This window comes from Coffea arabica, chromosome 2e, assembly GCF_036785885.1.
Source record: "Coffea arabica cultivar ET-39 chromosome 2e, Coffea Arabica ET-39 HiFi, whole genome shotgun sequence".
Taxonomy (NCBI): domain Eukaryota; kingdom Viridiplantae; phylum Streptophyta; class Magnoliopsida; order Gentianales; family Rubiaceae; genus Coffea; species Coffea arabica.
Window position 1 is genome coordinate 68173462 of NC_092313.1, and position 71713 is coordinate 68245174.

General features: G+C 34.1%; 5 protein-coding genes and 2 non-coding genes across 15 annotated transcripts; 5 read left to right on the forward strand and 2 right to left on the reverse strand.

Annotated features, from left to right (window-relative positions):
- Window positions 1-10575: 10575 nt before the first annotated feature.
- Window positions 10576-12783, reverse strand: LOC113729375 (uncharacterized). The gene is made up of 2 exons (XM_027253678.2): window positions 11269-12783; window positions 10576-11181 (listed from the first exon to the last, which is right to left on the reverse strand). The coding sequence occupies exons 1-2, from the start codon at window positions 12509-12511 to the stop codon at window positions 10757-10759; spliced, it is 1668 nt and encodes a 555-aa protein (XP_027109479.1). The 5' UTR covers window positions 12512-12783; the 3' UTR covers window positions 10576-10756.
- A 7997-nt stretch (window positions 12784-20780) lies between these two features.
- Window positions 20781-29819, forward strand: LOC113732753 (primase homolog protein-like). Of its 5 annotated transcripts, none has more exons than XM_027258697.2 (13): window positions 20784-21494; window positions 21590-21726; window positions 23125-23180; window positions 23263-23314; window positions 23411-23491; window positions 25377-25457; window positions 26406-26486; window positions 27417-27482; window positions 27563-27679; window positions 28284-28331; window positions 28437-28528; window positions 28954-29014; window positions 29401-29819. In XM_027258697.2, exons 1-13 carry the CDS (start codon window positions 21296-21298, stop codon window positions 29497-29499), a joined length of 1170 nt encoding a protein of 389 aa, XP_027114498.1. In that variant the 5' UTR covers window positions 20784-21295; the 3' UTR covers window positions 29500-29819. The 5 variants fall into 5 exon arrangements, with proteins under 5 accessions (XP_071936867.1, XP_027114500.1, XP_027114498.1 ...); XM_027258698.2 differs by having other exon boundaries at window positions 20793-21494; window positions 28437-28522; XM_072080766.1 differs by lacking the exon at window positions 25377-25457 and having other exon boundaries at window positions 20781-21494.
- Window positions 29820-32576: 2757 nt separating this feature from the next.
- LOC113729688 (uncharacterized) lies at window positions 32577-35624 on the forward strand. 4 transcript variants are annotated; one of them, XM_072081482.1, is made up of 7 exons: window positions 32577-32732; window positions 33469-33783; window positions 33937-34029; window positions 34384-34716; window positions 34799-34881; window positions 34981-35038; window positions 35207-35624. In XM_072081482.1, the coding sequence occupies exons 4-7, from the start codon at window positions 34659-34661 to the stop codon at window positions 35284-35286; spliced, it is 279 nt and encodes a 92-aa protein (XP_071937583.1). In that variant the 5' UTR covers window positions 32577-32732; window positions 33469-33783; window positions 33937-34029; window positions 34384-34658; the 3' UTR covers window positions 35287-35624. The 4 variants fall into 4 exon arrangements, with proteins under 4 accessions (XP_071937583.1, XP_071937582.1, XP_027109742.1 ...); XM_072081481.1 differs by having other exon boundaries at window positions 33469-33760; XM_027253941.2 differs by having other exon boundaries at window positions 33469-33760; window positions 34384-34423; window positions 34526-34716; window positions 34799-35038.
- Window positions 35625-36632: 1008 nt separating this feature from the next.
- TRNAP-UGG (transfer RNA proline (anticodon UGG)) lies at window positions 36633-36704 on the forward strand. Its single transcript has one exon. It is a non-coding gene; the product is annotated as a tRNA-Pro (tRNA).
- A 92-nt stretch (window positions 36705-36796) lies between these two features.
- TRNAP-UGG (transfer RNA proline (anticodon UGG)) lies at window positions 36797-36868 on the forward strand. The gene has a single exon. It is a non-coding gene; the product is annotated as a tRNA-Pro (tRNA).
- A 3959-nt stretch (window positions 36869-40827) lies between these two features.
- LOC113732747 (uncharacterized) lies at window positions 40828-43307 on the forward strand. Of its 2 annotated transcripts, none has more exons than XM_027258685.2 (3): window positions 40828-40995; window positions 41346-41455; window positions 42671-43307. In XM_027258685.2, coding segments are annotated over exons 1-3 (564 nt in total). In that variant the 5' UTR covers window positions 40828-40994; the 3' UTR covers window positions 43124-43307. The 2 variants fall into 2 exon arrangements, with proteins under 2 accessions (XP_027114486.1, XP_027114487.1); XM_027258686.2 differs by having other exon boundaries at window positions 40834-41015.
- Window positions 43308-43393: 86 nt separating this feature from the next.
- Window positions 43394-44680, reverse strand: LOC113729625 (protein HEAT INTOLERANT 4-like). Its single transcript, XM_027253891.2, has 2 exons — window positions 43710-44680; window positions 43394-43526 (listed from the first exon to the last, which is right to left on the reverse strand). Exons 1-2 carry the CDS (start codon window positions 44546-44548, stop codon window positions 43478-43480), a joined length of 888 nt encoding a protein of 295 aa, XP_027109692.1. The 5' UTR covers window positions 44549-44680; the 3' UTR covers window positions 43394-43477.
- Window positions 44681-71713: the final 27033 nt, after the last annotated feature.

The following is a 71713-nucleotide window of genomic DNA, read 5'->3' on the forward strand; positions in this document are numbered from 1 at the left end:
GCAACAAATTCCTTCTTTGAGAATTGCTATCCAAGAAGGGCTCACGGAGGAAGAAAATGTTCGTCTGCGTTTTGAAAAATTGGAAGCTTTAGATGAAAAGAAATTGGAGGCCCAACAAAATCTCGAATGCTATCAAGCCCGTCTCTCTAGAGCTTTTAATAAGAAAGTTCGGCGCCGCTTCTTTCAAGTCGGGGACATGGTACTTGTCGTTCGAAGGCCAATAGTTATGACTCATCGCACTAAAGACAAATTCGTCTCTAAATGGGATGGGCCATACGTCGTTCGAGAAGTCTACACGCATGGAGTGTACAAACTGGTGGATAAAGATGGCGTAAAAGTTGGTCCTATAAATGAAAAATTCATGAAGTTATGCATGCCATAGGAAAAAAAAATGAAATACTCCATTACGCATGAGTCTAAACTGCATGTTGCTCCAGATCCGTATGAGCTAAAACTGTGGACAACAACCACCAATAGTGTAGCACGTGGTTAAACTGCTGAAACACTCTACCAAATCTAAGGTGGTAAACAAAAGGATACTCCTGACCCGTAAGATTTTAAACTGTAAACGGTAGGAACTACGTGTGACTTGATTCCCTTTTTGGGATACGTAGGCAGCTTAGAGGGCAACTTCTAAATTCAATTACAATCCTATAAAACTAAATCCTTTGTTCGGATGATTCTTTTGTTGTAAAAAAAAAAAAAAGAGAGATCAAGTTTCATTATGAAATGTTTGTGCTCATAGCTACACGCTTTGAGCAGGTAACAAAAGATGAAATTTGAAACAAAGTAAAAGACTGCAACTATTCCTAGAATTCAAATGACGACAGCTCCTTTCGGTTGCTTTCAAGTAATGCTTGCATCTTATCCAAAGTTTGACTCTCCTCAACAAGTAGGGGCGGGGAATTCTCAATCTTTCGAACTTCATTTTGTAAGTCGACCATCACGCCTTGCACTCGAGTAAGCTCATCTTGCTCTTCTCGTAGCCGTGAAAGTGTCTCCTTCCTGTGAGTATCCAAGAACTCAAGTCGCTTCCTCAACTCCACTACTTCGCGATCAATCTCCTTAAGTTTCAACATGTGCGTTGAGATCTTTTATGCTTGTTGTTTCTCCTTACTCTGAGCATTTCTAAGATGTTGGGTGGCCGTAGAGAGCAACTCATCGTATGATTCAGCTGAAATTTTATTTGAAAGAGAAGATTTCACTGCGACGTAACGAGCAGCATTTGCAAAAAACGCTTTCAAAAGGCCTTGCAAACTTCAGATATCCGTGACATTGAAGCTTGCATTTCCTCCATGAGTTCGCTTGCTTTCATTTCAAGAGCAAGCATGCGCTCCAAGACTGTTTGAGATATCATCACCCTCAAGTTATTCCACAACATTTGGATATAATCTCGACGGCCTGTTGAGATCACACTTTGTGGGCAAAATTCAGACACTTGAGGTGCCCTTGGCCACGATGGTGGATCGAAAACTTTGAGTTTCTTTTTGGCCGATGGAGACATATGTTCCACCTTCTGTGGCGTGATTTGCTGAATCACATTTCCATCCTTTATTGCCTTTTTGAAATTCTCACTAGCACCCTTTTGTTGGGTAGAACTGACCACTTCTTTGGTCAAAAGTTCAAATGCAGTAGGTCCTTCAACTGATGCTTGGCTTGGTTCTCCATCATCAATGAAGATCAAGTCTTGATCATCCAACTGTAGGGAAAATGTTATAAGACAAATCATGAATATGAAATTAACAAGCAAATTTCAAATGCTAAATTAAAGAAGGTAAGGAAGGTCCTTACAATATTGGCAAGGCTTATACCAGGCACAGATATATCCGGAATGTCTTTAAAGAGTTCTTTAGGATCTAAACCAATATCATCCAAAGGGAGAGTCATTGCCTTGGACTTCTTGCACTTCCAATGCTGGTCCGTACTAGTGGATTGCTCATCCTCCTTATCAAAAGGCTCACTCCTCTTCCTTTCATGTGAATTGCAAGAATCATGATCAATAGCCTTCGCAATTTTTGAAGGAAGATGAAATGAAGTACCCTTTGAAAATTGTTCATCAGGAGTAAGGTCCTTAGGAGTAGCAACCTTGTTGTTTGAACTCTTCAAAATTTCCTTCTCGTCTCTCACAGTCTTTTGCTTCATCTCAAGACTATTGCCAACCTTGGAAGGATTGTTCAGGTTTGCAAGTTCCTTCCCTTTTGACTTCTTCTGCTCCCCATTTGATTGGACACTCTTAATCAAAACATCACGCCCTTTGAGGAGATGACATCATGTACCACCATGTTTGAAAGCCTGAAGATGTGTGCTTGCTAGCATTCAAGGGATAGCTAGGAAAAAGTACCTTTGACTCTGTTTTATTGCGAATGGCAGTGCGCCAGAGTATTCGACTCAAGTCATGATTCGTGGAACGAACATCTGCCCCGAGTTCCTGTGGAGGAACTTGATAAAACTCGAATTACCGCGCGAATCTATATGGACTATATGGCTCAACAAGGAAATCTCCTTCAACATGCAAAACTAAGTAATTTGAGCAGGCGCTTACAAAATAACTTAGTTCGAGATTCGCTAATTTGCTATTATCAATAAAAAGTTCGTTGCGGTTCTTCACAAGAGAAGTGATTCCCCAAGTTGCTTTGTCTCCCTGATGAATGAGGTCGCGAGCACTATTTTCATCAAAGTATCGTGCGCCACCCTCTCTAGAATAGTTGGTCATGGTGGGTCCATGCATGGTATTTGGAGTCGAATAATGGGTAGAGAAATAACTCGCTAACCAAGCATATACGTAATGCACCGGAAAAGCAGCACGTGCACACCCTGGGGTAGCTGAGTTTGAAATTTTATCAAGCTCACGGTATATGTTTAGCAGGACAGGAACAGCAAGGCAAGTCTTACGACCGGCAGCCATCATACTAGCCATTTTGAAAGTAGATGGTCTAATATAATGGAGGTCATCTTCTGGTAAAGCAAAGACACAGAGCCAGCAAGATATAAATGCTTCGAGATAGGTCTCTTCCCACAAGTGAAGTTTAACTCCGATGGTATCAAATACGCCATTATCTTGACTTGAAAATTTGCGTGGTTGTCCAATTTCGCCATCTGGATTTTGCATCGCTTGAGCACTAGATGCCCTCTTTATCCTTCTCTGCTTTGGCTTTGAGTACCTGGTTTTGCCTTTAAACCAGAACTTAATCCATTGGGCAGCGGAAACTCCAGCTTTGTTGGATTCCCCATGTTGAAGATGATGTAAGGTTGCGAACAAATACTCACAGTTTTGTGGAATATGTCTTAATTTCTTTTCATTTACTCCAGTTAGCTCCTCCGTGCATTGGATTACCTCTTCATAGATACCCCCGATTATTGGAAGTCCTCCTAACTTGTGCAAGTCCCAAAGTGAGAGAGACAATTCCCCGACAGATATATGCAGGGTATTAGTGTCTGGGCACCACGCCTCGCAGAATGCCCTAAGTACATGGGGATTCCTATCATATGTGAAAAGTGAAGCATATAAGGCGTCAAATAAGTAATTCTCACGGAGCACTTGTTTACTCCTGCCGAGGATATCCTTCAACCACTCCCAATAATTCTCAATGTAACTAAATGCACCACTGAGTCTCAAGGAAGGGCCCCAGTGTGCATCTCCGTCTATGATCCGCCTGCCAAGGGTTTGAAAAGGAGTTGTCCTTGGCTCCTTATCATGAATAAGGGATTTCAAGGAATGAACCTTCGTGCCATCATCTTGAGAAAGCTCGAGTGACCAATCCTTCAACTCTGGATACTGGTGAGAAGGCCACCTACCCGAGTAAGATCCTTGTATAGGGGGATGCACCAATAATTTCGTTCCTTTGTCATCAGAGTCATCATGACTATTGGCGATAAGGAGGTACCTTTCGTTTGAAATGGTAACTTCCTTGAATATTGTCATTTCGTCAAGGCTAACCTGTATAAAAAAAAAAGGGGTTACAATGGCGCGACCAAAGACAGTAAGTGGAGTACTAAATCGTTAGCATAAGATAAATAAAGAGATTTCTAGAACATTGGTAAGCTCTTATTGAGGTGGACATTTGAGCCTCCTTTATATACTCCTCAAGCCATAATATGGCTCTCGTGGGAGTTTACGGTTGCACCTTCTTCAAATTGAGGGTCCACCGTGTATGTTGTCGCAAAGGATCCTCTTCTCATATCACAAAAAAAAAAAAAATTGGCATTGACAAGAAATAAAAGCCATAAGGTATGTGAATTACCTTAGCATTTTGAACTCCAAGAGCTATGGTCCTAAAATTGTGGACACAATTGGAACGTCAATTTGCTTCAAACAAGCTATGTCAACGTCAGCTGCAGAGGAAAAAATTTCAGCCATAATTTTGTTTGAAAAAAAAAACAAAAAAAAAAGAAGTGATGTGTGGCATGCAATGGCGGGACAAGTTCTTATGGTGGGCCATGCTTATCTTTAATATCAGGTACGGCATTATTTAGTCACCGCGGTGGGTGATGTTCCCTTCTTATCACACGAAGTCAAAAAAAAAAGAAGGAAAACAAAAAAGGAGGAAGAAAAATCATCAACGACAAATCTTGTCTTGCTTCGCAAGAACAGACATTCAAGAAAAAGACATGGCGCGGGGCATGTGTTGCTCTAACCAATTACCATCAGCAAAATTGCATGCAAACTACTTGAATTGCAATTTAAATAAAGAAGCAGTATGGACCTGGCCGTGAATCAAGAAGGCCATGGTATGCAGCAATGGAAAGAAAACACGTGCACTTTGCATGCAAGAGGGTAATCAGGTGCTTAAAGTTTCTTGGCCCCGAATTCAATTGTTAATCTATGCCCATTAAATTTCAAAAGAGCATTCAGATGTCAACAATTTGGGGACACTAATAAAACCCGAGTTTGAAAATTTCAATCCTACAAGCATAGCAATCACTGATTATTTCATGAAAGTTTGCCCGTTCAATTTGAGATAACAAACTATCACCTAGTTTCACTGGAAGGCAAATTTTCAGTTTGGTTCATGACTTAATCCAGTGAGTTTTGATTCGACAAAGTGGGTTATAAAGACTCAATTAAGATGGATGGTACCTGAGTAATGCGGGGCCGGCTCGTGGTAAAGGCTAACGTCTTGGTGCTTGCAATTCGAGGTATTTGGAGCTATGTGGAAGTCAAGAATATTTATAACTTGGTGATTCGATCTTGAGGGCTTCATATTCGGTGATCACAATGGGCTTGGTTTAAAGTAAGTTGATGATTTCGGAAACCAAGAGGTTTGGCCATTTTAGAAGTCATCCAACTTGGAAATGTGAATCCAGTGGCTAATTTAGAAGTTACAAATTGACTTCAAAGGCTTTATAATAGAATTGAAAGCTATTGGAACTTGTGCACTTGTGTAGCCTAATTGGTTTTGGCAATTCCCAGATTAATGGACATTGATTGTATGGAGCAAATCTTGTATGGAGTATTTGGCTATTGCTATGATTTCTCGGTTATTACTACTTCCAAAAGTTGCTCGCATGAACTTTAGGAAGCAATGACGTTTTGGTAATTGCAAGGTCAAGGCAACGCAATCGGTTTTGGCAATTACCAAAACCACCGAGGTGATGCAACCTCCATTTTAGTAGTTTTGGTTCAATTTCCAAAGCAACTATGGTTAAAATACTAAGAAGCTTGTGCATGTGACCGTTTGTGGCAATTGCAATGCTAAGCTTCCTACTAATGCTCCATTCAGGATTTGGCAACAATTAAAGTTTGACAAAACCCAATTTTCAGCAGCGACAAGTGCAAGAAAAATTAAAATTCCACCTACGACAAACGTGAGAAAATTGAATTTCTTAGCAAGAAAGTTTCCAGATGAGATTGTGAATTACCTGGTGTGAAGCTGACGGCTTGTAGTTCTTCAAGAAAGCTGGAGAATTTCGGTCTAAACAAAAGCTGGAAAACGGCACGAGCTAGAAGACTTCGCAAATTGTAATTCTCCAAGCAAGCTGAAAAACCTCGCAAGTTGTGTTGTGCAGGTTGTGTCTCTTCATATAGAAGAAAGGAAATTAATATCTTATACAAGGTTGCTTGGAAAACTTTGGCAGTATTCAAATTAGGAAGCTATTAAGATTTGGAGGGTGCCGCGTTGGCCGAGAAGCTCGTGCATGCCACAAGTTCGTTTTAAGCACTTTCTAGTTTCAATGCTTTGCTAGATACGTGAGAAGCTTGGAAAGTGAGGCAATACATGTTTACTTGAGTAAATTGTCCAAAAGCTTTGTTGCCTAAAGATTCGTGACTAGCCTTTTGGAACATTTGGTATTCTAAGAGTTAACAAGGCTACCATCCGGGCAACAAATTTGTTGTTGGAAACTAACAAGGCGCTGCAATGATACAACTCCAATAGCTTGGATTTGATTTCCAAAAAGGGCTACGCTTAAAATATGAGGAAGTCCGTGCATGTGGTTGCTTATAGTAATTGAGATGTTAAGCTTACTACTGATGCTTCATTCAAGATTTGGCAAGTTCTAGTTATTTTAGAAATCATGCAACTTGAAAACATGGGTCCAGTAGCTAATTTAGAAGTTACATATTGACTTCAAATTATTTATATTGGAGTTGGAAGGCTATTGGAGTTTGTGAACCTACATTGTCTAATTGGTCTGGGCAATTCCTAGATTGATGAACACTGATTGCGTGGCAAAGGCAATTGCCTAGCATTGTTTTAGTAATTACCTTTTCTTAGCCACATTCAGGTTGGATGTCTAATGGTTTGCCGCATCTTGGAATATGGAAATGTTTGAAAGTGGCATGTTTCTAATCCTCTTGGGATCAATTGTCAATCACTAAGCAAGTGGTCTCATGGCTTTTTTTTTTTTGAGCAAATGAAGCCACGGCATTATGATTCTATACATGAATCAATTTGGTTCACAAATGTTCAACTGCATTGTGAGACTAGAAAGCAAATTTGGAAGCTACAAGTTTCGGCAGTTATACTTCTTTAAGTCAAGTTTAAGAAATCAATTCCAATTTGCTTGTGAATAGGATTCGGCAGCCATCGATTTTGTTTCCTGGTTTGAAACCTCATGCAAGGTGGTGAAAGTTAACATGTTTGGTTGGCGGTTACCTAAGTTGAGAATGTTCCAAATATTTGTAACCAGTTTCTCGTGGCATTTGGAAATATAAAATTCAATGGGTCTTGCTCCTTTAAATCGAGCTGGTGCTAGGTTGCCAAAAAAAAAAAAAAAAAAAAGAAACCAAGGACCGGCTGGAATTTGCGGAGGCTGGCTATAGAAGTGTCATGAATTTGGAAGTTACTCAAAGCTACCGGCTCGATTTAGTATTTGCCGCATGTAGTTTTGAGTGCGGAGGTGCGAAGATATCTCCTAATCTTAGCACTACGTTTCCATTTTTTTAAAGCGAAAGTTCCATGGTGATTATTAAATGGGAAGTTCCACCGAACAAATAGGTGGTCATGCTTTGATTATGAAAGATATTTGGATGGTGCAATGGTCATAGAAGATTTCCCAAGTACAAGTTGGAAGCTACATTGCAACAGGAGCAGAGACTTCATTGTAGTGCTAAAGGAAATGATCCTGTGCACTTCATTTAGCTGTAGACCTCACATTAAATTAATCACCTAGTGAGCCCCTCATATAAAGGGAATGGTCCTGGCCTTTCTTTTATATTTTTTTTAAAAAAAATCATCAAATACTTCAAGTCTCAATTTCAATTCTTGACAAGCAAGTTTTCAATTGAATCTTGAAGTGAGGGCATTTGTAGATAAAGAAATTTTATTTAATTTATTTAGTCGAGATTTATTAAATTGATCTTGATTAAATTAAATTAAATTATAGAAGTCCATTATGTTTTGGACCGGCAAATTGGGTCGATATTATATGGGCTATTAAATTAAATTAAATTTGTAATGTCCATTTAAATTGGAGTGAATTAATTGATGTATTAATTCACAATGGACTATTTGGGTTGACCCGTTATTTAAGCCCAAGTTAAATGGGTTTTTTTTAAAGGATAAGTTACCCAAAATGTAGGAAGATTCTGGAGGGTTTTCTTGAAGATTTAGCCTATATATTTTGGCTATAAATAGAGGTCTTCCCTCAAGGCAAAGATATAGAAAAATCCCTAACATTCGGAGAAACTCTGTCAAATTCTCTCAAGAGATTTCTTCCTCAAATCCAAGTCCAAATCAAGTCAAACAAATCCTCCTGCTATCGGGGTTGAAGACTTGAAGTTCCAAGTGTTTGACGCCATCATCAAATCAATCGTTTTCCACGCCGAAATTGTAGGAAACACCATTTCGATTGGAGAACAAGTCTTTTCGACCCTTCAATTGAAGCTATTCGAAGAAAAGAATAAGGGGATTAATTTCTTTGATTCAGGAATTTTCAGAGATTGTAACCTATTTATTATTTAATTCAATAAATTTGATATTTGTGCAAGTTTTCTTGTCTTTTATTTCAGGCAACAAAATTTGTGCTTACAAAATATTTTATGACTATTGGATCGAATACAATAAGATTTTATGACATCAGAATTTGTATTTAGTATTGATGGTTGGGTGATTGATGAGACTCGTGCCAATTGCTTCTAGATATGGTTGAAATATTAGTGATTACTGATGATTGGATTGAATAAAAAAATGAGTAAATGTTTATAACTTTTTGTTATTCTATTATTTATTTGCCATCGGTCCTTAATCAAATGACTTTTATTGCATTCACTATTTCAGTGCTAGATTGCGAGACATCTAGCAACATTGAGGTTTAAATAAGAAAAAGAGGTACAAAATTACATTTTTTTAATAAGACTAAATATTTATATATGTTATAGTTGTTTTCTTTTTTAAAAACTAATTCTAGTTGCCATTGTAATTGATGCAAACTTTTTCAAGAAAAGGAGAAAAGGTTAAGGCAAACAAATGAAATATTAGATGTGGATGCAGTTGAATCTTTGAAAATATATAGAAGTAGTCAATAATAATTCTTTCTTTGAATTCACAATATTGCATTCAACTTGTTGAATGTTAATTTTATTATTTGAAAACAAAAATTGGATAGTATTTATATTATTTATGAACTCTATATATTTTAAATATATTTTTACTTTAATATGTTTAGAAAATACCCATAGATACCCATTGGATATTCAGATCCATAAGAGTTTGGATATGAACTTATTTTTTTAGACCCAAAATGGTCTGGATCTGGATTTGGATCTAATTAAATTAAATGGGTCTGAATCTGGATTAAAGGGATCCAACCTAAACCCTACCCATTAACATGCCTAGTCGGCATCATGGTTTGTCGAGAGTTGCTTCTTAAAATTCGATCATCTAACTCTCAAAAAGAGCCTTTGGTTGTTTGTCCTGATAATGGTAGACATTGGAATTTGGAAACTCGTCAAACCTGCACAAGAGATTCACCTATTCATATCTGGAAATTTTTTGAAAATTTCTCCAAAGTACACGACATGATAACTTATCATAAGACATTGTAATCAATCATTACCACTGCATTGTAATCAATCTTTCTTCCGTTTCTTGCTTCTGCTGTGGTTCGTGTCTATTATAACTTTCGGGCATATAATCCATTCAAAGCAGTCATACATAAAAACGCCCACCAAGAGTTGCGGGCTTGCATTCCAATCAATTTGCACTTGCCAAACTAAGACATAATCCATAAGGAGGTTCTTGCTGTTTCAAATTGTCCTTTTTGTGTCAAATTTTGTTTATTTGCACCGCAGTATCTACATGAATTTGATGACATTTTAGGGCTGGAAGTGTCTCCAACCTTGAAGTCCACTCTCAAATTCTGGCATTCAAATGCAAAGACGTCTGATTTCCACCTTCTCTTATTACTCCTACATTCGATCATGTCACAACCTCGTAGGATGCAGTGAAACAGGGTGATATTTGGAGTCCAACATTCTCCCAGTTTTCGTATAGAGCTATCTACCGAGGTTGGGATTCTGTCAGTTATCTTGCCCATACTGGTTGATTTTGCAAGCTTCTTGGATCTCCAAACTAAAGGAATTGGTCAGAAGCTAAATCAATCTAAGCTCTAACTCAAAAGTAAAGCTAGTATAAATACAATTGGTATTGAAACTCTGATCTTTATCAATACAATCTTATTTCTTCCGTAGCTAAGCTAACAGATGCTTAAACTAACTGTGAAACTATGGGATAGCATGAATGATATCAAGTTTTTCATTTGCTCAAAGCTCCCTATACTGCAAGCTAGTATTTTGTAAACTTGGATACAGACTTTTCCAAGATTTTTAAGAAAAAAGCTTTAAGAGTAAAAACCGGAGAAATTTTTAGTGGACAAACAGAAATAAATGTAACTCCATTAAACTTGTTGGAAAACGTTTTCAGGGATTTTAGTGGGAAGAAATGATTAGGTTTGTCCTAATGGGAAGGGAGGAGATTTAACAAAGAAATTAAGGAATTTCAACAAGTAACTCCAGCAAATCTGTTGGAAAACACTAAGAGGTAATCTTCTTTCTTCGACCAGAATCTGGCGAGTCTTCTGTTGACTCTGCTATGCAGCACAAGTTAGGTTAGGGGACATTATCCAAGTCTGATAATGTTAGAGAATTAATCAAGAATCTTTCCAAAAGAAAAGCTATTTTGCATCTGATGCACGATAGTATTCCAAATATAAGTCAATAATACACCATGATATAATCCAAATCAAACAACAATCACATAGTTTCATGCTAGTTAATGTTCATCTACTTGATTGTATACACCTGTCATCTGGTGACCAACTATACAACCAGAAATCTTCTATGATCAACACTTGAATGCGGATCCATCCGAATTTCATCATCTGACTCATCTGTTTGCAAGAATTTGGCTTTCCTCCTTCCATCCACCTGATGATATCTTCTGTGATCGCTACCCGCCAAGGCCTTGCAAGAACTTTTTGACAGCACATAGGAGATTTGGTCCCAGCTTGGTTGCTCACGGACCCCTGATAGATCAGTGCACAACAGCCCCAGTTCAATTGCTTCTTTGGCTTGATCAACGACTGTTTCTTTCATTTTCATTTTCTCATCAATCAATTTCTCAAAGTTCTGAGGGTAGTGAAGTCTAAACCACTGAACAAAACCAGCCTCACTACTCTCAACTTCTTCCATTGGCCTCATATTTGATACCATCTCCAGTATAAACAAGCCAAACTTGAATATTCCTGCAAACAGCAAAGTATTAAGCACATATATGGTTTATAAATAGGCAAATATTAAGCCTATATATGGAAGATAAGGCAATTACTTACTCTTGGTATTGTTGTTACCATCATCCACTTTGAACCTTGATATTAAGGGCTCTCCATCATCATTCAGTAAAATGCTTTTAGTCTTAAGATCACACTCAACTTGAGGCCATTCTTCATTAAGATAACGCACTCCTTGAAGGATCCCAACCATTACTTTCATTCTGCGCTTCCATGATGGATTAGCATTTCTAAGCCATGTCTCCACATTCTCTCCATCTTTCCATTCACTAACTGTGGCTCTTAATCTGCGCGTATCACACCATCCCAATACTCTAACTAAGTTCTTATGCCTTAGTTGAGAAAGAATCTTACATCCTTCAGCAAATATTCTGCGAGCATCTTCTCTTGAAAGACTCTCATTGTATACCTCGATTCTCACTTCAGTTCCATCTCTCAAAATCCCATAATAAACATCAACTGAACTTGTCTTCTCTACCAATTTCTTCTTGGAAAATCCTTTTGTTGCTGCCTTTAGCATTGATGGTGTGAACTCGTATCTCCTTCTGAAACACCCAGGTAATATATCCAGTCGCGAAGAGCACAATACGCATAAACAAAACACCATTACCAGCACAAAGATAGGTAAAACCACCAGAATCAAGAAAACTTTAAAACTAAACTTGCTATGATCAGGGAAAATACCAGAATGAATAAAACTCGTAGAATTAAAACGTTTAAACAACTCAGAATCCAAGTTTCCACTTTCTGAGAAATGATTGTATGAAAGATTCAGAAAAGTGAGATTAGGAAGCGAAGAAAGGTTTTTTACAGGAACATCACCAACGAAATTATTATGGCTTAAGTCAAGATCACGAATCTGTGAACAGTAAAAGATATCAGTTGGGAAATTCCCCTTCAAGGAATTGTTCGAAATATCAATGTATGTGATGGTTAAGGGACAGTATTTCCAGAAGAAAGTGAAAGACAGATAAAGAGGAGCTAAGTGTGGTTTCTTGTGAAGGTTTATTTTAGGGAATGATTCAACGCAGTTTAGATTATGCGAAATGTTACACAAATGGCTAGCAACAATGGTGGACTTGAAGATTTCTTCAAGATCAAAAGGCGTAGCATTGCAGTATCTCAGTGAAGGGTTGTTGATGCAATTGTTTGTGATTGTTGCGTTGAAGTCTGGCGGTGGTTTCAAGTTGTTAAGGTCTTCTATGACTGAGGGGCAAATGATGGGTACAATTGAGTCCAAAAATACTGAGAGGATCAGAAAAAGAGTTGCTGAAAAGGAAGCCATTTTTTTGAGTTAGTGCTGTTTTTCCTTTACTATTTGCATTTGCCAAACTTCTGTTTGATCTTCTGATTGCGGAAGACAACAGTTTGATTCATATAAAGCCATGTTTGCACGTTCTAGCACTTACTGACGGTTAAGAATGGAAAGGGGCAAGTGATGCAATTCTAGACATGGAATTCAGTTGTGATCTAGAGTCTCATCCAATACTTGGTAGTTATCATGAGATGGAATTCGTGGATGTTTTTCTGCCTAAGAAACGTGCTGGATATTGATCATTGCAAAAAAAAATTAAGCCACAAATTACAAATTAAGGTAACTCAAGAATAGTTTTCATCTCAAGAAAAATTTTCAGATTGCTAAGGCTTATTGGTCACTGCTTGATCTACAGGAAAGCATCTGTTTGGTGTATGGCGTGATGTCTCTCCTTGTTTTAATCTTTTTTTTTTTTTTTTTGCCTCACTATTCATAACTTTGGGGCATCAACTATGGATAGTTGTGATAACTACTATATCTACCTAGTTTTGGAAGGAAAAAAGATAAAGTAAAGTACAGACACATATAAACACAAAAATCCATAATCCTATAACCAAAATAAACTTTCATAATTAGTTATAAAGAGATATTAATTAATGCTTCGTTTAACATCAGGTTTGCCATCATCGCTAGTACTATGCAAGAGGCGAAACATAGACTGAAAATAGTAACAACGGAAAAAAAAAACTAGCATTAATCCTCAAAATAACTGAAAATTCATTTATAATGAAATAATCATTAAACCTTGTAATTTTGAGATGCACAAACTTAAATAAAAAGGAATAATTTCACAAACATCTCATGGGGTGTACGACAATTACATGAAGCTACCCACTGATTTCAAATTAGTGATTAAGGCACACTTGATGCGTGTGCAACAATAAGTAAATATTTTAAAAAAATTTAAAGATATTTGTTGAAATTATTTTTTATGAGATTTGGTTTTATATTTTTATAATACATACATAAAATTGACATTTACATAAATAAAATATACAAATAGACTAGGGCAAATTACACTTTATCTCCCTGTGGTTTAGTATTTTCTTACATAACCCTCCTATAGTTTCAAAATTTATACATAACCCTCTTATGATTTGGATTAAAGTGTCAAAGTGACGGAATTTGCAATCTATAACGGAGTCAACTAAAATATCAATAATACCCCTATGTAAAGTTGAAAATTATTTATTAACCATAATGGGGTTATGTGTATATATTGAAAACCATAAGGAGTTTATATGGTAAAGCACTAAACTATGGGGAGGTTACACAGTAAAATATAAAATCATACGGGATTAGAGTGTCATGCATATTATGTTTATATATTTTAGTCATTTCAACCATTTTAGTTTTTAAACAAGGGTAATTCGACATTTTTATAGGTTTCATTACGGATGATCATTTCCGTCACTTTGACACTTAAATTCAAACTATAAGGGTGTTATATATAGTTTTTAAAACTATAGAGGAATTTTGTGAAATTTAGCTATACCATAAAGGGGTAAAATGTAATTTGTCCAATAGACTATTATTTGGCAATAAGTAGTTGTAAAAAGAGAGGCAGAACCAGTTAATAACAGTGGGTAGGACTAGGAGACACAGAATTAGATATGATAACGGGTAGGAGAAGTACAAGTAGATTGACAGTGGGTAGTTGTACTTAAACGGTAATTTAGAAAAATTATAAGATGACAACATTTTGTTTACACCAAAAGACTCCCTACCATTTATGTATGGTATATATAGAGATAAGAGCAAAATTGAAAATACACTAAATTGGTGTTAACTCTTTACATGTTGACACCAACACAAAAATCCAATTTAATGATGTAAGCAAAATATATCATATGAATGTCCTAAAATGCCCTCTATCAAAAAAAAATTTTTTTTTGACAAACCCCGTAAATAGGAGAGGAATGCCGGTCCCAAATTTTATTCAAATAAATAATAAATAAGTAAGCCCTCCTCCAAACTTGGCAAACAAACAAAATAAAAGAGAAAAACTTTTCCAAAGCGGCATGAAGAGAAACTTTGTACGATCTCCTATTTTTAGAGGCAAGTTATGGAAAACTTTTCTAAAATATCAAGCATAGTCGGCACAAACAACATTCTCAAGCAATTAGCTACCGTTCGCAGTCGAATAAACAACCATACAACTATTAAAAAGGTAAAAAATAAAAAATAAAAAAATTCTCTAAGATGGAAGAGTCATTCTTCTATCTGGTTTTCAATTTTTAAACCCGACGCAACTTTTGATAAATGATAATTGGAAGTGGAAATTTTACATATAGTATTGTTGAGAGGAAATAATTGAGAGTGAGGGAGAAAAAAGCGGTAATTTTAGAGACTAATAGCATAGCTGTGCCATAAATTTGGTAAGGAGAGTGGCGATAGCACTCAATTGAGGGAATAATAAAACTAGAAACTATAAAATTTAAGTGCCTTTTTTTTTCCTTTTTGTTTTTAAACATAAGAATAATGCTAACGGTATAGTAGTCATTTAAGTTACCAAGGGAGGTAACTGTACTACACGAAATTAGAGGGGAGCTATCTACAATTGTCATAAATTTCAGGGAAGGTTTGTGAAATCATCCCTAAATAAAATGTAGATGATACATAATTGTTGCTGCTTGTGTTTGTCTCTTCATTGTTTTGGTAATTCACAATAGAGATTATAAATTTCTTGCATCATTTTCCTGCTCATTTATCAATTAAATGTGATTTTTTTAATGATTTGTGCATCCAATGCAAAATCCACCCTTCAAATTCTTCTTCCCCAGTTCCTGCTATAAATCAACAAGGGTACTCTTATCTGTTCATAAATTCCATTGAAAAATCATACAAAACTGTAGTGAAAAGAAAAAACTCCTCAAGTGACCATCACTCAAGAAAACTTACGTACACCTTAATAATACCGGTCCCATTTGCCTAAGTTTTAATTCGCGTCAACCAATTTAGAGTCCCACGTCTCATCTATTAGGCCTCATCCGCCAAGCCCATTTCAGGTTTTTCATTATAATAATGGGTTCGCTCATGTTTTTGCTCAATTTCAAGTTGAAGCATAGAGGGTAGTATGGCTTTTTCGTGTATCAATCTCATGATATTTGGCAACCACCAGCCCAAAGCTGGTGGCCGGCTGGTGGCCACCACCAAGCCTTGGTGGGTAGGAGATCAAGGTTTCAAATCAGTCAAGGTTTCAAACATTGCCTTCCACCAATTGTCATAATAAATGGCTTTTCTAAAAAATTCAGATAGGGTGCACAGTGCACCCGACAAATAACAAAAAAAAAAAAAAAAAAAAATCTCATGATATTTGGCGTTTTCTTTCCTTGTGTCTAAATTTCATGATTAAGCAAGTACAAATAGGTTATCGTGTTGTTCAAATTCATTGTCAAAAAAAAGTGTTTTAATCAAATATTGCTATTTATTAACTTCAATTGCAATTTGTGGCGAAAGATGTATATAAAATATTTTGTTAAGGCTGAAAAAAAATTATAAGATCACTTAACAAACAAGATCCTGCAGAATTGTCAATCTGTAGTGGATCTTTTACAAGATCAATTTGGGTTGTCTATGGTTTGTTTAGAAAATACTGTTTGAGGAATTATATGTGGAGCAATTTGACATAAACTTATACTGATCCCTCAAAATTTGGTAACGTCAACTCCATTAACAACTACTTTTGAGTCTTTTTTTGGTTCACACCCATTATCTCAAGTTTTGGATGGAACCAATCTATTGACATAAATAGTTCATAGGAGAAAATTGAGTTATTTGAGCCTTGGAGGACTAACAGGGCGAATTGCTAATTTTTGGATATGAGATTTCCATCCCAGTCCGTCACTATGGGCGTAATTGCTCAATTGACGCATCTGACCTAATTTTTACACTTAGCCTACAAAATAAGAAAAAATTGTAGTGTGACAGTTTATTTATGCCTCAAACCAGATATAAGGATCTCGAACATAACACAATCATAATTGTATTAGCATGAATTCTAAGGGGGCGTTTGGTAAGAGGGTATCGGATTCGGGGAATGGAATGAACCCCATAAATGGTGTTTGGTTCACTGGAATGGGAATTGAAATCTTGGAATGATTTCTAAAAATTTGGTGTTTCTCCATTCCCAAGTATTTTGGTGGGTTTTGTCCGATTCCCAAGTTTGATTCCAAGAAACAAATCCAATTACATATTATAATTATACAATGATATAATTAATATTTATATATATTATATATATTATATATTATAATATATACATATATATAATATATTATAATTATAATATTAGTACATTATATAAATATATATTATAATTATTTAGTTAAATATAATTATATTTATATAATATATATTATAAATTTATTAATATTATATAATAATATATTTATAATATATGTGTATATCTATAAATGTATATTATATGTGCATATAATTAAAATAAATACATGTATATAATATTAATAAATTATATAATTATAATTATATTTATTATTTTAAATATAATAATATATAATAACTATATCTAATTAATATGCATTATATTTATATAAAATATTAGTACAATTAATATTTATATATTATATAATTATATATTTATATTTATATTATAACTTTCATATAATTATAATTAATTATATATAATATTTAATTTAATTAGTTACAAACTTATAATAATGATATTATTATATTATATAATTATATATTATAATTATTTAGTTAAATATAATTATACTTATATAATATATATTATAAATTTATTAATATTATATAATAATATATTTATAATATATATGTATATTATATGTGCGTATAATTATAATATATACATGTATGTAATATTAATAAATTATATTATTATTATTATTATTATTTTAAATATAATAATATATAATAACAACTATATTTAATATGTAATATATATTACATTTATATAAAATATTTGTATAATTAATATTTGTATATATTATATAATTATAATTGTATATTTATATTATAACATTTGTATATTTATATTTAATTATATATATAATATTTAATTTAATTAGTTACAAACTTATAATAATAATAATATTAGTTATATATATTATATAATGTATATTAATTTGTGTAATATAATTAATATTATCAATTATACTAATAATTATACATGTTTACTAATAGAAATTATTAATCAGTTAGACTAAATTTACTAATACATTTATACTAATATATTTAATTAGTAAAAATTTCTTATATCTCATTTACAAAGAGTCAATAACTATCATTTACAATGTGATTTATAATATATTTATTATATTCCATTCCGAAAGAGTCGACGAACCAAACATCAACTATAGTAATGATACATATTCCAGGTACTTGAACCAAACAAATGTATTGGAATGAATAACCTCATTCCAAACCCAAGATATCCGATTCCGAATCCGAATCCAATTCCGACGTGCGAACCAAACGCCACCTAAATATGTCATGTATGAGAATCCTGAGGTTTCAATAATTCTCTGTATCCAAGCTTTTCAAGGTTATGGGCAATTAGGGGAGGATAGATTGAGTGATTTAATGGAGAAAGTATAAATAAGAGATCTTAAATTATAAAAAATAAAATAAAAAAGGGGGGTTGTGACCAACTAAAAGCCAGCTATGAGCCAATGTTGGCTAAAGTACTTTTGGGTAGGATACATTATTTATGTGTAGCTATTCACTAATCTTGACAGATTTGAATTTATATATTTTGTTTTATTGGAACACTGACACTAACATATACAAAAGAACACTTCCACGCTACCACATACATGCATATTCGGATAATTATATTGAACGAATCATATTGGACGCGAATTTTTCCTCTCCCACTTATCCAAGTCCCTAATCTTACTATGAGGTGTTCAGCAATTTATGATAGAATGGACACAATGAAAAAGGAAAATTGGAAGTTATGAAAACTAAATGAACACTTGAGAACCAAATGTTCATTGACATGATTGGATTGACAGATGTTATAAGTAGGGATATAAATGAATCGAACTGTTACCGACAATTTGAGCTTGATTTTTTAAGGGTTCAAACAAGTTAAAGTACTATCAAACATCTTGCAATTTGTTTGGATGGAGAGGCTTGGGCCAAAAAAAAAACAAAAGGACAAGAAACTCAACTTCGCACTCCTTCGGAAGTTTTTTAGTAGAATAGAAAAGAAAGAAAAGAAACGGATTTAGAAGGATAAAAATCGAGCTATAGATTAGAAATGTTTTTTGAAGAGAAACGTGTAGGCAGCTGTCGAACAAACTTTTATTACCGTATATATCTAAAATCATTTTATTCATTTTCAAAACTCAAACAAACTTTCTCTTATAATTTAAGTGGGATAATTTCAAAAACCTCCTTTGAGGTTTATGACTATTGCAGACAGCTTCCCTCTAGTTTAAAAAATTATACCTACTTCCCTTATTATTACTCTATCAGTAACAAAATAGACCCAGTATGTTAAAATTGTCCTAAAAAAAATCCTAAAATACCTCTTTGTTAGAAAGAATAAAACCTCACTCATGACTTTTATCCACGTTGCAACCATTGCAAACGGCATCCTAACAAACTCAACAAGCCATTTCAACTTAATTCCCACATTCTTACAATTTTGAAGGGAGGTTAGTCATATTTGACTGCATTATGGGAGGTTAGTGTAATTATTCAAACTTGAAGGGAAGTAAGTGAAATTATTAAAAACCTCCCGGAAGGTTTCTCAAATTATCCCTTAAGTTTTCTCTTATAATTCTTTTCTCTTTCTTTTTCTTTTGTGTCATGAACCCCCAAAGATGAGAGGGAATTATTTATCCTCAAATTATTCATCTTGGATTGAGTCATCCTCGATAACTAATGTTGTTATCCAGTATTTGGTTGCCTTTTTGTTAGATGAGAAGCACTGGCGGATTTAAGCTGGGGGCACGGGCCCCCACTGCTCCCCCTTAAATTCCTATAATATGCATAAAATTTTAATATTATCTTAAGTGTGCCCCCAAAGTTTTTTTATGAAATAAGTGAAAGAATTACGTGATATTTTAAATTGGTTCATGAACTAATATTCTAAAAGGATATGTGGGTCACAAAATTTCATTTGAAATAAGTTCAAATTTTTTTTTTCATTTTAACTTATTGGTGAATATTTTTTTACTTAAAAAACTAACAAAAGAGTACGAAAAAAATTTTAGTGTTGTTTGCTCCGCCACTAATGAGAAGTCTCAGAAAATAGCCTCATTATGTGTTTGGTTGGAGATAAAAAAAAAAATGATGGGATTACTTATTTATAGACCCCGTTTTGGCAAACCTACAATTAGAGGTGTTAATTAGGTTTTGATAAGTCCACACTTCACTTGTAAACGGTTATGTGTGTGTACTTTGAAGTTTGAACATGAGTTTGATATTAGTAAACAACACCCGCAATTAAGTTTTGTACGGTTCCGAGCCGAACCTATGTGTTTAAGTCTTTTGCTTTGGACTGCGTTCAAACCTATGTGTCACAAGTCTCAATTTACATGTCTAACCTTTTATGAATTAAAATCGATCAAGAAAATATGGTTATATAATTAACTAATGGGCCAAATTAGTATAAAATTTACTATTGCTTTTAGTAGGGGTAAATAAGTTTAAAATTTTAGTAGGTCCAAATTAGTCAAAATTTTATTTTATTAATAATAGGGCTAAATTAGTCCAAATTTAGTTATTTCATTAAATTGGTCAAATTAGTTCAAAACATAAATTTTTTTTATTAGCAAGGGCAAATTTTTCCAAAAGTTTAGTTATTTCATTAATACGGGCAAATGAGTAAAAAGTTTAGCTTTGTTAATAGTATGGGCAAATTAGTCCACAATTATGATATATCATTAATATGGGCAAATTGGTCCAAAACTTAATTTTTTATTAGTAGGTGCAAATTCATCGAAAATTTTATTATGTGATTAAAAGGTGCAAATTAGTCCAAAAATTAGATAATATTACAACGAAAGAATATGTTTATATAGTTGTTAAACTAAAGCATTATCCTATTATAGTAGAGGTAAATAAGTTTTAATTATCATTATTTCACCTCTTACTCATCTCTAGCAATAACTCATACCACCTCTCCATCATTTCACCTCTTACTTATATCGAAATAACTCATATCACCTCAACCATCACAGAGGTGGTCCAGCAGTAAGTGGGCTTTTAAGGACCCTTGAGATCTTGGGTTCAAATTTTATCTTGAACTTAAACTCCTATGACTCGCCTCAGGTCGTTGCGTTAGCTCGTGGCGCAGTCCTCCGATTTGATGTGTCATTCGGATCTTAAGGGTTCGAGTCCGGCCATATTCTGGGTTACCCAAAAAAAAAACTCATATCACCTCGAGCCTCCGGTAGCACAGTCGAGACAGCTATGGGTTCTTTGCCCTTGCAGGTTTATTTTATCCTCCAAATTATGCAATCAAACAAGAAATGACATAGGATTAGAATTATCAAAGAAATGACATAATTATCAAAAAAAAAAAAAAAGAACTGACATAGGATTAGAATTAGTTGTTGTAGCATCCCGTGAACCAAACAAATTAGTCTCATTACCTTCTTCCCGGTTCCCGCTATAAATCAACAATGAGCAAAAAAAAAATAACAGCAATCCCGAAGAGAACAGCAAGATAGAAGAAGGATAAGGCTGCTGTTATCTCTCTTAGCAAATCTGAAAACTCAAGGGAAAGGATACACAGGTGAAAACTCTTCAAATCAAATGCCTCTTCCCTCAAGAACAATACTGCATCAAGATAGCATCACTGCCATTATTCCAAGTGTTTATTCGCTTAATCCCTTTACTTCCCACCAATTTAAAGTCCAACCTCTCATCTATTTGGCCTCCCCTGCCAAACCCATTTCAAGAATTTCATTATACAATAATGGGTTTCGTTCTATTTCTCAAAGAAAGACTGGAGGTTAGTTTGGTTCTATCGTGTGTCAATCCGATTATAGTTTTCTATCTTGTTGTTCTTCATTTTCTTGATTTTGTTGGTTGGGTTTCTTCGTTCAGCTGAATTTAAGGACAAGAATCATGAACAGGAGGAATCCAGTGATTATTCTGAATTGAAGCAGAAACTTGATGAAGTTGGTCTCAATTACTACAATTCTTGTTCACCTGGCCAGTATCATCTCTTGTTTTGCCCCAAGGTATCGAGCTTGCAAACTTGATAATGTTCTTTGTAATTTGATTGTTGAATTCTTGGTCTTACTTGAATTGTTATTGCTGTTTGGAAGTAGTTTCCTTTGACTTTGTGGAGATATTTGCAGCCTAAGAGAAAGCATGCTTAACTAGTTGATTAATAAGTTAATTGATGATTATGTTATCCTTCATTAGCTTAAGGGATCATGTCTCCCCTGTCTCCTTTTGTAATCTTCCATACATTTTTTTTCTCATGTAAATAGTGAAATTTGAAGGAAAAAGTGCATTGATTGGGATAACAATATGAAGTGATTGTAAATGTTTTTGGTGAATTTTTTTGGCAGAAAAATGGAACTTTTATCATTGGAGCCAAAAAATATTTAATTCCTTTTACCACTAAACTCAATGTAAACTCTTCCGTTTGTGACAAGATAGAAAGTCAGAAACCAAGAAGCTCCTGAATGTACATTGAAGAAAAAGGAAAGGATTTTGTGCCATCAAAAGAAAAGAAAAGGTTTGCAGAATAAACAATATCTGAGTTAAACAAGCTCATTAGGGAGATAGTTATGATGCTAATGTAGGAAACAGCTTTCTTGTGCTTAGAATAACCATCTAATGATGACTAACAATCACAAAACATTGAAGTAAACTTGGACAGGAGAAATTTTTAAAGAATTAATTGGCAATAATAGATGCTTGATGCATAAATCATAGAATCCTTGAGAAAATAAGCAATAACGTTGTTTTGTCACAAACGATATCAGATATTAGGAATCATATTGAAATTCCAAATATTTCTTGCCACTTTTGAGTCCCTGAATTTTCTTTATCCAGTAATCCTTCTACATTTCTGTTTGAGCTCTAAGATTATTCAGTCACTTCAGTTCATTTTTTAAATTGTATCACTCTAGGTCAATTGTTGCTTACAGCCAGAGCTCGAGGGTAAGGGCACTACAAGTTTAAGATAATAATGGTGTATGTTTAGATAACAGGAGAGCTCTACCATTAAAATCTAAAAGAAAATCATGGAGTTCAATTAGGCTTCATTTCAGAGATCAAAACATTTCACCAGATTATCTCTTCACAAGAATTTGGGATTGAGAGGCAGTATATGAATGGGATTATCGTTTTCAAGCTGTAAATGCATATGATATTATGTGTAATAATTCGCACAAAGCAATTCATAGGCTGTCTGAATGCCATTTGCATCTTTTAGAAGTAGCTGGGCACCTGGAATGTGTAATTCATCCCTATTTTGGAGTAAAAATCCTTTATTGTAAGCTTTTACAGGTCAATATACTATATCAGGTTCTAAGAAATAACAGTCTATCATGAACTTTACTTTTGGTCGGGCTGTTTTGGCTTCTTCTTCATTGATGTTCTGCATTAACCGCAAAGCTTTTCAGTGTAAAGGTGGACGATCATCGGTGAGGAGTCTATCCTTTCATATCACCCTAGATAGGTAAGTTCCTTCAGTAGTCTTTTGCATGACTTCCTGCTACTGATGAATGGTACCTTATTTTTGCTCAATCTCATTGCCTTAGAACTTCGGCAATCTGGAGGTGTTTTACGGATGAATGTGGATGGGCAGGCCAGGTAGCTGAGATTTGGTTTCAATTTGTCCCCCCTATATTGCACATTCTAAGTAATGAAAGTAGTGTCGCATTGGACGGATGGTAACCTTTGTTGCAGGTTATTCCAGGTAGTTGGACGAATATTAGTGGCGATAACCAATTTGGAAAAAGGCAGAAGCTACAACCATTAGGAGATGAGGTATTAACTTTGTCAGTTCTTATAGGTGATAGAGTCCATTGACCTCTTTTCCTTTGGAATGCAGTCATTAATTGGTTCCTTGAACATCTATTGGAGTTCAGAATGTAATCTCTCTCTCTCTCTCTCTTTTTTTTCTGAACCAAGAATGTTGGCAAGTGCACTTTGGGACATGCCTTCTTAGATCTAGGAAGAAGTGTTAGAACTGTAATCATTACCTATTTATTTTCTCTAGGAGTCACATCAGAGCTGCTTAACATGTCTAAGAAAGGTCTCAAAAGCCATCTTTTACTATCTAACAGAACTGAGTATGCCCTAAACCAACCTTGAGGATAGCTTGACTACTACTCCTAGGACAGATATTCTGTCCATCTGACCACCTTCTCTACATTCGTCCTGAGACTTTTTATCTTAAGAAAACTCTACTAGGTTACTAGGTTTAACATTAAGCCGATTCCCTGGCAGTCAGGTCTGCACTTGAAGGAGATTTGTTTGGTATCTACTTGAATTTGAGCATGTTAATTAACTCTTTTATCCCCTCCCAAGCTTAACCATTGAGAGGAAAGTTTTACCACACAGAGAAATAATAAGGGTGTAATTATTATGTCTGGATGCCAAAGTCCAGAAAGTGAGAAGTTGATGGTATTGAGGTTTTACTTTGGAGGTAGAGGGAGTAAAAATTCTCAGGGCAATTGTCTATCTCAAGTACCTGGTATTTAGGCAGAAGACAGACTGCATGGCACCTGTTAATCTTGATCATTCAAATTTTACACCAAAGCAAGATTTGATAGGAACAATCATTTTAGCTTAGAAATTTTTTGAGCAGTAACATAAAGCTCTTAGACCCTGCACTTGTGGCAAGAAGATGGAGAAGGTCCTCATCAAATCAGGTTTAACTGCACCAGGTGATGGGAAAAAATTGTGGCAACTTTAGCACGACCAAACTTCCCATAAAAATTTCTAAAATTCTGTTCTGTCAATCTCACTCAGAACTTGAAACCACTTTCAGATATAAAGTAAACTTTGCTTGTTTGGTGGACTTGTTTAACTTATTACTCTCTCTTGCCAAGCTGAGTTTTCCTCTGGCCTTATTGCTTCTCCCAGACATGTGGTCACTATCATCAGTCAAAAGTTTTACTTTTTCATTCAGTTGTTGAGGTAGTCTTATCCTTACTATTAAATCAGTGGTTGCAGACATTAAAAGCTGATTTCATTGATTATCTTCTTTGCATAATCTAATCCCTATACTTTTATTGAATTTTGTTCACCTTCAACAATCATCTCAACTTATTTCATGTCAAACAAGAACTTTCAATAAAATATGAGAATTCGCTCCTGTTGTTGTTGTCACTCTCCAGTCAAACAATTTTGAGTAAGCTCACAAAAAATAAGTAAACAAATTGAAAGAAAAGATAAAACAAACATAAATGAGTAAAGAAACAGAGGTAATGATCTGATTTTGCAAACCACAATGATGCCAGAGTGTGACATAATAGCAAGTGAAAGCTTTATATAGAAACCTTAAATTTGTCAGAAGTTGCATTTTTTTGCAATTCAAGATGAGAAAAGAAGACATGGAAATAGATGGACAGCATTAAACATACAAAACTATTTCTAGCTCTTCAAGCTTGTACATGCATATCTTGTCTCTTGTTTTTCAACGATTTAACAGCAAAACATAAAATGATTATGATTTGTGAAATGCCAATAGCTTGGTAAAGTGGTGCCTACTTATGACAGTATGCGCACAGACTAAAAGATCAACTGTAGCCCTTCTTTTACTGTAATTAGTCATGCAACAATTGCATTAGCTAAACTATAGACATCAGCTTAGCAATTGACGAATTCAGTTACTGATGCTGCTTTACTTTTATTCCAAAATTTTCAGCTGATTGCATATTTTGCTGGAAGAATGATACCAAAACAAACACTAGAGAAAAATTGTGTTATGCAAGTGGCAGGTCAGAAGGTGAGATATCACTATACAATATTGTGCACCTTATGTAGGATAGATGGAGTATTTTAATCAAGTTGATGTGACTAATGCAAAAAGAGTCAATTAAGGATATGGGACTGAAAAGTGCTTCAGCTTTGGGAGTAGAAAAAGTAACCCTGAACTAGTTCTCTACATTGATCACTTTGGACATAATGTCTTGAACAGTTATTGACTAGCATCTAGCTGACCTTCTTTTATGAGAATCCTTTTCCTTTTCTCGGGATAAGTACATATATATATTCTCAGTACGTTTACCACACAATGATTTCCCTATAGCTGATCATCGTGTAATTCTTCTCACCACTGGATACTTTTAAAAAATGGCATGCTGTATAGCTTTATTAGAGCTTGAATCAATTATTGGACTGGTGTCACCTTGCTAACCTCAGACATAGTAATGAGTTTAAATTCATTTCAGACTTTCTCTTTGCAATTGTTGACAACAAGCCGGTCCACTTGTAACGTATAAAATGATTTTGGGTTATGCGGTCACTTTTACAATTATCTCATATGATCTTACGAGATTTTAAATTTGTGCATTCATATATTTACACTTTATAGGCTAATTTATACTCCCCACATATTGAATTCATGAATTGAATGTACTAGTGTCTTAGAATTAGTGAATCAAATTGTACACTTCTCATCTATGTTACCCGGACTCGGCTATGGGCTCCTGCCGACACAGCTACTCTACTGCAAAGTGAAGAGCCAGACAAGGGTGCGGCAGGGCAAAGTGAAGAGTCCAGGTAACATAGATTCTTATTCTCTTTATTGTAAATAAACTCCAGATTGAAGCTTTTACTAAGCAATTAATCTATTTACTGAAGAACCATTTCCACTCTTTTAAAGTCAGCATAGTTAAAGAGCTCTAATTTATTTTTCATATATTAACTGAATTACTAATTTGTGTGCATGCAGGATATTATTGCTTTTACTTACAGGAGAAATGGAATCATTGTTGGTTGCAAGTATCGAACTATGGACAAAAGCTTTTGGCAGGTAATCTAACATAACCTCTGGAATTCCAGGAGCATGAATATGTAACAGGAAGACAGTAGTTGACTCTCAAAGATTTGAACGAAAGTAGGATGTTCAATTGTTAAATGCAAATCAGAGAGAGGAAGGGATAGGGGGTGGGGAGAGAGTTTTTCCTTAAAAATCAGCATCTGCCACTATCGTTCTGCTCTCAAAGGGATATACCTAGGAGAATATCTAATTAGACTGTTCTTTTGAAATTTTGAAGGTGGGGAAATTAAAAGAGCAAGCAGTTTTAATGGCTTTCGGCTGGCTAGAACATTTTTATTTCTCAGATTAAAATCTTTGCTCTCTCTCTCTCTCTCTACTTTTGAAATCTAATGTACTTTGACCTCAGAGGAAGTGGTAAACCAAAATTAAAATTTTTGTTAACTTACTAGGACTAATTCTGAGAATTTGTTTCGTACTTGGAAACTGTGGTGCTTGTATAATTGATTGCCTGTATTCTATCACGTGATGATATTTGATGCTCAAGAGTCCAGGAGAAAAAAGACCTTTTGAACTTGATGAAAAAGGCAAGGAGAGAAAAGCTTAACCTTGGTGATAGAATTCATGGCTCTTAATGCAGTCCTACAACAGTTGTTTGAACGCTATGTCCATTGTTCTGCAGCATTCTATCTGACGGAATATGTAGTCATTAAACACACTAATTTCTCTGTTTGATTTAGTTAATTATTATCACCACTGGTTGTTTGAAGAATTGGTTAAATGAACATTCTAGAGTTACAAAATTAAGATTTTTCTTCTTAGCTGGTTTACTGCAATTTTTATCAGTTTTTTAACTAATTCTTTATAAGGTATTATCCAATATATCTCAGTTGAGTATAAAGAAGGTTATCCAGGCCTTTTCAAAGCTGGCCTTGTTTTGCTGATATTTCTCCTTTTGATTATCAGGAGAAGGGTACAGAAAAGACATTATATGGACTTGATGACATAAAAGAAGCAGATGAGGTTATCATTGTAAGTACTGTAATGGTTTCATACTCTTGATTGTCACATTTGTGTTTGTCTTTGTTTTGACATCGTTAATACCATCAAAGGTTGAAGGTGAGATAGACAAGCTCTCACTGGAAGAAGCTGGCATTTCTAACTGCGTGAGTGTTCCTGCTGGTGCGCCACAGACAGTTTCTATCAAAGAATTACCAACTCCGGAAAAGGTTCTTTCTAATTTGAATTTCACCAGCTGTAAAAACCTAAGGCTGAGGAGCCATAATGCTTCCTGAAATGGATTTGACATCTGATTGTTACTCAAACTCAAACTCCTGTTAATTAAACCAGTCTATTATTTGAGAGTACAAAGTTGATCCCCTTCACTAAATATGGCATAGGTTACACCGTTCGTGAACATATGAAGCCTGAGTACATAAATTTTTCTTGACTATTCGCAATTCCTGTGCTAGTTTTTCGTGTTGATAGGTGCTTCTATGAAAGACAAAATCACGAGAAATCAGGATTGTTCAAGGTGTTTGGTGGTTTGAATTGATCTCGAAAAGACTCGCGAAACTTTTGAAAAAATTGGTCGATTTAAACATGCATTGTCATAACCCGAGAGACCACCATTATAAGTAACACAAGTGCCAGCAGTCATAAATTTATGCATTTGAAGATTTTTAGTTCTACACTGGTGCTATTTCTACTACTTGGATAGCTTGTTGATCTTTATGTAACTTGAATTCAGAATTTTTTTCCCCAAATGTCAATATTTATTATATACTGGATTCAGTGTTTATTCTTGGTTTCTTGTGCATATTGGTGAGCCAGGACACTGGATTTCAGTATATATGGAACTGCAAAAAGTACTTGAACAAGGTAAGCTATAGAAAGCTGATGTCTGCTCAAAACTTTTATTTGCACTTACGAGACAATATTGTTATACTTAATTTACTTTAATCACTAATGATATTTTTCTTTTAGGCATCGCGCATAATAATTGCTACTGATGCCGATGTGTCTGGGGATGCTTTAGCTGAAGAACTAGCACGGCGACTAGGAAGAGAAAGGTCAAAGTATAGTGTCTTATATCATTTATTTCATAAAAAGCTCTTGAATACGATGAATTGCCAACTGTGTCAATCTGTTCGGAAGTCAAAGTTGAACTCAACGTTTTTTTATTCTCCTTTAACAAATGGTTAAGGTCAAAGAGTGCATATATGATTTCCTAGTCCGTTGCTCCATAAGTTTACGTGCTAGAAGAAATTCATAATATCCATAAAACTTTCAAATGCCATGAAGAAGTTATTAACTGATAATTTTGGATGCTAGGGATGTTCAGCTTTCACCCTTTTAGCAAATCAAATAGTGTGCTTGCTCTGTGTCTTAGATTTTAGACCTTTATATCCAATTTCTTGCTTAGTGATAGAGGCTTAAGATGAAATGTACTACTGTAGTTTTCTGTCATCCTCTAAATTGTACGTTATATGTTTGCAATTAGATGCTGGAGAGTACACTGGCCAAAGAAAGATGAAATCAACTGCTTCAAAGATGCAAATGAGGTTTAATACATTTTCTCCTTTTCTGCTTGAACTTCTTTGAGGCTTTTAATTTTCATCCGTATCCGTCATTATTCAGAACCTGTTTCAGTATGTAGAAGCAAATGTAGCAATAACTTCTAGGCTCTATGTTTTGACATGAAAGAAAGACTTTCTGATCAAGAAAACTATTAATAGGAGCTTTTAGAATCGTAATTAATAGTAGTTTGAAATTATGAAGAACTGGATAATTTTAAAAGGTAAGCACATTCTAGATTAAGATACTGAAAATTTACTTTAGAAAGTAAGAAGCTAGAGAAGGTTCTAACTTCTAAGAAGTCAACAACTATAGCATACTTATTGTGTCAAGTTTTTTCTGTTTAAAATAATGTTGAAGCTTCTTGCTACAGGTTCTCATGAATCTAGGACCAAATGCTCTGAGAGAAACAATCTACAGCATGCAATTGCATCACATGTACCTTTTCAATGAAACCATCCAAGGTGTATAGAAGAATGCTTATGTTGCAGATGGTAATCAATGATGGATGTTAGTAGTATTCTAGAAAATTTACACTGCATCATCATTTTCAAAGATGCAGGATGTAGACAATTTCTCCTGCACCAGGTTTCATCTTCCAGATGCAAGAACTTCCATTACAGGGTTGAACTCCAATTGTTTAAGAAATATATAGAATGGCTCTAACAAAAACAGATGGGGATAAAATGTTGCATGTGAAGAGTGTTTTCATGGGTGTGCATCGGTTTGCATGTACCCATTCTGTTGTTCATCCATATTGCAAATGCAGAGTAAATTTAGTGCTCTTTAACATCTTGCTGGGCTACAATTACTTTGTGTTCAAAGTTGCTAACTCTGATTTTACCTATTCATATATTTAGCATCAAAGTTCGAAACATGACAGGACTAGATTAACTAAGTTCAATGTAATGAGACATGAAGGACCTGACGAGATGCTGTCTTTTTTTTGATAGAAACTGCTTTGAAACAATTGATGTTATACATAATTAAAATCTTTTGATCGTTCTAAATGGACATTGGTTTCGCAAATGTCAACGACAAGAAATACTATAAACTTTTCAACAAGAAATGCAGTAACAAGAGAGATAAATGTTTGTTCGTTTGAGGGCTTTCTTGCACCTTTTTTGGGGCCTTCGTGCAATGTACTAAATGAGAATATAAAACATTGGTTGTAGTTTGGAAAGATAAATGCAAGAGTAAATTATCCATAGCGCCTTTGATTGATTCCAGTTTGGCCTTTCGTGCAAAGTACTAAATGAGAATATAAAACATTGGTTGTAGTTTGGAGAGATAAAATGCAAGAGTAAATTATCTATAGCAACTATGGCATAACTACTTTTTATTTTATTCAAAAGACATCTCATCCTTCTTTCTTATATGTAGAAAAAAAATTGTGCCTCTATTAACATGAATTCAAATTCGTCCATAGTCAAAACTTTACATGTAAATTGTATTTTTTTTTTTCCATTAAGAAAGAGATTTTTTTTTTTTTTTTTTGTTTGGGTTGCTAGATGGGAGAGGTGATTGATCGTACTTTTGCTCTCTTTTTTTGGCTTCATGAACGCGGTAAAAATTAAAAGAAAAAAAAAAGAAAACGTCATAAAATTTGGTAAGTTTTTCCATGAATGACTAATTTTAATTTAGAGCAGACATAATGTACATATAAGTCCCTAGTTCGAATCCATTTTTCCTTTTCTTATTTTTTAAATTCCAACTCTCCTTTTCTCAAAGAAATTAATCTAGAACGCACATGAGAGATCCTAATTAGAACTTGTACCATTTTTATATTTTTATAAAAAAAAATAAAGGTTTCTATGAAATTGTAAATGGCTTAGGGTTGACCACTGCAACTAGAGGTGGCAAATCAATCTATTTAACTAAATTTACCCATACCCGTCCATGAATAGATGGGTATGGGTATCTTAAGTTTTTGTATATAGGTATAAATGGGTTATTCAATAATACCCATTTATTAAATGGATATTATTGGGTAACCCATCAAACCCAATTAACTCATTTAGAATTCTCTTCCCCCCCAAGTCTCTTCTTTTCCCCCACCTTTTTTTTTCGAATTTTTCATTATGTCATGATGTTAACTACTTTTGTTTTTTTTTATTATTATTATTATTATTTGTTGGTTTTATCTTATTATTTTATTTTCTCTTAGTTTGTTAACTTACTCATTTTTTAGCATTACCAATTTATGATAAATTTTAGCCTATTTTCTTATCTTTATAAAATGAAATTTTAAATTTATATATGAAAAAAATGTTAGGGGTTCAAATTTTTGGATTAAGTTTTTATATTAATTTTTATAGTACTTAGTTCAAACTTTTATATTCTTATTATTCAATTATTAAATAATAGGTAATTTTGTGACAGAGTATAAATGAAAAAAAATTGGTAATTAAGTTTATTGAACATTATAAGTAAATATTTAAAACTAATGATGGGTACAGAGAGTAGTATAAATTGATAACTTAGTTTGCAAAAATGAATTTAAATGAGTTTACAAAAAGTTAAAATAAATGGGTTATAAATGGGTAATTGGGTTACCCAATTCATTTTTTGACTTACCCATTTATACCCATCTAATTAAATGGGTATAAATGAGTTGACTCACTTATACTCATTATTCATTTTACCCAACCCAAACCCGCCCAAATCACCCATTTTGACACCTCTGACTGCAACCAACCCTTACTTCGTTATTCTTAGAGCATATGCAACGGAGTATCATGGGAGATATAATACCTCTCATGACACGGGTCCATTACACGGCCACCCATTTTGACCGCGTAATGTCTATTACACGCACCATTCTGATGATGCGTGTAATGGTGAGCCAGTGTCAGCAACGGACAAATTTTTTTGAAGTTACAACAGACAAAATTTGTGCCAGCAAGTTAAAATTAGCAACGTTCATTTTTTTTCCAACGGTTATGTTTTTAGCTTTTTATATAAACACAGAACACACTCCTTTTTTTTCATATCTTACCATCCTACTTTATTATTTCTCTTACTCTCTCACTCATTTTCCTCAACCTCTTTGCACAATTTTTTAAAATTTCAATATTTTTGTGATTATAGATGAGAATTTTAGTAGTCTTACAAATATGTTATATGATTCAAATATAGAAAATTCATCCTTCTCACAAAATCAAAATCACCAAAATTTTCCAAATTACCCAAATTTCTCATTTTCTGTATTCCTACAAATGTGCAAAATTATGCATATCTCCTAAATTTACCCACTTCCAACCATCCATCAAATTTTCAAAAATCCACCAAATTTTTCAAATTGAATTCTCATGTATCATCCACCTATTTATTTTTTTTAATGAAAGTTAATAATTTATTTTTTAAAAATAACAAAATTATTTTTAAAAAAACTACTTTATTTTTTTATGGGATATGAGTTGTGCATTATTAAAATAAATATTTGATTTAATTATAGACTCATGCTATTACACTTTATAGAGTGTAATTCATTATGAGTGAACGTATAATAAAAAAGAAAAAAATAAAATGCTAACGTGTCACGTGGATTACATTCTAGATGCCTTTAACAAGAACTAATCACCATCTTTACTGTCGGGATGACATGATTGCTCCTTGACAGCGATGAAGCCATCGTCGTCAGGCTTTTCTTTTTCCTCCTGCTCCTCCTTATGGCCTAAAGAATCTTCCGCTCCGCTGCCAAAGGTAACTTCACACCATCTCTAGATGTCTATCACAATCTAAAATATTGCTTCTACTACTACAAGTTATTATGCCAATAAATCCTAATGTAAAAACATCATGACCAATTTACATTTTTTTAATTTGGTAATTATTTTTGTATTGTTATTACTATTTGGATTACTGTTGCTGCTTTGGTTTTGTGAAGTTGTTGATCTTGCAGCTTAAATTAGAAGTAAGCATAGGTGCCATGCATAGCTTTCCCATGCAGAAATTGGCTACACTTATTTGTGATTTGAGTTTGTAAATTGGTCACGGTTTCTTGAATTTTTTTTTTGGCCCATGAAATTCAATCCATGATGAGGGGTTGTTTGGTGATTCAAGAAACTCAATTTCGCAAGTCTTGGATCATAAAATTTGATTTGAAAATGGTGATTAGCTTTTTATTTTAACTTGAATCTTGTACTTTTTTCTCTCAATTTCTTGAATACTGTCTGTACTCTAGACTCTGTCAAAACAAACCTTTTGATCTTTAGACCTTTTCTTTTGATCAGTGGTGAATGTGCTCACACTTCTTTTAGTCAATCTGCAGGAATTTGTGTAGAAAAATAAAGTGGAGTTTAGTTGAACTTTTCTTGGGGAATAGGATGAAAGTGGAGATATATAGCTGTCCTTTTTGAGTTAATAGCTAAAGAATTAATGCTTTGTCACCATTTTACTATTTATTAGCTGTCTTGAGAATACTTGTTAATTTTACCAGGAGGCCAAAAGGAAGACAGAGGAAAAAATTATTAATTCAGCCATGTTCAATTGAAAAGCTTGCACCTTGTTCTAGAGAAAATCCTGTTTCAAAAATGGAAACTGTTTTCGAAGCGACTCCTGAGGAGAGGAAAGAAAACACCATATCTTTGATGCATGAGGAGTTCAGGAATGTCAGTGAAACTTCTACTGATAAACCTGGGATTCCATTGGCTCCTTCCATCAAGAATTCCAAACCTGGAGTCATTTTTGTCCTTGAAAAGGCTTCGCTGGTGCCAGCTTATGTTTGGACGGTACATACATCAAGATAACACCTGTTAGTAATACCTTTCTTGTTTAATTTACATAAATCTGAAGTTTAATAACTTCTCAAGCTTAGGGCAAAAAGTTATTGCTTTTATTTGATTGCTCTAGTTGATGTTTGAGTTGTTGACATTCATGTTGTCTGTTTCGGTTTCCCTTCATTCAGACATACGAGATACTGAATCCAGACAAGCATGCTGATTTTATGCGCAAGAAAAACATGAATCCTTATAATTATAGACCTGACATTATCCATGAGGTATGTAGCTTTACAATTAACATTAAGGCCATCCATTCTATGTTCTGTAGAGAGTTATTACAAACTTACAATTGGATTTGGAATTTTACAGATGATTTCCTGAAGTATTTATCTTCAAGTATTTCCTGAAGTTTCTGCCTTATATATCCACGTCTTGGTCTTCATTACCTTCGGGAATTCCATGAATTAAATATACCTGTTCCATCTGCCCTTGTGTAACTGTCAAGCATGTTGTATTTGACAGCATTGGAAAAACTATTTTAGTAAAATCTAAGCAATCTTGTCTTGAGTCTTCTAATTTATGCCTCTTCTTCTAATTCATACTTATTTTGATAATTCTATTTTTATCTATAGGTTCTTGTTGATATATTGGGTAGCCGGCTTAATATGGCAGGTATGGTTAAAGCAGTATATGTGAATTGAACCACATACAAACATACCACCAACACCGGGGAAGTTTTATTCTCTAATGTGAAAGTCTTCTTTCTTCGATCAGTTTGATTCTATTAGTCTCCATCCACATTAGATAAGCATTCACCCTTGTGTGTTGGCACCTTCACCGTTCACGTACTACAGCCCAGTTGTTGCAGAAGTTTAGTATCAAAGCAAGAGGTAAAGGTGAAAAACTAATGAGATTGATTGAGAATCCTTTGGACAAGCATTTGCCACTGAACTCCCTTAAAATAGGTAAGCTATTAAATTATTCAACTGTTTCTGAAGTCTCTATCTTTTCTTGTCTTTCCTTCATCAAGAGCAATTTTTTCTTCAGGGCTTTCCTTCAGCTCATCCAAGGCTGTCAATTTGAGGGATTATGTTACTACCATCAGCAACGATTGTACTCTAGTATTCATAGTTTGGTCACTCTCCACAGATTAATTAAGCGATCTTTCCTTTATGTTTAGCCTCATCTTTTCAGTAAATGAGACCTTGATTATTGAATTATCCCATCAGATTGACGCCATGGCTCATGGGAAGATCGATACTGAACATACTGATGATCTCATATCAGGTTTTCACTTCTTCCATTATTTAGATCGCGAAAAATTTGTAGCCGAATACTGCCTTTTTATTGAATACATTCACCTATTTCTGTCTATTTTCATATGAAGGATGATCATCTATTCTTTTGTTTTAGTTTGTCCTTAAGTTTCTATCCTGAGAACTGTTTTGTTTGCAGTTTCCTCACTTCCATTAAGTGCTCGTGTTTGTGTGAGACATGTATGCTGCGAATTGGAGAGGCAATGGGAAATTCTATGATTCGAGGTGTAATTATTACCAATGTACAGCTTGCTCCAAGAATTATTCAGCGTAGTGCTGCTTATCAAAAACCCACGACTCTAACTTGTCCAAATTAACATGAATATTAGTTTTCACCTTTCACGTTGTAAAGCTAAGAATTAGTCTTCAACTATCATTCTGTAAAAGTTCTGAGGTTCATCCAGAATATCGATCTTGTTGATTGAGCATTCTGATCTGCACTTTTTTTTTTTTTTGGCAGTTGTCGTCTATTCTGGGAACTCACTATTCAGTAGCCGCAACAATTAAGTTTATCCTCAAAAGATTGAGCTTATGTAGTATTCACTTGATTCAGCTTAGTTCTGTCTCTGCTATCGGAGAGGGTGCCTTACCTGACCTGTGTGGTGTCAATCCTTTGGTATTTCTAGCTAAATTCTGCATTGCCCTGAAAATTTCAAAAAAACCTGCCTAAGCAAGAGAAACCATAATGTATAATTCTTTTGCTAGTATGTGTTTCGTATGTTTAATTGCTTACTCTACTTGGTGGTGATGGGACACTAAAATTACTGCAATGATCGAATTGCGCAACAAACAATGACAGAGCCAAGGAGGGCTGATGGGGCCATGCCCCCGTAAGATTTGAAAATTTTAATTCATAACATGTTATGTAAATATATGTGTAAAACGAAGTTGATCCCCTAACTATTTACAATTTTAGTTTATATTATAAGACTTTATATATATATGAATTAATCACTTTTGAATTAATTTTTTTCAAAAAAAAGTTATTTTTTTCATACCTTTATAATTAAATCTAATATTTGATGTTTTTAGATGTCATATATTTAAATAGATGAAAATTATTTTAAACGTAATATATTAAAATAATTTTATAAGGAAAAATTTTGGCCTCCCAAGAAAAAAATCCTAACTCCGTCACCGGCAACAAATCTTGGAAATTCTCCTTTTGCTTGCCTTAAAAGTGCCTAAGAAACAAGCTTTGTACATAAAAAAACAACCATTTGGCATGTGAGAACTGAGAACGCTCAACATATTTGTAAAGTTGTCATTCAATAATTCATTTTTTTTCATCAAGTGATTCGCTATTTCCAAATAGCTTGAATTTTCTTGTGCGATAATGATTATGATTAGTACTTAAGATTTAAAATTTTAAATACTTGGTTCAAATTACAACTAATTGTTGATAAATGGGCTTTTGATATTGGAAGTTTGGAACAAATAATGCTTTCGTCTGAAAAAACCAAGAAAGATTTGAATCTACATTATAATTCAAGGTCTCTAGGGAATCAAACGCAGTGCAATAATGAGCCATAGAAAATGATAAAATTAGATTGCCCATTGCAACTGGGCGTTTGGTCTAGTGGTATGATTCTCGCTTTGGGTGCGAGAGGTCCCGAGTTCGATTCTCGGAACGCCCCAATCATTTTTCCTCCTGTAATCTATGGGCAGTTTTCAATTTTCATTAGTGTCGCCTGACAGAAAAAATGAAGTAAAGCAAAGTATTGCATCCGGGCGTTTGGTCTAGTGGTATGATTCTCGCTTTGGGTGCGAGAGGTCCCGAGTTCGATTCTCGGAACGCCCCAGTCGCTTTTTCTACTGTAACCAATTGGCAGTTTTCATTATTGTCTCCTGACAAAGCAAATGAAGTAAAAATTGATGTTTAAATTCGATTTCGTACTTCTTCTTTTGGAAGGTGGAAATAATAATGGATCAAGTATTAATCTTTGAGTTTGATATTTACTCTTTGATTCACAGATCTTTTTTTTTTCCATCTATTTTGCTTTTCTATTTTTTGCTATATATTGTGGAAAAAGACTATGCTGAATGACTTATCAATATCTCATCATATGGTCTCCATAATTATTATTTTATTCTTTCCTCATATATTGATTTCTTAATAGTTAATTTTCCCATTCTATGGCAACAATATGAAATCACGCCTTAGCTTTTTCTTTTTTTTTTTTTGGAGGAACTGCAGGCTGGAGCCAATAATGCTTCATTAATACCTTGCGTATTGAGTACATGAGATTAGACTTCATCTATCTCAGAAAAGAAAATAATTTGGATAAAAAGAGAGGGATAGAGAGATGGACGATGAACTATTGGTAGAGTTTTTAACGAATCGACCTGTTTGCAAACCCATTTGTGTTCAACTCGTTCGAGTTCAAAAAAATTCGATTGTTTAATAAATTAATCGAACTCGAATACAATTTTCGTCTCGTTTAATAATCGAGTCGAATACGAACCTATTCACAAACTATTTTAAATAGTTCATGAACGCATATATAAATATAAATATAAATACATTTAATATTATTACATATATATATATTATATTTTACTAAAAAAGTAATTATACATAAATTAGCATTATTTATATTTTAAAAATTAATAAATACAATTAAATTTATTCTAAATAATGTATTATTTATTAAAAATATAATTACATCGTCTTCAAAATCAAGTTGGAGCTTGAATTCAACTTGTATAGTTTAATGCGCCAAGTTCAAGTTCAAACTTGAATATTTATACAAATAAACTAATCGAATTTGAATAATATTTGTAATTCATTAATATTCGAGTCGAATTCAAACCTTGTTCGTATAATATATGAACAGAGCATAAACACCAAATATTCGACTGAATTCAATTCGTTAAAAACTCTAAATATTAGTGGTGAAGATGGATAATAGCTAGCAGTTTAGGGGATAGATACTTAAGAGTCACTTAGTAAAATACTCTTTTAGCTTATAAAAACCTATATTTGAACTCTCAAAGAGTAGTATCACCAAAAAAAAGAAAAAGAAAAAAAGAACTATTAGACACTAGATTATATACGTACATATACACACACATACATACATATACATATACATAGACATAGATACATACATATATATATACACATATACGTGTGTGTATATATATGTATGTATGTATATATGTATGTATTGGCCATATCAAGATTTTGTTTATACTAGTTGGTTAGATGTGACCAGTAATCTTTCTTTCAAGTTAAAATTTAATTTTTTGTATAAGTGACATGCATTAGAACTCTTTTTTTTTTTTTTTAGTGTAAGCGGGAGGACTCGAACCCGAGACCTCTTGCTTACACTCCCTCCCCCCGTACCACGTAACTCAACCCAACCCTCCCCCCATGCATTAGAACTCATTTCTATAGAAAAATCTTTATGAAAATGATATGAACATACCTACCTTTACCTTCCATATATCACGGTATTAAAAAAAATTAGATATAAAAGAAATCCTAAATAATCCCCAATGAAACCACATTTACATAGATATACAAGAAATCCTAAATAATCTCCAATGAAACCACTTTTACATATCTTCACACGAACATCCGGATTAGGCATGTCAATGGGTAGGGTCTGGGTTGGATCTCTTTGATCCAGATCCCAACCCATTTAATTTAGTTAGACCCAAACTCAGACCCAGACCCCTTTGAGTCTAAAAAAGTAAGTCCATACCCAAACTCTTATGGATCTGGGTATCCAATGGGTATCCATAGGTATTTTCTGAATATACTAAAATAAAAATGTATTTAAAATATATAGAGTTCATAAATAATATAAATACCATCCAATTTTTGTTTTCAAATAATAAAATTAACGTTCAACAAGTTGAATGCAATATTATGAACTCAGAAAAAGAATTATTATTGACTACTTCTATATATTTTCAAAGATTCAACTGCATCCGTATCCAATATTTCATTTGTTTGCCTTTACCTTTTCTCCTTTTCTTGAAAAAGTTTGTACCAATTACAATGACAACTAAGATTAGTTTTTAAAAAAGAAAACAACCATAACATATATAAATATTTAGTCTTATTAAAGAAATGTAATTTTGTACCTTTTTTCTTATTTAAACCTCAATGTTGGTAAATGTCTCGCAATCCAGCACTAAAATAGTGAATGAGATAAAAGTCATTTGACTAAGGACTAATGGCAAATAAATAATAGAATAAGAAATTTATAAACACTTACTCATTTTTTTTTATTCAATTCAATCATCAGTAATCACTAATATTTCAACAATATCTAGAAACAATTTGGCACGAGTTTCATCAATCATCTAACCACCAACACTAAATGCAGAATTCTGATGCCATAATATCTTACTATGTTCAATCCAATAGCCATACAATATTATATTATTTTATAAATTTACTAATATATATTATTTAATTAAATATATATGGGTCTGAGTAAGGTCTTGTATGGATCTAGATTTGGATATGGATTCTAGAAAATCAGACTCTACCCAAACTCACGACTCTCTCATAGGGTCTGGGTCTGGGTAAGGTCTGGATTTGAGAAATTAAATCCAAACCCTACCCAAATATATTGGGTCTGGGTATAGATGGCAAATCAACTCATTTAATTAAATTTACCCATACCCACACCATGAATAGATGGATATGAGTATCTTAAATTTTTGCATATGAGTATAAATGGATTATCCAATTATACCCATTTATTAAATGGGTATAATTGGGTAACCCATCCAACCAAATTAACCTATTTAAAATTGTCTTTCCCCAAGTATTCTCTGTTCCCCCACCCATTTTTTTTTTCAGATTTTTCGTTTTATCATTATGTTAACTACTTTTATTTCATTATTATTATTATTTGTTGGTTTTATCTTATCATTTTATTTTCTCTTTGTTTGTTAACTTGCTCATTTTTCAGCATTACCAATTTATGATAAGTTTTAACCTCTTTTCCTATCTTTCCAAAATGAAATTTTAAATTTATACATGAAAAAAATGTTAGGGGTTCAAAATTTTTGCATTAAGTTTTTATGTTAACTTTTATAGTACTTAGTTCAATTTTTTATATTCTTATTATTCAATTATTAAATAGCATGTAATTTTGTGACATAAAGTATAGATAGGAAAAAAATTGATAATTCGGCTTATTGAACATTATAAGTAAATATTTAAAACTAATTATAGGTGCAAAGGACGGTATAAATTGATAATTTAGTTTACAAAAATGAATTTAAATGAGTATACAAAAGTTAAAATAAATGGATTATAAATGGGTAATTGGGTTATCCAATTCATTTTTTGACTTACCCATTTATACCCATTACCCATTTTACCCATCTAATTAAATGGATATAAATGGGTTGATTGACTTATACCCATTACCCATTTTACCCAACCCAAACCCGCCCAAGTCACCTATTTTGACACCTCTAGGTTTGTGTAAGACCCGACCCATTGACATGCCTAATCCGGATGATTGGAAATATAATAACTCAAGGATAGAAGCGAAAAATAAGTGCAACGACATGAAACTTAACTCTTTTTTTTGTGGAAGAAGTTGATTTTAACTCAAAGATACATTCATTCTCCCAAACTAATGACTAATTAGTCAATTTTTTTAAAATTTTTTTATTTCTGAATACTCGATATTGCCTCCGAATATTTATTTTCTACTATTAAAATTCATGTGAAATGCCCCAAAATTGAAAATTTTGTAATTGGGCCAAGAACATGGCTTTCAGTATCAGAACAAGTCTTTGGCGGGCCTATAAATCAATTCAAACGGGCCTGCCTTGCGCCTCTTATTGGCTCGGAGAAACAGAGTAAAATAGCTCCCATTCACCTCCTGTTGAAGAAGAAGAAGAAACAAACTGAAGAGCGCCAGTGAACTGGAGCTCAGGATTGCTGTTTAAGTACGCAATACTGAAAAGGGGTACCCTATCTTTTTGTTTCTTAACGTGTTTGCAAGTTTTTCTTGGTGCAATTTTACCTTTTGGAACAACTTTTTCCGTCCACAATCACTCTTTAATCATGTATATCTTGGCTGATAAATTAGCTTAAGAAATTTCACGAACTGGTTATGAAAACATGAAGCTTAGAAAATGCGTGAATCGACTGATGGATTTTAATTTAATTCGTTAACTGAATCTTTAGAAAATGTGGATGCAATGTGAATGTCTATTAAGTGTTCGACAAAATGTCTGTTCAGTTAAAGGGGATGAGTTTTGATTACTCAATGGCTGTCCTTTTTGCTGGTTAACAGTGGCTTATGATATAATGCTGAAGCAAGTGTGTCATAGACTGAGTATACATGGGGCTGACAAAATCAGGCCTTTATTATGTTTACAAAGAGCTCATTTCCACAGTGGGCAGGTAAGCATTTGATCGTCTCTTGTAGTTTTTTTCTCTCTATTTTTAATTTTCTGTTCTTTTGCATATCTGAATTTGTTTGCCTAATGTACGTTCGTCTTCTGTGAGAATCTTTGTGTCCTTTGATATATTACAGAGTGTATATTAATCTCTTTTGGTTTCATGAAGTTAAGGGAACCAATTTCATTGAGAAAAGGACAATTGCATGCGTTTTTTTGTGTATTGTTAAGTTCATTCTTTGCCCCTGTACTCTTTACTTGCTGCCTGGTGGATCATTCAAGTGTTTCTTTGTCATGTTAGGCTAAGAAGGAGATATTTATTTATCTACAGAACTAGGCTTCTGTTGGCTTTTTAATCTGGATTTCATCTAACTTCTTTTAGAGTCATTCCAATCGATTACTGAGTTCTATTTACTTCACAAGTTTAAAAATTTGACTTCTATATGTTTTCCTAAAAGAAATCCACTTTGTTAAAGTAATGAGTCCTTAGAATTTGCTGCCGACTATAGCCAATACATTGGCTTCATGCTTTCCCATTGAATTGCCCAACAGAAGGGCCGTCCACCCCCACCACCTGGGCAGGTCATCTGTCCTTCCATGAAACAGAAAAAGGGAATTTGCAGTATCTAGTTATTATGTTATCTGGAATTGGTATTAGGAGTAAAATGAAATAAAAGTAATCCCTGTTAGAACATTATGTATTGCATCTTATGTTTTTCAAGGTATGAGGGATATGAGAATGGAAGGTAGAGAAACTTTGAATTCTTCACTTTGATTTGCTAATTGAAGAGGTTTATTTCCAAGCAGATTTGAGACTAAGGGGGAGACTGCTTGGGAGGCTTGGCAGCATGCTATTGATGTTCATTGTACCTAGTTCTTTGTTACTTCTGTGTCTATGTATGGAGAAGCTGCTATTTGAGTAAAAGACCATAGCCAAACTTTTACTGCTAACCTCCATAAGTATGTTGGCACTGCTATATCATAATCTCATTCTAATTTCCTACTCTATGTGCGTGAAAGACAGTAGCCAAATTATTGCAGCTTTTCTCCAAAAACATTGGTGCACTGCTAACATTATACCCACATTCTAGATTGATATTTCTTTCCTTAAGACTTTGTAATGTAATATTCCTAGGCTCAACCAGTCTTCTCAGCTTTAAAGTTTTCCCATTGTTGATCACGTAGTATTTTGCATCCTTTGTATAATTTCATTTTACAGATATCTTTTGCACCGCGAAGCTTTTTTGGAGTAGAAGATTTTCTCGATGATGACAATAGCCGGCCCTACACATATCAAAAGGAGAAGAAGACTAAAAATCCGAATAAGCACATTTCATTCAAGCAACGAACTATTGCATACTTGGAACCATTTACACTCGATGTTCTCATCTCAAAACGCTTTGTTTCAGCTTCAATTACACATAGAGTAACAAGCAAGCAGGTTGCTGTTGCTGGTACAAATTCGAAAGACATCAAAGCTGTCCTCAAATCAAGATCTGATATACCCGCATGTTTAGCCATAGGCCGCATCTTGGCTGAGAGGGCGAGAGAAGCTGATGTCTATACAGCCTCTTACACTCCCAGAGACAGGGACAAGTTTGAAGGCAAAATTAGAGCAGTAGTTCAGTCACTCATAGATAATGGTATTGATGTTAAAGTATATCTGGATTAATATTGGACTTTTCTCTGTACTTTGTCGCATTCTCTCGAAAATTTTTCCTAGATTCTCTTGTCCGATAGCAACTAAACTCATTGTAGTTCAGATAGCAAAGTGGTTTGCTCCTGTGGTGCTGCCTCTTCATCTGTAAATTTGTTATGTAGATCAATGGGAACAGAACTCAAGAGTCTTGAAATTCTTTTTCAGGGTTACCTTTTGGGAACGCGCCTTCATCTGATGGGATGCTTCCTGTCTGCGTGGGGTATTTGTTAAACTATTTGTTACCACGAACTGTATCTTTTTGCGCGATCAGACGGATATTAATATCCGATGTCTTCTGTAGCCCTTATGGTTTGCCGTAATGTTTTATTATCTTCCAAATTTAGAAAACAACAAGAAGACTTCGGAATCATAAGCCCTAAAAATTTTCATACACAAACAAATAAGAGGAATCTAATTCAACAAAAATCTCTAGTTTGATACATAAAGCTGATTCATTACCTGCAACTGCAATTGCAAACTGTCTCACATAGTAACTATGATGAGTCTATACTTGATGCAAATCTTAAATTACAAAACTTTGTGAGCATTCCCGTAATACCTGTTTATGAATGAAGACTTGGCTATTTCAGGGGAACCAGGAAGCGACACAGGATAAAACTTGTAAAACCTGATACTATCAAATGCAGCTCTTGTTTCATCGCCCATCTCCTGCAACATTTTCTCCTTAGCTTCCCTTGCTTCACGCTGGGCTTTCTTGGCTTCTCTAACCTTCTCCTTCACAAAATCCTTAAATGCATCCTTCTCATCAGCAGCTAAAGCTTCTTGTTCTATCAACTCGTCCGCTACCTCGTCCAGGACATCCAGCTCCCAATCAAACGAACATATCAGTGGAGGCTCAGATTCTCTAGAAAACAATATTTGTACTTCACTTTCTTGCTGATCATCCTCATCTTTCTTAAAGGGGTTGTAAAAATGAGGCAAGCAATAGTCATACTCCTTCGCCCTGTCGATTCCCAACTGCTTCAATCCAACCTTTCTTTGCTTGCACCTCAGTATAAATACCCTACAGCTTTTGAGATCTTCCACCTTAGCATCCCTTCTTCCCAATGGAATATAGGGATACCAATCCATCTTCAGCCGCTTCATAGGCCAAATCTGTTCATTTGCTCGTTGAACTGATACTATTGCAATTTTATCAGAGGGAGCAAATCGTGAAACCACAGCAACAACCACGGGCACAAGGGAAGCATCAGCTATGCCCTGTGTTTCCGTGCAGCCAAAGAGATAAACGTTTTGGCCAAGCAATTCTCCACCTTCCTCGAAAGCATTCTCCAAGTTGGAGAAATCCCAGTTGGACCCATAAATCTCATCCATCGCTTCCCATTCAGTTCCAACGGAAAACACCTGACGCCATAAATCTTCCATATTCCTCGTCATTCTTTCAATATACAAGAAACACTGGATCACTGGTGAAGGAAGAGGAGAAGGAGGGTTAGAACTTAGAACTTGGAAGATATTACCCTGAGAAGTTCGACATAAAAGAAAGAAGTGAATCCTACGCTACCTAAGTCAACTGAAAAAGGAGTTGACACAATCGCGGGAGGAATTATAACATTTAAACGACACACAGGCGGCGGATCAATTTGTTTGGATTGCATTTTTATAAATTTTTTAATAAAAAAATTATTGTAACGATTTGATATATATATATATATATATATATATATGAGATAAAAAATGATTGAAAAATGTGTCCACAAAAAACGTAGTAATTTTTCTTTGAAAATTTGCAATCCAAACACTCCAGGTGTTTTTGGAGGAAGATGAGCATCAACCGTCCTTGAACAGTATAATGAGTGTGTTTGGACAGCCAATTATTTGGCCAAATATATTTGCTGACATCACCATTACAATTTCCAATACACCTTTTTATCTTCCAAATTATCTTTTTATCTCACATACATTACATCACAAAAAGTGCTACAGTAAAAATATTTCAAATAACTTACAATCCAAACACATTTTTTTAACGTTTTGTAATTTTATGTAAATTTTTTATACATGTGATGTAATATTTTGTTACTGTTTACGTGGATTCTCTATTGAAAAATTTTACAAGTAATTCACATATAATTATATCTTATTTTAAAAATACTACATCGTTCAGAACAGTTATTACTTTCGTTGGTAACCTAATCCGTTTTTGGAAACTAAAGAATGTGTAGTATGTATTAATACAAAAGGTGTTTGAAAGGCATTTAGGATTCACTGATTAATTCCTTAGAATATTGTCTAAAAAATATCCGACAACGCTTTCACACTCTTGTTTTCCTAAACTATTTCAGCAAGCAGGCAAGAGTTATTATTATTTTTTTTTTAAAAAAAAAAGAAGAGCTGGGCTCTATTTTTTTAAGAAAGCTTCACCTGCCAAGGCAGGATGCCAAATAATTTTTTTTTTAAAAAAAGTCTCTTGCTCTATTAGTCTAGTAGTAGAAGGGGTCTAAATCACTGTTGCTATAGGAGAATTTCTATACAACCCATTGAACTCATCAACTTTTGTCATTATATTATAGAGGGAAGAGATAAAATAATACGAGAAAAAAAAAAAAGAAAATCTGGGCCATGGATTCCTCATCCTCATTGTTTCCTTCAACACCGGAGTTTGGTAAGAAGTATTCAAGCCAGAATGTTCTGCCAAACCAAGTATTAAATATATATATATATATATATATATTTGCAATTATCAAATAATTGTTATAAAAGCAAACTGGTCAGAGATCCTATAGTGTATACAAATGTTGTTTATACTGTAGAGAAAAGTTTAGTATCAAGAAGCAGATCCATTACTGACAAACTACTTGAGGAAAAAAAAAAAAAAGAGATGAAAATGTGCTCCATTTCATGTAGACCCATTTTTCTACTTAAAATAGTTAAAACCAAACTAATTCCTAATTCCATTTTCAATCTGATTCTCAGGTTTTTTTTTAATCTTTTAATGTCAAAGTTTACACTTTTTCCCCCAATTTCTCTTTCTCGATTCCAATTATTTTCCACAGCCATTAATCAAATTTCCCAGATAAAAATAACTCAAGAAAGGAAGAAATTAAAATCATAGCCAATTAGAATATCCTGAATACTAACTTCCATAAAAAAAAAAATACTAATAACTATAACGTGAATCAAGAAAAAAGCTCATAACTATACTAGAAAAACCTACAAAAACAATGTACATAAAACTAAGAGACACTTGAACGAAGTGAAATTTCAAAAAAAAAAAAAAAAATCAAAGTTTACACCATTCTACCCCAATGGCTCCTTAATTCTTCCTTGATATCAAACCATTTTTGACAAATTACTTTTGAAAAAAAATTAGAACCTAGATAAAAGGTACACCGTATCATGTGAACCCTTTTGTCCACTTAAAGCAATTAATCCAAAACCAGATCCTAATTTCCATTTTTACTCCAATTCTCAGCTTTTTTTTAATCTTTTTTTATGTCAAAGTTTAAACTTTTTTTTTCCTCGTAACTGTTTCTAGGCTCCAATTAATTTTCTAGGACAATCACAACAGAGCTACAAATAAAATTTCCAATATAAACTCAAGAAAGTATTAAAAAAATCATATCCAATAGGCATACTCTGAATACCAACTTGAAGACAAAAAGCGCCAAAAAATAAATGACTTAATAAATAAATACTTACTTTAAAGTCTATGGGAAGAGGTGACACTCAATCATTGAAGCTCAATCAAATGTCCACTTGAATAAGTTCTAAATCTAATTTCTTGAAGAACATGCTCATTCTTTTTAGCTATAAAATGATAAAAATCTACAAAAGCCAATCTGAATTGTATCGCAAGCTAAAACCCAAAAAAAAAAAAAAAAAAAAAAACTTTTATTGCAGTATGAGGTAAATGTCATACTAGTATTCAATGCTCTTCACAGTTGTTTTCCTTCTTACATTCGGCAAAATTTGTCATGTAAAGTTTCATTTCGAGTAGTTTAATCCTACCCCTTTCATTAAGAAAAGGGTTAATCACATTTTATCTCCTTAAAAAATACCTCATTTCTCAGTTTACCCCCTAACCTTTAATTTTGCTCATTTAACCCCCTTCAGGACAAAATTGCTCTTGCATTATTTTGACTTTTCATTTACCTTATTTTCCTTTCTTTTATTTCTTTTTCTCTTTTTTCTTTATTTAATTCTTCCTCTTTCCCACAAAAATCTTCACTTTAATGATTGAAATTAAAAAAGAGGAATTATAGAGACTTATCTTCTACTTAAATGATTAAAAAAAAATATTCAAATCACTTTCCTAAAATACAATTTTTTTAGCCTTTCAATTCTTTTAATTTTGGATTTTCCTCTTTCCTTTCTAGTTTCTCATTTTATTCTCAAGAAAATATCATAAGATGAAATTTTTTTCCTTTCTTTTATTTCTTTTTCTCTTTCTTCTCTCTTTCATCCTTCCCAATAGAAATTCCATTTCAATGAAAATTTTTGTTTTGAATTTGTAATTGCATATTTCTAGGTGAAGATTTAAAAGACATCAAAAATTAATTTTGATTTTTTGTATGATGCCACGTGTCACAAATTTCAATTGATGATTATTAATCAGGTCACAATTTCATCTTAAGATATTTTCTTGGGAATAAAATGAGAAACAAAAAAGGAAAGAGGAAAATCCAAAATTAAAAGAATTGAAAGGCTAAAAAAATTGTATTTTAGGAAAGTGATAGATCCCTGCAATTCCTCTTTGATAAAAGAATTTGAATATTTTTTTAATCATTTAAGGAGAAGATAGATCTCTGCAATTCCTCTTTTTTAATTTCAATCATTAAGGTGAAAATTTTTGCGGGAAAGAGGAAGAATTAAATAAAGAAGAAAGAGAAAAGGAAATAAAAGAAAGGAAAACAAGGTAAATGAAAAGTCAAAATAATGCAAGGGCAATTTTGTTCTAAAGGGGGTTAAGTGAGCAAAATTAAAGATTAGGGGGTAAACTGAGAAATTGGATATTCTTTAAGGGGATAAAATGTGATTAACCCTTAAGAAAAATTTGTGTTTTGGCGATATTTTAAGCATAAAGTTTCCATATTTCCACTTGGTGAAAAGAAAATAATAGGGTTCGTTTGAAATTTGAAAGTCTATCCATTAAGTTATTAAACAATTAAGTACTATATTTGAACACATTAACTTTAAGTGCTGAATTAAATTATTAAACAAGACCTTAGTCTTTTTTTTTTTTAATTGCTGAACATTTAAGGTTAGGCTTAGTCATCTCTCTTTTCTTTCTTTCAATTTTTTTCCCTTTTGGGGTTTTTGTTGAATTCAAAGCCTAAATTGTGGACTTTTTCAAGTAACAATTGTTGAATTTGTGGCATCAATTTATATTCCACATCGGTAGAGTTGAGAGCTTGGGTAAGGGCTTGATAGTTATAAATAACTCTCAAGCAAATCAATTCAATTACATCAAGTACCAAAAACAAAAGAATTACAAAAACAAAAGAATTACCCAAAAAGGATTTTGTAATTCTTTTGTAATGTTTTCTTCTCCTAAATTATAAGAGCAGGCTGCTTGAGTGATACTCGGAGAGTAGGCAAAATTGGCCGAACTCCGTTATCAATTTCCGGGTGCGTTCTTTTCTTATCTTTTTTTATTTGTTCCACATTTATTTATTAGTTTCTTTTCTATTGTAGTATAGTATTCAATATATTTGTCTATATTTGTCGGGTTTATTTGTAGTGTTTTATACGATTCATTTGGATGTATTTTCTTATTCGTGTGTACGTAATATTTATGTATACACGGATCTAGTTGTAATAATATATCGTGCACGTAAATTCTGTCTAGGAGACTGGGTTTTAAGTGGGACCGCTTGTGACCTCTCTAGCCTTTCATGGAAATTTACTTAGAATGGTAATTCTGTCTAAAGAGATTGTTTCGACGATTTTTTCTAGAAATTATTGAATCGGTTCAATCACTAGTTGTATATTTTGAATGAAAAATTACCCGATTTCCCCAACAAGTGGTATCAGAGCTGAAGGTTCATCCTTTGGCTTGTTTGTAGTTTGTTATATTGAATACTATCATTTGAGTCTGTAATGGCATCTGACAATTCCACGTCAAGAATTATATCTGGGGCATCGGCTTCCTTGTCCACATGGTCGAGGATTCCAATGTCAAGTTTGAAGGTGGCGGTGGAGACATTTGACGATACTGGCCATTTCGGCATGTGGCAAAGTGAGGTCATGGATTCCCTTTTCCAACAGGGTCTTGACATTGTCATTGAAGAAAAGAAATCAGATGACATAAAAGAGAAGGAGTGGAGTACCATAAATCGGTTGGCATGCGGAACTATTCGATCGTGTTTGTCCAGAAAGCAAAAGTATGCTTTCAAGAACGAGACTTTTGCATGGAAATTGTGGAGGGCATTGGAGGAGAAATTTCTGACGAAGAGTGGTCAGAATAAACTCCTAATGAAGAAAAAATTGTTCCGATTCGATTACCAACCAGGTACTATTATGAATGAACACATTACTATGTTTAATCAGTTAGTAGCAGACATGTTAAATTTAGATGTAAATTTTGAAGATGAAGATTTGGCTTTGATGTTGTTGTCGTCCCTTCCTGATGAATTTGAACATTTAGATACTACATTATTTCATGGAAAGAAAAATATGTCTTTAGATGCTGTATGTTCTGTTTTGTATAGTCATGAATTGAGAAAGCAGGATAAAAAGAAAAATAAAGTAGCTACAGCAGATGAAGCGTTAGTGGCAAGAGGTCGTCAATAAAGCCAATCAAAGGGGAGAAAAGGAAGGTCCAAATCAAAAAGCAGAGTTGCCAAAGATAAGTGTGCTTTCTGTCGTGAGAAAGGGCACTGGAAGAAAGAATGTCCAAAGTTGAAGAAGAAAGGGAAATCTCCGCAAGACGTAAATGTTGCAGAGTACAAAAGTGATGCGGAATCAGATTTCTCTTTGGCTGTATCACCTTTGACATTCCATTCAGATGAGTGGATTTTGGATTCAACTTGTATCTACCATATGTCTCTCATGCGGGAGTGGTTTTTTGAATTTGAAGAACTTGATGGTGGCATTGTGTACATGGAAAATGACAATTCATGTAAAATAGTTGGGATAGATTCAATCAAGCTACGTAATCATGATGGATCCACTAGAATCTTGAAGGATGTTCGGTACGTGCCGAATTTGAAGAGGAATCTCATCTCCTTGGAACTCTTAGAATCAAAAGGCTTGAAAGTGAAGATGCGAGATGGAATTCTTAAAATAACTTCGAGAACACTTGTGATGTTGAAAGGTGTGAGAAAGAATAATCTGTATTATTACCAAGGTATAGTACAGTTGTTGGAACAGCAGCAGCAGCAACATCTTCTAGTAGCAAGAAGGATGCGGAGGCAACAAAGTTGTGGCACATGCGATTGGGACATGCTGGTGAAAAATCCTTGCAAAATCTTGCAAAACAAGGATTATTGAAAGGTACGAAAGTTTGCAAATTAGAATTTTGTGACCATTGTGTTCTGGGAAAACAAAGAAGAGTGAAATTTGGCACTGGTATCCATAATACCAAGGGTATTTTGGATTATGTGCACTCAGATGTGTGGGGACCTGCCAAGACTCCATCCTTTGGTGGCAGGTATTATTTTGTCACTTTTATTGATGATTTTTTTAGAAGAGTTTGGGTGTTTACTATGAAGAACAAAGATGAAGTGCTAGGGATTTTCCTTAAATGGAAAGCTCAGGTTGAAAACCAGACGGGAAGAAAGATCAAGATTCTTCGAACAGACAATGGTGGAGAATACAAGAGTGATCCCTTCCAGAAGATAAGCCAAGAGTGTGGCATAGTTCGGCACTTCACAGTTAGAAGAACACCGCAGCAGAATGGGGTGTCGGAGCGTATGAACAAGACACTAGTGGAGAAAGTACGTTGCATGCTGACTAATGCTGGGTTAGACAGAAAGTTTTGGACTGAGGCTGTAACATACGTTCAACATCTCGTCAATCGCTTGCCATCATCTGTAATAGGTGGCAAGACTCCATTAGAGGTATGGTCTGGAAAACCTGCAACAGATTATGATTCTTTACGTATTTTTGGTTCTACTGCATATTATCATGTAAATGAATCAAAATTGGATCCACGTGCAAAGAAAGCTCTGTTTATGGGTTATAATGCTGGAGTTAAGGGATACCGATTGTGGTGTCTAGAAGCAAAGAAAACCATTATCAGCAGGGATGTTACATTTGATGAATCTGCCATGTTGAATAAGGTAGCACATGATGAGACCAGTGGTACTCCGCAACAGGTGGAGTGTACGTCAAAGCAGGTGGAGTTTGAGCAAATAATGGTGAGTCCAGCAAACAACACCATCAGTGACTCTCCCATGGCAGAAGAGGAGTCAGATGAGGAAGAGATTTCAATCCAAAAACCTCAACAGCAGCAAGAGTCAATTGCCGTCAATAGGGCAAGACGATAAATTCATAAACTTACTCATTTTGTTAACATGGTGGCCTATGCACTTCCAGTTATTGATGATGTTCCATCTACATTTTCTAAAACAATTCGAAGTACAGAAAATGATAGATGGAAAGATGCTATGGAAGAAGAGATGCAATCTCTTCAGAAGAACAAGACGTGGTAGTTAACACAACTACCGAATGGCAAGAAGACAATTGGATGCAAATGGATATTTGCAAAGAAAAAAGGATTTTCTGACAAGATTGATGTTCGTTACAAGGCAAGATTGGTGGCTAAAGACTACGCTCAGAAGGAGGGAGTTGATTATAATAAGGTATTTTCTCCAGTTGTTAAACATTCCTCTATTAGAATTTTATTAGTCTTGGTAGCGCAGTTGAATTTGGAGCTAACTCAACTTGATGTGAAGACCGCGTTCCTTCAAGGTGATTTGAAGGAGGAAATCTATATGTTTCAACCAGATGGATTTAAAGTTGTTGGTAAAGAAAATTGGGTTTGTAAACTGAGCAAATTGTTGTACGGATTGAAACAATCACCAAGGCAATGGTACAAACGATTTGACCAGTTCATGATGGGCCAGAAGTACACAAGAAGCAAATACGATCACTGTGTGTATTTGCGCAAGTTACAAGATGATTTCTACATCTACTTACTCTTGTACGTTGATGATATGCTGATAGTGTCAAAGAGCCAAGTTGAAATTGACAAAATGAAGGCTCAGTTGAGTAAAGAGTTCGAGATGAAGGATTTGGGAGAAACCAAGAAAATTCTCGGCACGGAGATAAGCAGGGATAGAACGAGAGGCAAGTTTTGTCTAACACAGAAGCAGTATTTGAAGAAAGTACTACAACGTTTTGGCATGAATGAAGATTCAAAACTTGTAAGTACTTCGCTTGCTCCTCATTTGAAACTTAGTAGCCTATTATCTCCAAAGACGGATGAAGAGCGAGCATATATGGCGAAAGCCCCGTATGCTAATGTAGTTGGTAGCTTGATGTATGCAATGGTGTGTACGAGACCCGACATTTCACAGGCAGTTGGTGTGGTAAACAGGTTTATGCATGATCCGAGCAAGGGTCATTGGCAAGTTGTGAAATGGATTCTACGGTAAATCCGAAATACCGTAGATGTTGGATTAGTATTTGAGCAGGATAAATCACTTGGTCAATGTGTAGTTGGATATTGTGATTCTGACTATGCAGGTGATTTGAATAAGCGACGCTCTACAACTGGCTACTTGTTCACGTTTGCTAAGGCGCTAGTTAATTGGAAGTCTACTTTGCAGTCAACGGTGGTTTTGTCTACAACGGAGGCAGAGTACATGGCGATTACAGAAGCTGTAAAAGAGGCATTTTGGCTTCAAGGATTGCTTGAAGACTTGGGAGTTGGTCAAAAACACATTGACGTGTTTTGTGACAGTCAGAGTGCTATTCACTTAGCAAAGAACCAGGTCTTGCACGCAAGAACAAAACACATTGTTGTTCGTTATCACTTTGTGTGGGAAATTCTCGAAGAAGAGGAGATTTTTCTCCAGAAGATTCGGACTACGGAGAATCCTGCAGATATGCTGACCAAGGTGGTTATAAGAGCCAAGTTTGAACATTGTTTAAACTTGGTTAACATCCTGCACATTTGAATTGGCGCCTGAGGGCGCAAATTTGAAGGCACCGCAAGGACCATTTGTTATTTTTTGTTTGTGAGAAGATTTGTATTTTTTGGGTGGGACTAGAAATTATGCCAAGGTGGAGATTTGTTGAATTCAAAACCTAAATTGTGGACTTTTTCAAGTCACAATTGTTGAATTTGTGGCATCAATTTATATCCCACATCGATAGAGTTGAGAGCTTGGGTAAAGGCTTGAGAGTTATTTAGTTATAAATAACTCTCAAGCAAATCAATTCAATTACACCAAGTACCAAAAACAAAAGAATTACCCAAAAAGGATTTTGTAATTCTTTTGTAACGTTTTCTTCTCCTAAATTATAAGAGCAGGCTGCTTGAGTGGTGCTCGGAGAGTAGGCAAAATTGGCCGAACTCCGTTATCAATTTTCGGGTGCGTTCTTTCCTTATCTTTTTTTATTTGTTCCACATTTATTTATTAGTTTCTTTTCTATTGTAGTATAGTATTCAATATATTTGTCTATATTTGTCGGGTTTATTTGTAGTGTTTTATACGATTTATTTGGGTGTATTTTCTTATTCGTGTGTACGTAATATTTATGTATACACGGGTCTAGTTGTGATAATATATCGTGCACGTAAATTCTGTCTAGGAGACTGGGTTTTAAGTGGGACCGCTTGTGACCTCTCTAGCCTTTCATGGGAATTTACTTAGAATGGTAATTCTGTTTAAGGAGATTGTTTCGACGATCTTTCCTGAGAATTACTGAATCGGTTCAATCACTAGTTGTATATTTTGAGTGGGAAATTACCCGGTTTCCCCAACAGTTTTGCCCACTGCTTCCAAGGTAAAACTATAAATCGTCTAAAGGAAACATCGTTTTGGATATATGCCCACTAGATTTTGCAGTCTTTAAAAACTTCAAAATCTTATTGACACTAGGCTAGTTTTCTTCAAACATCTAGCTGACCCATTTTTTTTTTTTTATTCTTGTTTCTTTTTTCTTTTCTTTTTGTTTCAAGGGTAACCTGTAACTTTATTAGCAACAAAAGACAATTATTTTATGCATTAAAGGCAAATATAAAATGTTTTTGTTTAGAAGACATTATAATACAACTGTTTAAGTAATTAGTACCTGTCAGAGAGAGACAGAGAGAGAGAGCGAGAGGCAAAAGTTGCCTATGCTAATCTTTACCTAAACCAAAATCCTGTCATCCAACCGCTATTCTTTGCAAACAATTCCTCATTAATCATGGAAATTCTTGATTCCAACTGTACACTCCCAAGAAATACAAGACAGAGGACTGAATTTTCCCTAGCTGGCAACAACTAAGTCCTTAAGCTTTGCATAATTTAATCTATCCTAGTAATGTCAGATTGAGATGAAGCAAGAAAAGGTTGATATAGTATTATATTAATCTTTATGATAACACATCTACTATTGTAACCTTAAATTTAAGAATCACTCACACAAATGTCACTTAAAAATTAATTTTTTGGCATTTTGATATAATCTCTAAGCGGATCAATATAGTGAAATTGATCATCTATTAAGTACCCATATACTAGTTTTGATGTTTATATATTATGTTAGATAAGATCTACCACTTCTCATACAGAATAATTTTAATATTTATTAGTCTAACCGTATTAACAATGGTCTATTTGTGTCTTTTATTAAAATTTTCACGCACTCTAGTGTAACAGTTAAATTATATCAAGATGATATAGTACAAACGTCACAAAAATGAGCGTCAATAAAACTTTACATGTAAAAGTTTGTAAATAAGATGTATTCAAAAATCAAATGCAAACGTAATTGACACATATGAACTATTTTTATAAACTAATCAGCTATGCTATAGTTAAGATACTTATAATAACATCCTTTGCTGACACAGTTTCATGTATTGTATGACTTGTAAAATTCATGAATGCAAAAAATTTATGTTTTACTCTATAAATTTATTTTTACTAACTCTAAAAATAATTGATTATCTTAGAGTTTATGAAAAAAGTTAAATAAAAATTTGCTATAACATTTTTATATCAATGTTTTTATCATATCTCTTGCATTAACAATAAAGAATACTATATTTAATTTTAAAACATTAATATTTTAATGACTCATTAGTTCAACTACTAAGCCACTAGTTGAACCAATAACTTATTGACCCATCCTCTTTGTCGGGTTCCTATATATTCGAGGTACGTTTAATAACAATGGTGCAAAAGCTTAAAAGAAAAAACTTTTGGATGCCAATTGTCCTAGTATAAGTTCTACATGCAATGTCGCAATATTTGGTTTAGTTTAGGTGCAAAGTGTTTCAAAAGAAAAGTAAAGAGTACTAATTGAGAGTTATTGAAATATTGGGTTTGCATAATTCTCACTTGGCCCGCCATCTTCTATTTTTTATTTTAGTTTCTTTTATGTTTATCTCTATCTACCAATAGAATCATTATGCTCATCTGGTTTATCCCTTGGCAAAAGCATCGTTGAGTCATTGAATCGGTAGAAAAGAAGAAGAAAAATATGATGGGTAGCTCAGGATTCTCATAGAAATTGAGCAATCATCCAAAGCTTCCCAAAGGTAAGGTTATTGCAGTGGTGGTTTTAGATGAATGGGATGAAGCACATCCCAATCAATATAATTGCATCCATGTTGCCGAAACTCTTGTCATGAACTAAGAGTGGTGCTCCTGAGAAGTGGAGATTGATCTATTTATCTTTGGTGGGACAGAAGAGTACAACACAAAGGAGAGAAAAAAAAAATCAATGTCGGATACAAAACCTTGAGATTAATTCAACTATGGAAATAACACTGCAAACAATTTTCCCCCCAAAAAATGTAAGGGACTTTCAGAAAGAAAGAAAGCAGGAAATGCTAAAACAAAACAAGTTCTAACAATTTAGTAAATTTTGAATTAAGGGATATGAATTAGAGGGTATCTTTTAAGGAGTGTAAAAGTGTAAAATTCACAGGCCTCAAACTGAATGGTGGAAGAGATGAAATAAGACACTACCCAACACGAGGTAGAGGGATTGAGGGCAGCAAAACCACGATGTGATGATTGAGGCCATTGAATCTGGGACTTTATTATGAATTAGATGGGTGTTCTGATAAAATTTTCTTTTAACAACTCAATTACTAATCTATTCTGCATGTATGGCTGGGGGGAGAGGGAGAAGTTGCAGGTTGGATTGGAGAAGACAAATGGTGGGCTAGGTTTTAGGATAAAGAAGGGGCTTGGGTCATTCTGTATCAAATTAAAATATTAATGGCTTTTTCATAGTTTTGAGAAAAACCGGAATAACAGGCTCCTGTGAGTTTGAAACTATTACTGAAATAAAAGTTTTTGCTGAAATAAAACCCAGACAATGCTTAAAAGTTTTTATTTTTTACTGTGAGTTCCTACAAATTTTTTTTTTTTAAATTTTGCAATCATACCTGGACTCTCCTAATTTTTCCTTGAAAGCTATTTGGATTTAATTCATTTTTGCTAAGAGACCATTTACAATCAATAGAAATCAAAGCTAATTTTGTTACCGTACATGAAAGACCTCCTGCAAGCAACCTATCAGCAACTGCAGAAGCCCACTTCCTATAAGCTGCTGTGAGTTCCCCAGGATTTGTGTCCATTTTCCCATCAGTAGGAGGTTTGCCAAGCTTGGAAATAGCAAAATATGCCAGAACTTGGTCAGGATCACTGAGAGCTTTACTTTGAAACCAAGTCTCCAGCATCCCATTCTGGAAAAAACAGTTGCTTTGAAACCCGAGCATGGCTATGGCTCTGACCTGATTCATACTTTGGGTTGATCGAATTTAAGAACAAGTGAGAACCGTGCGAACTGTTCAAACCGGAATGAACTGCTGAACCGACAGTTTTTTCGTTTTTGTCTATTAAACTAAAACAAAAAAAGGAAAAGAAAAGAATAGGTTCTTCTTAACTCCAAAGACTAATCATTAATTGCCACATTGACTCACTTTCTTCTCATCTTTTGTCTCTTATCAAGTTTTTATTTCTATTTTCTAGTTACCTGACTTTTTCTAAGCTCCAAGTTTCATTTTTTTAAAACAAAGTTACAATGCTTAATCCCCAAAGATATGATTTAAAGTCTAACTCACAATAACTAATTCCTAAAGACATGAATTCTTTTTAATTTCAGAATATTGTAGTTTGTTTGGGTAGGATTTAAGATTTGTTTTGATAGATACAATTGAGATTAAAAATTTTATTTGTGAAAGTCCAAGTTCTTTGAAAATATTAGACTTAGAAAAAATCTTAAATTATTCCATTGGGTATCTATTCTATGCACATATATTTATATAATTTATTTTTTAAAAATTCATTGAACTGAGGTTGAACAGGTTCAATCAGTTGAACCAAGATTTGAACACATTACCCCTTCAATTAACGGCCTGATTTTCAAAACACTGAAAAAAAAACCAAATCTGCCAGATTTCCAGGATCTATTACAACTCTGCGTAGTGCTTACACATCAACCTTTGTCCTCTTCAGTAGCAGGGAAAACACAAACCGTGAAGGCGAAAAGTAAAAAAATTTGTGCAGGAAAATTATCAAGTAATTAAAAGTAGTTGCACACCACCTTGTTGCCATGTATATTTGTGAGAGGAGACGTAGTTGCTGCTGAAGTTGTAGGAGGAAAAAATAATAAACTAATAAAAAGCGAAGAACACTAGAGCCAGGCGAAGAGTGTTGAAGGAATTTAAACCAAGTTATCTTAGTATTTAGTTTCCTAGTTCTTTTAGTTTCTTGTTTCGATGTCTGGTTTGTTTAATTTCCATATTAGTTTAGGTAATCTCAACTCAATTTCCAAATAAGTTTCAGTTTATAATTATGTTTGTTTAGGAAGTTTAGTAATCTATAAATACTACGAGTGTAGTAGATTATTACTTAAAGAGTTGAGTCGAATTTTGGAGAGTTAAGTTGAATCTTGTTAAGTTGAGCTGAGGGAAAGCCTCTAAGTTGATAAAGTTACGACATGATATTGTTATTGCTAATATTTGAGTTAATAAATTATTGAGTATTTGTTATGTGTTTATTCTCCTCCTCTTCCTACATATCTTTGTACGTGTTAGAATTGCTTCCACTGCTCACATTTTATTTTGTGTAAGCAAGTGGTATCAAAGCTCTGGACTTTGATCCTGGGGATCCTAGAGCTTGTTCATGAAATTAAAGTATAGATCTGTGTTATTTACAACATTGTAACGTTTTTGTCTTTGATGGTAAAAAAGATTTTGATGTCTGGATTTGGATGATGAAGCCGCCTTTTCAAACTATTGGACTTTGGAATATTATTATAAAGGGGTTCATGTAACTTGTAGAAGATACAAAATTATCAAGCGATGCAATTAATGAATTAGAGAGGAATAAATAGTTGGATTGCAAGGCATTCCACCATCTCAGCATCCAAGTCCAGATACATGTAGCTAAGAAATTCATACATGCAAAGATGACAAAGGAGACTTGAAAATTTTTTATGACAAAGAAGAATTGTGTGATGAAAAAGAAGAAAAAGAAGTTTTTGATGAAGCAAAAAAAGAAGAATCGCAGAAATTATGAGGGCACGTGAAGATGAAGAATTTGTGGGTGAAAAAGAAATTTCACATGTGATTGAAAGTGAAGTCGTTGATGATATGAAAGCTATGATTGAAGATTGTGATGCTGTAGACATTCTTGATGAATTATTTGAAGAAAACAAATCAATTAGTCGGATTGGTTGATATCAATTATGGAGTTGAAGATTTTATTGAAAATTGTGACACTACTTTAAGTGATGGGATTGTTCATCTTGACAAATTTGAGGGTGTTGCAAACATTGGCAACTATGATTTTAGGATTTTAGCAGCTGCCTGTCAATTGAATATCATGGTTTCTTGTTCTTCATGCTTTTAGTTATCTAGTAGTAATGTCTCACGCGTGTTGGCCGTGATTGTATTAATCCAAAATATTACTACACTTTTAAGATACTAAAATGTTTCGTAAAATTTTGATTGTTAGGTTTAGAGTAGAATAATTCTTATATTTTTTGAGTTCTTTTAAGCAATTTTTGTAAAACATTTTTAAATTTTGAACTCTTATATGGGATTGGTTTTTGATTTGGGACAATTTTAGAAACCTTAGAAGAAACCTCCCCTGAAATTTTTTATAATATCACTCAACTCTCCCAAGGATTTTAAAATCTCACTTACCTCTCCATCAACTTGACAAGTTTAAATATTTCTATCAAATGTCACAGTGACAAAATTACCCTTACTCTTAGCAACTATTTAACAAAGAAGCCAAAACAAAATAGAATTTTTAAATTAAAAATGTAGATTAAGAAAAACAAATTGCTATCTAGTAATGGTCCATATTTCTCTATACAGAGGAGGTGATAGGATAGCAAAGGATGTAGATAAACTAAATCTAGTCAAAGTCAATCATTTAGGAGGATTTTGGTGAATAATTAACACCTTGAGAGATTTTGTGGACAATTATAAGGAAGTCAAGAAATTTTAGGTAATATATTTCAATACACGATATATTTTAAATTATGCTAAAAACTAAAAATAATCGCTTCATATGTGTGGTTTGTAATATAAATTCAACTTATAAAAAAAGTTTTGTAAATAAGTCAGAATTAAAAAATTAATCAAAAATGATCTAATGACCAAAAATATATCTAAGAATATCCTTTGACTTTGTTAAAACATCATGCATTATACCAAGTAATAATTGTTGTATATCTATAAAAGCACTCACTATTGCATTTATAACTGCTCATATGTTTATGTTTTTATTTTTTAATCTTATTTTATTTTTTATTGTTGTTATAAGCTTTATAAGTAGGATAACATAAAGGTACTATTGGAACAAAAGTTTATGTTTCTTGCATTTTTTTCAAAGGGGCTAAAATGTTACAAAAAATATCAATATGAGGGAGATAGGAGAGATTTTGAAAACCTAGAGAGTGCTAAGTGATATTATGAGAAACATCAGGGGTGGTTTCTAAAATTATCCCTATTTATTTTTATATCATTACTGAAATTTTAGTATGAAATGAACCGATAATTCCTATAGGTATTGAATAAAGTAAGTTGAACTTTTTTAAACCTTCATTGGATGGTCCTTTTTGGTAGATCTGGATTTTGTTGAGATTTCTGCTAGCACTGATTTGTTTGCTGTGGTCACTATAATTGGGGATTTAATGCATCAATGATGGCAACTTTTGGTCATGTTTTAATCCTATTTTTTACTATTTTCCAAGCAAAAAATACATTAATTGCAAATGCTTTTTTTTTTCTTGTCCAGCTGTTTGGTTACTTTACATTTTCGTCTGATATTTTATGGTGCAACTCCACATTGTCATTTTTTTGTCATCGTCACTTTATCTATATTATCCTACTCTATTCTAATCGAAGGGGAGGCTTAACTAGGCTTACCAGGGACTGAACTATCATCGGACCAGACGGGTGCGATGGTAGGTAAAGTTTGAATTCTTGACCTTCCACCCCACCAAACCTTAAGGACTTGGTGGTGATCAACGGCACAAAAGCTGTTGGTTACATTGTCCTTTATTTGGGTGAATGTAAAAATGTAATAGTCAGGATTAAGGGAAATTTTCCAAATTTTCCAAGGATTAATTTTAGAAACCTCACTCAAAGTTCATCCTAATATCATCTAGTACCCTTAAAATTTTAAAAATCTCACTTACCTCCCCTATCAACATGATGTAACTTGATGTCCTGATCAGAGGTGATGAAATGACAATGTTACCCCAATATTTTCCTACTCTTTTAAGTAGCAAATGGTTGGGAAAAGAAATGAAAAGTCCTACAGTCTAAAATATCTGAAATAACATGAATGACATCTAAAATATTTTTCTCCCTCTTTGTTAGAAAAATCATAGCCTTTAATGTTCATTTTTGATATAATTGATCTCCTGAAATTTTCACCCTAACTTCCCTCTTCGTGGGAAAATTTTTGTGTCTCTTTGGTACAAAATCTTTATTTTAATTTCTTCCTTATTCCAACCAATGTCTTAAAGTTTTTGCCTTTTCATAATTGAAGTAGTTTTAGAAGTTATTCATGCACACAACGGTATTCTCCAATTACAGTGTCTCTAAATTTATTATTTATTGTACTTGCACCTTTTCATATTCTAAATTTAATATTTCACCTTATTTATATTTTTTTCATATTTCAAAATTCATAAATCAAATTGTATAAGGGTAAAAATGGAAAGATAATGTAATCTTTCTCCACCAATGCATTTTTAATATTACTTTTACACATAAGGGAAGACAATGTCAGAGCTATGTGAGATTCTTGAAACTTCAGGACTATTAGGTGATATTAGGATAAACCTCAAGAGAGGTTTCTGAAATTAACCCATTTCCCAAATATTGTAAGGAAAATCATACTATGTTGTTTTAAAGCATTGATTCACAAAAATTAGATGAACCATGTCGTTTTAGAAGTCCATTACCGAGACTTATAAATGTCCAGATGTAATGAGCTGATTGGGCCCAACCATTTTCTCTCTCTTCTACTTCTTGAATCCCTCTCTCTTAGCCAATTTCAATTACTTTCTTTTTGTCATGCAAATATCCTCCTTTTCTTTAAATTCTTACTAAATTCCTAAAGAATTTGACAGTATACGAAACCAAATTGAATTCAGCATCTCCCACCCAATGCCAGCAACGACAAATAAGTGGTAGCAGTGATCCTATCTTCGGCCATTACAACTTCAATCACCATGAACCAGTTTGAGTGTTTAGTAGCTAGCAACCAAAATGCAACTACCAAGAACACAAAGAAAAAGAATTGCAAGAGATCGGATTCTTCAATTCTATTGGAAAGAACCTAGGTTGAAGCAGACCAATGCATCAAGGAAATGGCACCATATAGAAGCAGTTATCATCGCTGTTCGATAAATAACATTTCTTCAACTTTTTTCTAAAATTCTTGATTTAGTAGCCTTAGTTTATTTCTATTTTAATTTCTTATCTTTTTCGTCTTGAGATTTGTTTTATTTTTTTCGTCTTCAATCTTAAAGATTCTTGATTTTTGCCTTTTTGTGTATATTTCGAGAAGTTTTAAGAATTGCAGATGTCTTTAACAGCTTTGAGAGACGTTTTATATTTTTTTGGGGTGGGGTTGAGGAGATAAAGGAGAAGGGATAACAGAGTTTACTATGATGAAATAGTCGTTGACACAGAATTTAGTATGATGAAAGTGGTGTTTGAATCCCTATTTTTTCAGGATCACTCAAGCATAAGCTGTGTTAGATACTTCAAGTAATAGTGACTCACAGGTATATCAATTGCGATATACAAAAGAGTTAATTTTTAGAGTTATTTTATGTCTAAGCTTGGACTAAAATCGGAACAGTTGTGGACGGAGGAAGCCGATTGAAATTTGGTAAGGTTTTGCAACCAAAAGTTTTCCTTCACAATAGGGCACAATCGCCCTTGCCTTGGGTCATGAGGATGGGGGAAAGGCTGCTACAAGAGTTTCCTTCACCTCACTAGCATAGTGCCACTTGAAGGAAATGAAGCAAGTATTGTTTTTGCAAAAAAAGAATCGGAGCTTTCACTGAGGTTTTTAGTCTCTATGGAGAAGAATTCGATGATAGGTTAGAATAGTATTTTATCCAAGATTTCACAAAAAAACATCGCAGAAATATCAGGAAACATCTCAAGGCTATGAGATTGTTAAGAAGACCTTGCCAATGGACAAAAATGGCCCTCCGTTTGATGGATGTGGTGTCTATTGAAATTGATTCAATTTTGGATGACATTGATTTTGTCTCAAGCATCACTCAAGCAAGGCATGAGGCCTGAAACAAGGCAATCTTGAGAAAATGTATGATGCCTATCTGTAAGTGTTTGGCAGATGCCAAAATGCACAAGAGTAGTGTCCATCAAATTGTTGTTATAGGTGATCCAAAGATTCCAAAAGTGGAGCAGTTGATGCATGAATAGTTACGATGGAAGCTGTTGGGGTATTCTAATAAAAAATTACAAATATCCCATAATTATCTATTAATGTTTTCGGTTACAAATTCTATATATTATTATGTAATAGCCATAATGGATACAATGGCTATATAATTATGAGTTGATTATTATATAATTAATTTAGACTATTATGTTTTGTAACCAAAGATTGTATAATGACCTTTCTTAATATTCTAACTTACAACTTCTAGAGGTAACATATTGAAACCTACTACATTGGATTAAACTCCGTAGGAGTGCGAATCATCTTAAAGAGAACGATGTAGTCTGCGCATCAACCCATGCCAAATGTACTTTTATGGTACAAATTATTTGTAGTTTTTATGCAATATTGAGGTATGAGAATTCTTGTTAATTTTCTTGTTGAATTTAGCTCAAAACCAACAATTTTAAGATGATTTTGGTCGTATTCAAAAGGCATTATACTTATAAATTTTGAACTAGTTGTGAAACTGCCAAGTAATTTTAGATGAGTCTCATTTATTTATGCACATGAAATCTAATGGCGAGCTTTTAAGAGTAAGTAATTGACTAATTCAATTTCCAAGACTTGTAGTTTATCTATAGAATGCAATGCATTTTATAATTGCTCAATCACATTCAAATTAAATTGGAAGTTTTTTGGTTCAGTTTGTGGGGTTTCCCTTAATGCAGGTAATGTTCGAGGGGTCTTTGGGAGTTGGTGGCTCAAGCGGGTCAAATCGGAGAGGCTCAAATTCATCTTCCGGCTCTTGCCTAGTCTTATCTGCTGGCACATCTGGAAGGCTAGGAACAAGGCGCGATTCCAAGGGATGGGGATGAACCCGGTTATTATTTGTCGGGCTGTTTTCCGGGATCTTAAGGATGCCTATGGCCTGGAATTCATGGAGTTGCAGTAGGTGTGGGATTGGCCTACGTTCTTCGATAGGTGGAGCAACGGCCTGTTGTCTTCCGAATGAAGTTGATCCGTTGGTACTCTCCTCCGTCTCGGTTTGTTAAGATGAACATAGATGGATGCTCGAAAGGTAACCCTGGGGTGAGTGGTGGAGGTGGGATCCTTCGGAGCTCTAAGGGTAGATTGCTATTTGCGTTCTCGGGGTTCTTAGGGCAATGTACCAGCTTACAGGCAGAGGCCAAGGCTTTGCTGCTTGGGCTGCAGTTATGTGTGCAACGAGGCTTCTTGGAGAATCTAATTGTTGAATCAAATTCTTTGATGCTAGTACGAACTCTCTGGCAAGAGTCCCGTTGTCCTTGGTCCATCGATGGGGAGGCGGAGAAGATTTTACATCTGGCTCTTAGAGGGGTTCAGGTCGTGCACTGCTACAGGGAAGCTAATACGGTGGCGGATGTGCTGTCTAATGTGGGCTATGCCCATATCGATCAGAGGATTTGTGTGTATGACACCTTCGCGGGCCTCCTATTTTTAGCCAGGGGTGCTTATCGTTTAGACAGATTGGCTTTTCCCTCATTTTGCAGATGCAGGCCCTTGCGCCGGAATTCCAATGTGTAACAATCCTTTTTAATTGAATAAAAGTCCGAGAGTTTTTGAAAAAAAAAATTTAAAAGTTCATTTCTTAAATGTGTATCATCTCATAGTCTTGAAATACCTAAAGTTATGTTATTAGACTTGTTTATGAGTATTTTCTTGGTTTCGGTTTTCAATGCTATTGCCAAAAAAAAAAAAATTATTGCTCTACAAAAGTACAAGTCTTATGACATTATAGTTTAAAAATTATAAACTAGTAGGCCATTAACTTGAATTCAACTACAGTCGAGATAACTAAACACAATGCATGTATAACTTGGAGTCAAGTTAAATTTCCAAGTTTGTAGACAGCCTCATCTTTAACAATGATGGTCTCAAAATATATAAAAGACTTTGCAACTATTTAGTTGTTGAATATGTTAGATTTCAAAAAGTCAAGTTTCTTATTGCAGTTAATGTGTGATTTGTGCGCATTAAGATGGCTCTTACGCTTAGATACGACTCTGAGTGTATATCGTTTAGAGTACTTGGAACACTATTTCCACACAATCTTAATGCATGAACTTCGTGAATAGTCTTGAATGCATAATTGTTTGAAATAGTGGGGGTCTGTAATTGCATGATAACATTGGTTACATTCTATACTAATTTCTTCAATTGAGTGCATGACCATGACATGTTGAGGATATTTTGTATGATATAATCCTTGTGTAATTTGAAATATTTTGTAGATGAATATGTAAATAATATCTACGGAATTGAATGAATCATTTGTCAATGCTTTGCCATGCTTTAACTATGTGATTATAAAAGATGTTAATATATTATTTATGCTAATGTATGGTACTTTATTGGTTATGAGTATAAATTCCATCTTCTATTAGATTGCTTGGTGGTAGTACATACTCCCAATGATTTTGCTCAAAGTACCTTTGTCTAAAATTGTGATTCTTACCTCTGTTTTCAGCCATAAATTAGTGAGTACTATTTTATAATTCTTTCCAGTTTGTTGACAAAAAGTTAAACTTGGGAGGTTGTTAACTTTTTGTGACAGTTTAAAGCTATTGAATAGTTCTCTAGCCACTTAGTATGGATCGGCTATGATAAATAGTGGGGGTGTCTAATTTCAATGGGTAATACAGAGCGTGGCTTTTAAATGCTATATGCTTTTACTTTAACCATTTTGGTACAGACTTTGAAATTTGATTGTGAGATTCTATTGAAAATTATATTAGGAGTTTCTTATTCCTTGTTTTAAGTATGTAGATTAGTGGTGACCAATAAATGATGCCTAATGCAAAGGTTTTGGAACACTTTGTTTGGTATTTTTGCAGTAGTAAAAAATCCATTAGAATTGTGATAATCGCTCCTAGTCAATTACTAGGCTACTAGCCATTGAGAAGTTAATGGAAAATGGTGTGGCTTTACTTGAGGTAAGCAAATATATGCCTATATTATCTGGCAGGAATAAATGGATGGAAATTTTCTCTCAAAAGAATGGTTCAATATATTTGGACCAATAAGAGAGTTGGGAAAAAAATATCAACAATATCATATTTTTGCTGTTTTATTTGTGTTAAAAATAAATCTCAAACTTGAGTAAAAAAATATGATATACATCAAGGATGATAAGGCAAAATCCCATTATATGTTAAAAATCACTTATGAGGATACATACAATCACCTAGGGACTAGGGACTGGAGATCTCAAAAATTAAGTTGGAGACAAATGAATCATAAAGTGATTTGATTGATTAATATGAACTACTTTGATTAAATTGTCTGTCCCTATGATCTAAATGCATTTGTGATCCTATGACGATAAGTGAGATGGACATTTATTAGTGACCGAAAAAAGGTAGTGATTTTAGACTAAAAAAGTTTTCTAATGTGCTAGTTTGTCTATTATTTTATGACTGCTTAATTGATCGCATTTATTCATGGCAGGGATTGGGTTTAGCCATGCATGATATTCTTCCAAATGTGGAACATAGGTATTGTATAAGACATCTAAGCAATAACTTCAAGAAACATCATCCCAGTGAAACAATAAAGGGCCTGTTTTGCGGTTGTGCAGGTCGACATATGTGAATAAATTTGAAACTGAAATGGACACCTTGAAGCAATATGATGAAAGGGCACACGAATGGTGATTATTTCGCCATTGGTCAAGGTCAGATTTCTGGACCATAGCTGTATGTAACATTCTTCTCATTAATTTATGTGAAAGTTTCAATTCAGTGATTTTAGATGCAAGGGAAAAGCCCATTCTTGGCTATTGGATGAGCCAGATAACTTCACGGACAGCAATTGATAAAGTTGAAGATAGTCACTTAGCTGCTGCTAAATGTGTAAAAATCTGTTTTGGACTTGAAATAGTTATGATGCCAATCATATTTTTTGCTATTGTAGTTAGTTTTGGATGACTTGGTGTTGTGAAGCTAAATCTCCTTGTCATTTTTTGTTAGTACATGTAACAGTTTACTAGCTAGACTAGTGGTCACTTATAGCATCTTTCTCCTCCAAACTTTTACAAACCCAAAACATATTGGCGTCCAGATATCCAAAAGATCCAGAAAATGTCCAAATCTAGTGCATCATCTTTAGCTCCAACACATCTTGCCTCTGTTTTCCATTGCCAACAAGCACACCAGTAATTAAAATGCAGCAACAAAAAAAAAAAAAAAAAAACACATGCCAATGTCAATAGTTTCACTTTTGTTCTCAATTTCCTGATCTCAATCTTCAATTTTGCATTTTCTCCCCCAACACTTCTGAGGTCCCTCAACAATTAAGCCATTACATTCTGCATCTTTTGAGGCATGGGTGGATCATACCACAAAAAAATTACAAGCTCCAGGTTTTTGCATTCACAATTAATTTGTAGTTTAGTTCTTGGAAATTCATTAAATTTCCATAATTGAAATATTGACCTGAAAATATTATTACCTCATAGTTTTTGCAGCCATGAAATCTTCTTGAAAGATTTGACTCTATCCAGGAGGTTACTATTCTACACTCTTCAAGGTAGTGGCCACGCACAATTATGTCTCCATTGTAGTATTCGTCCTTCTCTCAGTAAATCTCCGCTCCTATTTCAGATTTTGATTTGAGACCAGATTACTTGAAACACTGGCTAAGCTTGATGTTGGTTTGGCCCAATTTCTCCTTGGCTACATTTGCAATGATTTTGTATATAATTTTGGGAATTTGAAGAGACTTTCCTTTTTCTCGATGAATCCTGGCTCTCCAATTGGGAAAATCTGCGGATTAAGCTCCTAAGTTTCATTTCGTTGTGTAAGGCACAATTTAGTTGGCTTTATTACAGTCCCATAAGTGATGTTTCGAAAGTACCCCTATCTATTTGGTCAATTTGATGATTAAGAGACCTTAGCTGGTGGCGCAGCCGTGGGGGATCTCAATTGGACTTACATCTTAAGTTATGGTATCCAACTAACCAAGAATAAAATATGGGGACTAAATCAGCACAAGCAAAAAAGTTTAGAGGCAAAATTGGTCATTTTTCCTCTTGACTTGAGAGGAATTTAACTTCCTCCTACTACGTTTTTGTATTAGTTAATTAAAATATTTTCCTTAATTCTACCCTCCCCCCAAAAAAAAAACCACCAGGTTTATGGGCCAATTTAAAAACTTGACAGCGGCATCTCTGTCAAAGTGTCCTGCTAATGTTACGCCTCCCTCTCTCTTTTTAGCCCGGCCCCTGTGTACGGCAATTGAGCCATGGTGATCTGTTTCCCGTTGGAGAAGTATTGGGTCAGGTTCTGGCAGGAGACGTTTCCAAATCAATGTTTATCTCTGGCACTTTGTCGTCGGTATTGGTGTTGGTATTCCCGTATTAAGTTCAATGATCAATTAATTTTGCTCTAATTTAATTTACATCTGAGGTTTCCTTTTTGACTTAAATTTAAGCCTTTGTTTTGCTAGTAATAGGAAGTTTGGGTTTATGCAAATTGTGAAAGGAATAACGGATTCCTAATCCAGAAAGAAAAGAGTGGGATACAATTTCTTTTGTCTGTGATAAATAAGGAATATTATTGGATTCCTAATCCATTAAAGAGGCGGATATTTTTTTTCACTGGTGTACTTAAAAAGTGGGATACTTGAACTAGTATTTGTTTGTAGGAACGTTAATTCTTGGACGCCAGGAAAAGAATCTGATTTAAGTTTTTTTCGTAAACTAATATTATGTAAGTTAGTACCAGTGCAGAGAAGTAGAAGATTTTTATGAAGAAAGCAGCTCCTTTGATGAGGAAGATGAAGAGGAAGACAAAAACTGAGACCATGAATACGAAGAGAGCAGCAAGTGGGATCATTGTCGGCTGTTGTTCAGGAAATCAGCAGCAGCATCGGGAAGGGGGCAAGGATTACTAGAAGGCTTGGTATTCAAAGTGCTGAGCAGAGTTCGAAAAGTGAAGGACCTAAACCAATACAAATGCGTTTCAAAGGCTTGGAGATGAATCATTACCGCTCCTCGCTTCTACGAAGCTTATCGCAGTCATCATTTGCTTGGGAGCCTCCTGATGTCCGTTGTACAACACCACTTTCTCGTGAAGAAGAAAAGTGGACAGGACCAGTCCAAGTTCGCTTCCTTTACTCGACGCTTCTTCCTTGCTACGGGGAGAAGAAGGCCAAGGAGGAGGAGCTTGAACAATTTTCTAGCCGATTTAAGGTGCCAGGCTCCCGATACTTTAGAGGATACACTGAGGTAGTTGATGGTTTGGCTTGTGTTTGTGAACAAGAAGGTGGAGGAGGATGAGGAGTAATTGTCTGCAATGTTTGCGCTGGACAAACAATGAGGCTTTCCGACAATGGCTTTAACGCTTGTGGCACAAGGTGTTTCTTTGGGTACGATCCTGCCAATTGGGTGTACAAGTTGCTTAAGTTGTACGGGGTTTGCCTAGTGCGTTTTACCTCTCCGTATGGCTGACGGGCTATTACACGGAACGAGATTTACTCAGTACGTACTCTCGAATAGCAGTTGCGGATTCCCTTGTCAAAAAAAAAAAAAAAAAAAGTTGCTCAAGTTGTTTACAACTCTTAAGAGTCTGCACAAGGAGAAGGAGAAAGGGAAGCACATAATATTTGTCATGCTCATGACATTGAAGACTGTCGATGTAGGTTTGAAGCTCAGTTGGAATGTGAGATTCTCTCCCTCGGCCATAACTCTTCCTGGAAAATATGCTACAAGCTCTGAATCTTCTCCCAAAAGACTGATGAAATAGACAAGCAGAAAAAAACACAAAAAAGGAAAATGATTAGCTGACTCCTCAACTTGATGCCAAAACACGTACGCCAAATTAGTAGCAAATAAGGCCCTATTTCCTCAAATCTTCCCTGGTATGTGGTTATTCCATGTAGAAAACTAGAAATTAAAAGAAGATATCAAATTGGAAGCAAATAAAAAACAATTCCAACGAAAATACAGATAGTTGTTTTCGGCACAACTATGTGGAATATCATTTAGTCTTTGTTCAACTATAAATAATCTTCTTATTATGCTGATAGCTAATAGTGTATTATTGGAAAGGTACATTTAGTGATCAAACTCATAATGGTTAGGATTTAGGAAGAAAGGGAGCAAATCAGAGGAAGCATCAATTATCAATTACCTTGGAACGTATGGTCAAGAAAATAGGGTTGCAAATTCTGACTTTCCCTGATCTTTGTTAAACAACAATTAATTATGTATCTATTCATAGAACTAGAATTCGTACCATCCTTCCTCAGTGACTTCTATTTTTTCATAAAATATTACTAATGATAGGATCCATGTGAATTGGTATTGTTTTATCATTAAGACTAAAGTGTTATAAGATCTCATTAGTGACTAAAGTGTCTATAAAATTGTAAAATATTGCCAATATTTCCAAATTATATTTTAGTAGCATATGGAAACAACCAAGACCTGATTTCTGTACAGCTATCAGGTTTAATATTCCAACAAAAATACCCCTACCTCTGCGGTAGATACGGTTTGGGTTATCTACTTCTTCAAAGTTCAACCCCCCACACGCATAAGAATAAACGCAAAGGAATGAGAAGAGAAATCAAAAGGCGCTTTTCATTACACTGTCCCGCAGGGTGATTGCCGACCATAAGCTCCACGTAACTTCGAAAGAGGGGTACAATTAATTGTGAGTATAATCAATTCTAGAACAATGTACAATCTTTTAGATAGGGTGTAATTAATAGTAAATAACTTGTATGATTTTGTTATAAGGATGTAGATTTTAATTATGAGTAAATCTTATATATACTAACAGTATATACACTATTATCGTTAGATTCATGATATGTATACAAAAGTTGAATTTCAAAATTAAATTTTGTATAGCTGTCATTCATCTAACGTTGACAGTATATACACTGTCACTGTAGGAAAGATTGATCCTTTAATTACTACTCAGGTAAGTTTTGTCAAAATAAAGTGTAGAAAAGAATCATCCGACTCTTGTCCAGTGACTTCTAAACACCTTTGACTAGCCACCTAAATTTTTTTTTTCCGCTATTATGTTGCTTGGAAGAACCGAGTATATTTCTGAGGCACGGATGTTGAACTAATTAGTAAATTTCTTGCATTTGAAAACTTTTCAAAGTAGTACTCTCTTATCCATAATTTTAGATGCATTTCTCTTCGGGTCTCCGAACACTTGGAATACAATATGTATGGTAAGCAAGAAAAGTAGAAGCCCAATTTCAAAGGAAACTTCCACTGATAATACTTGAATTGTTATGTAAATATGAAAAGTTTAATGCCAAGTTTTGTTTGCTAATCCAAATGCAACCATTGGGGGACGAACATATGCATATGGCACCACCTTAGATTTAATAATATTATCAAGGGGAAGAAGTATGAATTTTAGAAGCTTGATTAGAGGGGTAATCTGAGCAGCTAGCAGACTTATTGGAAAAACATTAATATTTATAAGAATTAAATAAATTGATTGCATTTGTTGACCCTTTTTTTGGGTCCAAG

Coding starts and splice junctions, on each gene's coding strand:
- LOC113729625 (XM_027253891.2), bottom strand. CDS start 44,548: ATGACGAGGAATATGGAAGATTTATGGCGTCAGGTGTTTTCCGTTGGA. Junction 43,527..43,709: donor AAGTCTTCATTCATAAACAG/GTATTACGGGAA, acceptor GAAAATTTTTAG/GGCTTATGATTCCGAAGTCT.
- LOC113732753 (XM_027258697.2), top strand. CDS start 21,296: ATGCCTCTTCCCTCAAGAACAATACTGCATCAAGATAGCATCACTGCC. Junction 21,495..21,589: donor TTCTCAAAGAAAGACTGGAG/GTTAGTTTGGTT, acceptor TTCTTCGTTCAG/CTGAATTTAAGGACAAGAAT. Junction 21,727..23,124: donor ATCTCTTGTTTTGCCCCAAG/GTATCGAGCTTG, acceptor AAAGCTTTTCAG/TGTAAAGGTGGACGATCATC.
- LOC113729375 (XM_027253678.2), bottom strand. CDS start 12,511: ATGGCTTCCTTTTCAGCAACTCTTTTTCTGATCCTCTCAGTATTTTTG. Junction 11,182..11,268: donor TGGTAACAACAATACCAAGA/GTAAGTAATTGC, acceptor TGCTGTTTGCAG/GAATATTCAAGTTTGGCTTG.
- LOC113732747 (XM_027258685.2), top strand. Junction 41,456..42,670: donor CTCATTTCCACAGTGGGCAG/GTAAGCATTTGA, acceptor TTCATTTTACAG/ATATCTTTTGCACCGCGAAG.
- LOC113729688 (XM_072081479.1), top strand. CDS start 33,563: ATGGAAACTGTTTTCGAAGCGACTCCTGAGGAGAGGAAAGAAAACACC. Junction 33,761..33,936: donor TGCCAGCTTATGTTTGGACG/GTACATACATCA, acceptor CCCTTCATTCAG/ACATACGAGATACTGAATCC. Junction 34,030..34,383: donor GACCTGACATTATCCATGAG/GTATGTAGCTTT, acceptor TTTTATCTATAG/GTTCTTGTTGATATATTGGG.